At 49.2% G+C, this 60,948-nt stretch overlaps 1 protein-coding gene across 3 annotated transcripts; it reads right to left on the bottom strand.

Annotated features, from left to right (window-relative positions):
• Positions 1-10,282: 10,282 nt before the first annotated feature.
• AKAP1 (A-kinase anchoring protein 1) lies at positions 10,283-44,660 on the bottom strand. 3 transcript variants are annotated; one of them, XM_054585449.1, is made up of 11 exons: positions 44,639-44,660; positions 26,090-27,761; positions 23,005-23,138; positions 21,286-21,412; positions 20,971-21,098; positions 18,776-18,953; positions 17,152-17,302; positions 16,672-16,739; positions 15,120-15,193; positions 14,831-14,893; positions 10,283-14,296 (listed from the first exon to the last, which is right to left on the bottom strand). In XM_054585449.1, the coding sequence occupies exons 2-11, from the start codon at positions 27,735-27,737 to the stop codon at positions 14,222-14,224; spliced, it is 2,646 nt and encodes an 881-aa protein (XP_054441424.1). In that variant the 5' UTR covers positions 27,738-27,761; positions 44,639-44,660; the 3' UTR covers positions 10,283-14,221. The 3 variants fall into 3 exon arrangements, with proteins under 3 accessions (XP_054441424.1, XP_054441422.1, XP_054441423.1); XM_054585447.1 differs by lacking the exon at positions 44,639-44,660 and adding an exon at positions 38,155-38,279; XM_054585448.1 differs by lacking the exon at positions 44,639-44,660 and adding an exon at positions 44,398-44,459 and having other exon boundaries at positions 10,285-14,296.
• Between the last annotated feature and the right edge of the window lie 16,288 nt (positions 44,661-60,948).

Below are 60,948 nucleotides of genomic sequence, written 5' to 3'. Positions count from 1 at the left end.
TAAATGTAAACCTATAGTTCTATACTAATAAGATATCTATGTTATCTATTTTGAAATAGATAATGAAATTCCAGGAAGATTTCTTGGATGGCGGTGTGGGGGTGGGAGGGGGAAGGGAAAGGAATCTGCTGCTTTTTAAAAAGTTCTTGAACACCTGGAAGAGCTGATCTTTAAGGCCCTCATAACTCAGCCAGCACAGGGTTAGGTCCTGTCAGGACTTGCTAAAGAGCTAAATGCCCTCAGTTCTCAGTATGGGCATTTCACACCCATTCTAGGGGGAAATTGCCTCTGCCTATCCATCCTGGAGAGATTGGGATGCTCCTGTCCAACGTAAGGAGAGTTCATTTACTCATTCATTCTTTTTTTTAAATAAATATTTTATTAGAGAGGGGAAGGGAGGGAGAAAGAGAGGGAAACACCAGTGTGTGGTTGCCTCTCATGCACCCCCTACTAGGGACCTGGCCTGCAACCCAGGCATGTGCCCTGACTGGGAATTGAACCAGGCACCTTTTGATTCGCAGGCTGGCACTCAATCCACTGAGCCTCACCAGCCAGGGCTACTCACTCTTTTTTTTTTTTTTTGACAAATATTTAAGCACCTGCTATGGACTTGGCACTGCAGCTGAGACTACTGATGAAAAAAGCAGACAAAGTACTGCCCTCGTAGAGTTTATATTCTGGTGGGGAGACAACAATACATAAGAGAGAGAAGGAAACTCTATGGTGATGCATAAAAAAACAAAGTGAGAAAGGAGAGAATGAAAGGGCAGAGGTGTGAATGTTAGATAAGGAAGGAGCAGTCAGCTGGGGGAAGAGTATTTCAGGCAGAGGGAACAGCAAGGACGAAGCCCCTGAGGTGGGAACACCTGTATGCTTGAGGATCAGCCAGGGGGCCGGTGTGGCTGGGGGTGCTGACCAGGTAGGAGGCTGAATGGAAGGAACATGATGGGCTGCTCATAAAAAAAGCCCAGAGCCTCCCAGAGATAAAAGCTGGAGACTCTGGGTCAGCGGCAGGGCCTGAGCATTTGGAGTGGGAGCTTTCACGTGCGCGTGAGCCCGTGTGCACCCCTGGGGAGGCCTGGATAACGCCCTGGCGGAGCAGGGCTGGCCTGGACAGTGCTCGCTGGACCTCTCCTGACCCCGCTCCCTGAGGGACCACAGACGCAAGGAAGGTGTGCTGGCCTGCCCAGAATGCCCAGTCTGCCCGTGCGAAGGGCGCGATGAGGACAGAGTGTGGGGGGAGCCTGGGCAGGTCCCCGCGTTGGCAGCCGCGGCCGAGCTTACCCAGCCGCAGAGACATGAACCCTGCAGCCCTTGGGGCTCTTGAGAAATGAGGAGAAACCTGGGGGGGAAAGAAGAGCTTCTTGCCCTTCATGGCAGCAGGGGCTTGGAGATGTTTTCATTTGAATAGTAAACCCGAATGTCTTTCAACAGGTGGCTGGATAAACAAAGTGTGGTACACGCATTCAATGCAACTCGGCAATAAAATGGGAAGAACTACTGATGCATGCGCCATGGGTGCATCTCAAAAAATTATGCTGCGTGAAAGAAGCCAGACAGAAAAGAGCACATACTATATGATTCCATTCCTATGATTCCAGAAAGCGTAAACTAATCTCTGGTGACAGAAAGCAGACCTTTGCTTGCCTGGGGAGGGTTGTGAGGTGGGGGTGGAACAGGATGCATCACAAAGGGGCCGACTAAACTTTTGAGGGTGATGAATATGCTCATGATCCTCACTGTGGTCATGGGTTCACACATGTGTTCATATGTCAAAGCATATCCAGTAATATACTTTAAATGTGTCCAAGTTATTGTATGCCAATGATATATCAGTGAAGTCAAAAATGTAAATAAACACTCCATGTAAAAGATAGAATGAGAAAAATAAAAAAGATGTGACTTTATTTCTTTATTTTTGTTTTTTGTGTTTTCTCAATCCTCACCGGAGGATATGGTTGATTATTGGTTTGAGAGAGAAAGAGAGAAACAATGATGTGATAGAGAAACATCTATCGGTTGCCTCCTGCACACGCCTTAACCAGGGACCAAATGCGCCAATTTTTGGTGTGTGGGACGATGCTCCAACCAACTGAGCAACCTGGCTAGGACGTTTATTTTGTAGCCCAAGATTTTATTTATATTGTATTTTATAAATACAGTATATTAATATGTTTAAAATATGATTACATCTACATTTTATGTATATTATTATATACACAATTTATACTACAAGTATAATTATATAAATGTTTTCATATTGTTTATATTTTCTCTAATACGATTTTATACCTTCATAAATATATTTAACATACGGTATATAACATGCATATTTGTCATATATAATTTTGTATTTATATACTTTCTATACTATAAGTGTATTCATGTGCATGCACGTGTGTGGGTTTACATAGAGAACCCCAGATGTCAGCTGGGGCCTCTCGGCTCCCCATGATGGGGTAACATTGATTCGACCCCCCCATTCCACAGGTCAAAGCTCTAGACAAGATTCCTCCAAATCGCCAACCGGTTGAAGTTCTGGATTCCCAGCCCGCCCAGTCCGGCGCTCCGCCCTGCCTCCTGGACGCGGCTTCGTCTGCATCCTGGCATCAATTCACAAATGGAACACCTCACCAGCAATTTCGAATACAAGGCTGATGCCTAAAAACCAGATTTTCTGTGAACACCGGGGAGTCAAAGCAGCACCTCACAGCAAACAGCTTAAAGTGGCCTGGTATTCCTCGGGCCACCCGTGCCTCCGACCGCGCTGGCTCCCTCCCCCCACCTTTGTCCCCTCCCTGTGGGACCACCTTCTCTGCCCCAGATTCTCTTCAGAGAAGGGCGGTTCTGCCTGCCCAGCCCCCCCCTGCAACTCTCCAAACGCTCTGCCTAACAAAAGGCCCCAGAGACAGCGGGGCGCAGACAGCTCTTTTCTCCTGCCTCCCACGCGTGTACACGGGTTTGTAACTCCAGGGGCAAGCGGACCCGGGCAAGCGGACCCGTGCACACACACTTACACGGTGAAGAACCGAACCGGCATGCTAACCCAAAAGGCAGCGCCGGGAGCGGGCCGGCCCCCCCCGCCCCCCCCCCCCGCGCCCACCTGCGCTGGGCCCTCCGAATTCCTGCCTCTCCCCCTCACTCTCTGAAGTGTCTTTCCTTCCTGCTCTGTGTCCCCACTCTCTCCCTCTGGGGGCTGCATTTCCTGAGTAAGTAGCAAGCCAGACAGTTGAAAGGCTGTATAAACAGTCGGTAGAAATTAACTTGAACCTTCAGAGGGAAGAACAAAGACTTTGGACGTGAGCTGGGGAGGGAGTCGTAACTGCCAGAGGGGAGCCGCCCGGCGCCAGGCTGCAGGAGACACGAGCGGGGACGTCGACAGTGGTGGAGACAGGCAGGTGCGATGCTGACTTGATAAGCAGAAGGGCGAGAATTCTAATGGAATGAAGATGCTGAGGGAAAGGGCAATTGGGACTGAGAGAGGACAGGCGGTGAGGAGTCCCGAAGGCCGCCAGCTGAGGGCGTGCCTGGACGGGGCGGGGCGCGGGGGGGTGCCCAGCCTCGGCCCAGCGCCCAGCTCCGAGGGACAGGGCCTCTGGGAGCAGGGGCCTGGGCAGCAAGTGTTTGGGTGCAGGCGTCAACCTGGAGCCATAGCTAAGCCAAGGAGGCACCGCGGTGATTCCACGTCGAGAGCAGGAATCCAGCAGCCGGGTCTTCGATGGGGAGCAAATGACGTGCCCCGTGGATCCTGAAAGAGGAGGCGGACCCCACCCAGAAGAGCCCGCAGAAGCAGACAGAGATGGCCTTGTTTGAGAGACTTGCACAGAGAGACATCCAGCACATCTTCTTGTCCTCACACCTACCCCATGTAGCAGCTGCAAGGGCGTAAGTAAACAAAATATTTGCCAAGTGCATCCATCCTGGGTGCCAGAAATTTCACGCTTGATTCCCACAATTTGATGTGGCACTCTTGCTACCGACTCTAGTGTACAGATGAGCAAACTGAGGCCCGGAGGTCGCACAGCTCCGAGCTGGTCTGCCAAGCCAGGGGCGTCCCATGTGCAGACGGCCTTTGTGAGTGGGGAGCCTTTGTCCTCGTGGCACACACCTGTGGTCAGGTACGGTGTGTTCCAAGGTCTGACACCCAGCAGGATAGGGCCTTTTCTCCCTATGACCTCCCACCGGTCCCGCCAGACCCAGCCCGCGTCCACCAGAGTCCGAGACAGGCTCCCCGGGTCCCAGGCCTCCTCGGGCCGTGGGTGTGCGGCACCTGCCAACTGCTCTGCCCACACTTTCTCCTTTAACCTCCTCCAACTCTCCCTGAATGCAGCTCTGCCCAGCTTTGGGGAATCCAAGGAGGGTGTGAGAGGCCAGAACACAAAGGATGAGGAATGACCTTTGGGGCATTTCATCCTCTGTTAACTGAGTTCCCCGTTGACCTGATATTTTTGAGGGCCTACAATGTATCCTATGCTAGAGTTACAGAAATAAAAAAACATGTGTCCTGTTCCCGAGGAACACCTCACAATACCAGGAGGTGATGTCCCAGCAAAAGGACACTAGGTGTGCTCTGAGGACAAGAGAGCTACCACAGCGGGAGGCCGGAGGCTGATGTGTGTTCGGGATGCTTCCTGGAGGAGGGGGCCCCTGGGTCAGAGGAAGACAGAGACCGCAGGCAGCCCTCGCGCAGGCACCAAGGGGAGAGGCCTGAAATGCTCTGCGCTTTGGACCAACTGGAGTGGAAGGTAGAGGGTGGGGGTGACCTAGAGGCTCTGGAGGACCACGCGGCTGTAAAGCGACACAGCATCTTGGGTCTCCCCTGAGGGCGGTGAGAATGACTTGTGCCTCCATCCAACCTGGAAAGGACCTAAAAGAAACCCCCAGGGAGGGTTTCCTTCCCTAAAAGAATGGAAGAGCCCGCCCAGGACCTTGGACCCCGGCTCCTCAGGCTAGTCTTTGGGGATCAGACCACGGGGTACCAGTCACCTTCTGTAGGGAGACCAGGCCAGGCCACTTTTGGACGCTCCAGGAAGCCACAGGAGGCGCAGCGTCCCTAATGCTAAGTTGCTCTGTGCTCTCTCTGTTCTCAGGTCCATGGACGCGCCATAAATATTCATGGCTGGAAAAACAAGGTGAGGTCCCGCCATGCTCCTGGAAGAAACTGTCGAAGGCACCTGACTTTGGTCCTCCTGCCTTTAAATGCTAAGTCAAGCCAAGGAAGGACTACACCTTCTAAAACCCCAGCTTCCTTAATTTGTTTAACAAAAGACATGTCCATGCACTGTGGCCTCTTAATTTCTGTAGATGTTAAAGTGCAGAGAATTAAAGAATCAATGAGCAATTAAGGAGGCACCGGCAGGTTCTGGCCAAGAGCATATTATTTATTTATTCAGCCAGCCATGCTCATTTTTAAAGTGTTAACTTTCCATTTTGTTTCTGACATCAAAAATAAATCAAACTAAACTGTACACGTCATAGCAGAAAAAATTATTTGCATGATGCATTGCCCCTCTGAAGGCTCAGTAGCCACCTGCAAAAGGAATTTTTGTCTGTCAGGAAAAGAAAATGAAAAGACACGAGTTCATTCTGGCACTGGCCTCCCCTTAGGATACAGACAGGATTGGAAAGATAGAAATAAGGTTTTAATTCACTAGTGAGTTTTCTACCTAGTCTCAAGCTTCTGTTTGATGTCTGAGCATCCATTTTCCTGGACTGTCTTGGGAAGTTTGCAAAATTTTAGTCCATGAGCACAGTGGTGCTTTGGTGAAATTTCAGAATACGCAGAAACAAACAGCCACAGTGGGCACGTAGGCCGGCTGCGGGGTCCTGCAGAGCTCGGCCAGGCTCCGGTTTCTGCTTCTGGTCCAGAGCCTTTCCCCTAAAGCGGGGGTTCCCCAGGGACCCCCTTTCCCCTCTGTCCAACTGACACCATTTCACATTCCTTACCTAAATAGAAAAGGACAGCCCTGGCTGGCGTGGCTCGGTTAGTTGGCATGTCATCCCCACAAAGGTCTCTGGTTTGATTCCCGGTCAGGGCATACGCCTGGGTTGCAGGGGTTGGTTCCCCAGTCGGGGCACATTTGAAAGGCAACTGAATGATGTTTCGCTCCCTCTCTTTTCTCCCTCCCTTCCCCTCTCTCTCAAAATAAATGAAATCTTTAAATAAATAATAAAAAGTACAACATCACTACCCAGTCTCGTTCCTTAACTGATCCCTGATTTGTAACTGCTCCCTGACTGAGCGAACTCTGCCCAGATGTGGACAGTCTGGAACTGCTCCTTCACTCTCCCCTCCCTGACGCCCCCACCGCACCCCTCGCCCCCTCCAGCAAGCCCTCTATCCCACACTTCCTACTCACACTTAGCCAAGCGTCCCCAAGGCAGATTCAGGGACAGCGACCCTGACTTCAGTGTGTATCATTCCACCCGGGTGGCGTTTTAAAACAGTTTCTGATCCAGCAGGTCTGGGGTATGGCCTGAGACCTTGCATTCCTGGAAAGTTCTGAGAATGAGAGGACCACTTGGAGAACTACTGTTCTAAGGCAACTACTGTTAAGAGCAGACACTTCCAGGAACTTGTGCTGTGGCGCCATCTAGTGGTACAAGAACGTTATGGCTTGTGTGGAGTGTGGTTGCATTTTTCTGTATTTTTTTTAGGTAAGCTTTTTATTGAAATTAAACCTCTGAACCACCACAGGTCAGAACTGAGACTGGGGGTCAGGACTTTGGACGCCAAAAACTCTACACAGTACAAATAGACAGTGTTGTTTGTCCTTCAGATACATCTTACCTAAGCCATGACCACCCCAACCCACCAGTGGACAGCGGAACAGCCACCCCAGTTCACACAGTGAGTAAACACTAATTTAACCCAAAACTCAGTCCTGAACATTTCTGGCAGCTAAGTTAACATGGGAAATGGGAGTTCCATCCTCCTACAATCTAAAGCAAGGCAGCCTTGCAAGGCATCCGTGTAAGTGGAAAATCAAATCGCCCCAAGTTGTAGACACAATGAATCTCAAATTTCAGAGGGCGCGAGTTTGAGGGGGCGGCGGGGACGCTTGTTGAAATGGCAGACCCCCAATCTCATTCTTCAGGGTTCCTGGGGAGGGCTTAGCCCTTTGCATTGTTTTTAAAGTACATTTTATTATTACAGCTGTCCCAATTCTTCCCCCGTTGCCCCTCTCCACCCGGTACCCTCCGTCCCTCTAGCGACACCCCTCTAGTTCATGTCCATGGGTCGCGCATATAAGTTCTTTTGGCTTCTCCATTTCCTATACTATTCCGCACATCCCCCTATTTTGTACCTACCATTATCCTTCTTAATCCCTGTACCTTTTCCGCGTTCCCCCTCTTCCCCCTCCCAGCAGATAACCCTCCAAATGATCTCCACTGCATTTTTGACAAGCGCTGCTGGTGAACTCTGAAGCAAATGGCCTGAGCCTCCTAATTTGGTTAACACTCTGACGGGCTCCCCTTACCCAGCACTGTCCCACAGAGACAACATGAGCCACACAAGGGATCTGTCCACCAGCCACCCTTGACCAAAAGAAACAGGTGTGGCTGAGTTGCATTTAACCCGCTGTAACCAGCGCCTACCTTGCCGAACAGCGCAGCTCTCCGTGCAGTGCACAGCCCGTCACGCCCGAGTGACGTGGAAAGGTTCTATGAGCCTCACTTCGGCATCATTTGTGGAGCTCTTTCCACGAGGCCCCGGGCTCAGTGCTTTACGTGTTTTACGTCAGTTCCGCTTCGTGTCAACCCTGTGATGCTCTCAGGACAGAGAGGATGCCGTGAACAGACCACGTCCACAAGTTCATGTGGCCCGGAGGGCACAGAGGAAATGGGGCGCCAGTCTGAGCAGGGCTGCTGTGGGAGGAGAGGGCTCCAGCGGGGGGGACGGTGGCCCGAGGCTGGCATCCCATCAACAGACAAAGGGGACAAGAATGTAACACGGGCGCGGATTCAGGGGGACGGGAGGAGCTGCACTTGAGCTACAAGTCTGGCTGGGTAGGGCCCGCTGGTGGCAAGCGACAAACACAGCTTAGGGACTGAATGGAAGGCAACCGGCGAAGCTGGAGGACCTCCGCCGGTCTCGGAAGGGCAGCTGGGCGGCCGGCGGCAGAGCTGCCTCCGCACCAGGGTTCTCCCTCCCAGCAGCGCGTCCGAGTCGCCCGGGGAGCCTTCTCGCAGCTCGGTACGCACAGAGCTACCGAGGCTGAACATGCTCCTACCCCGTGGCCCCGGAGTCCCAGGTGCGGGCCTCAGAGAAACGAAAACAAATCCACTAAAAACACAAGAGTGAATCATGGCGGCTTTATTCATATGGCACGAACTAGAAACCTAAATGAACATCAAATGGGTAAATAAGTCGCGGCATGTTCATACGGCGGCATACCCATCCCAGACACCACGGGAAGCAGCATGCATCTTCAGTGGACAATTTCATTCATGTGACGTTCCTTTACAGGCAAAATGAATCTTAGGGGGATAAGAGAATGCTGTTACCTGCGGAGAGGGTACCGATGAGAAAAGGGCATGAGAGGAAGTCCTGGGTTCCAGGAGATACGCCTCTATCTTCACCTGCGGATGGTTACACAGGTCCGTCTGTGTAAAAAGGCACCCCATTCCACACTTAAGCTTTGTGCACTTTATGCACCTCAGTGTCTATGTTTTACTCCAAAGGTAATAATTTAAAAAAAATACAGTCAAACCTCAGCTCTCGAATGTCTCCCATCTTGAACAATTCGGTTCTCGACCAAGCTGTTTATGGAAAAAAGTGTCTTGATGGTCAAACTTTGGCTCTGGACCCGGCAGCCCTTTTGGGCCGACAGCCGTATGGTCGTGTGCGCGTCTCTCAGGTGGCAAAGGGTTTTGGGTTTTGGAACAAAGCACTTCTCACACAGTCTTCGGGAGTGAATTACGTCCGAGAGCTGGGGTCCACTGTGTGTCTCCGGGCCGGGGCTGCAGCCCAAGCCAATTGCATCTGCATGTCTGAGAACGGGTCCCAGGCTTTTGTAGCTTCAGAAGCAATTCCAATATGCAGCCAGGGTGGGTCACCCCTGCCCTGCACAGTGCTTCTTAAACTTTGAAGTGCAGGCACGTCACCTGGATGTCTTACTAAAATGAAGATGTGGGTTCAGGAGGGTGGGGCTCGAGAGAGAAAAGTCAGTGACTCCCACCTCCAGCCAAACAGGGGGGCGGAGAAATCCTCCCCAACTCTGAGAGGTGGTGTCCGCCCTCTGGTGCCATCCACGGCTTCTCAAATGCTGTCTGGCCCCACGAGATGTTGACTGGGCCTATTTCTAGTGACAAACCGCCAAGGCCTTGTCTAGATAACTTGCAAAATTTGTCAATATACAAGTCAGCCTCATTCAAGGAATCTTCACGGAAGGCCCTGATTTGCAGAACACATGGGTCTAAAGTCAAAACTGGCAAACCTCAGGGCTCATCTCACTGACACCGTTTCACAGACGGGCGTTACGGGAGCAGAGAGGGCAAGGAACCTGCCCCAGGCCCCGTGGCCAGAACTCTGAGTCCTCCGAGGAAAAGTTGGGGACCCAGAACTATACCATTGATCAGGGCAGGCTAGCGCAGGCCAGACCTATGACTACACTTGCTGCTTCATACACCACATGCCACTGGTTGGCTGCACCTCTGCTCTACAGCCTCCTGCCGGGACCCAGGTGCATGGGCTAGTCCTCACTGGAAAGCGGCTGATGCAGGGCCAGAGGGAGGACAAGAGAGCCATTCACGTTTAATGTCACCGTCAAAAGATCCTTGAGATAGAGGTATATGTGAGAAGTTCGGAATTCTGAATTGTATTCTAGAAGTTCCAACAAAACCCAGGAGACACAGATGCGTGCATGTGTGTGCACTTGTAGGAAAAAGGACAGAAATCTGACATTCTGCTGAGTTTCTTAATGTTTAGGGAGAAATGACGTCTTAAATGTGCGAAATCGAGAGAAATATAAGTCCAAGTTATCAGTGGATAACTGATATCCACCGGTAACGTAGAAATAAGATGCTGAAAGCTAAATTTACTAGAGGGGGAAAATTTTAATCAAGCAAATAATGAGAAAAGAAAAAAAAAAAAAAGGAAAGGAAAATGAACAAAATGACAAATAACAGTGTAATGGTGATCACAATTAACAAGTTAAATTCACCTACTGACTTTATAGATTTCACTTAAAAAATAATTTTAGCAATGTGTTTATAAGCCACTCACCTAAAGTGACAGTGAAAAAGGATATAAAATTCAAAACAAAAAGCACCAAACAGGATACCAAAACTATTTTAATGCTGATGAGGAAATACCTTTCATAAGCTTTTTCAAACTAGGCAACGTAACCAAAACTTATAAAAGTAGTTGAGAGAAACCATAAAACATGACAATAGCAGAATCATTTAATGTGGTTTTCTTAGAAATGAACAGATCGTACAGGCGGGGGGAAAAATGGGTGGAGAGTGCCAAAAACAATAAATTTGAATAATTTACAAGCCAGGTTTCACAGATTACATAAAATGTTACACCAAACCAACAGCATGCATTATTTTCAGATGTCGGGACGGTTGCCATGATTGCTTCCCCCAGATCATTCTGAAAGGCACCTGGACAGCATGCCAAAGAGCTAGCACTTCTGAATGAGGTGAGGAAGGACAGATAGAAGGCTGTTAGCATCTGTGCGGCGGCGATCAAAGGAATAGCCTGGTCCTGTGCTGTACTGTGGGGTCGCCTCAAGCCACCTGTGGCTACTGAGCATCAGAGGTGTGGTTAGTCTGGACAAACAGGCTGGAGGTAGAAAACAGACGCTCTGATTTCAAAGATTGAGTGAAATTACTCATTTACATATATATAAAATGAGTAATATATATGTAAATATATATATTTACACATATATATTTAATGTCCATTACATATAGAAATGAGATACTGGGCTAAACTATTTAGTTTCACCTGATTATTTTTCCTTTGTATTGTGGCTCCTAGAAAAACTTAAATTACACTTGTGGCTCATATATTTCTATTGGACAGTGCTGTGCTGGTCTGGAAACAGACCCAGATTCTCTCTTTTCCTGCATTGTCCAACAGAGACTATGTTTTCCTTTAGATCGGCATAGGTTAAAAAACATTCACCCTTTTGGCCTAGATGCCACAAGTGTCTCCTGATTTTGTGTACTTGAATTTTAATTTTTCATATAAGCAAAATGAGCGCGCACTCCTGTGTAGTGTTTTTTCACTTTAAGCCTCCCGCTTTCCTACGGGCTGATCATTCAGCGGCTGTGGCAGTTACCTGGGGAGGTGGCACAGGGCACGCTCATCCTCCTGTCACTTCAGGGCAGACGCAGTGAAGAGACCCCGCCATGGTCAAAGCCTGGCTTTGAGCCCCAGCTCTGCTGCCTCCAAAGCCCACGTCCTAACGTCAGCGCCATCTGCCGCTGGGGTCAGTCCCCGCCTCACTGGGTTGCCGTGAGGATCGAGTGCTTGCTGTGGAACAGCGGTGTCTGACCCAGTCGGCCCTCCAAAACCCTGGCTGCTGGTGGCTCTCGCCTACACCTGTGACGGTCAGAGACACTGCTAAGCAGCACAGCTGAGGCTGTCCGTCCGAGGTGCAGCAGAACCCCGGAACCCGCCTCATGCGGATCCCCCGCTAGAACCGGCCACCCCTTCCATTTCTAGCGGCCCCCAGGGACGGGAGGCAGCGGAGGGTTGTGGGGGGAAGGTGACACAAGCGCCCAGAGTGAGCAGGGGCTGGGGACTCCAGCCTCCTTCGTCTGGCGCCCGACCGCTCTCCCGCACGCCAGGCACGGGCCAGGCCTCTCTCTAGCACTGGCTGCTCTCGTAAGTCTTCAAACTCACATTGAAAGCTGTCTTCTGGGTGGTCCACAAGTAATTAATTCCAAGAACAAGTTTAAAACTTACTTGCTGGAATGGTGGAGCTAGGCCTCTCTAGATTTGCTCTTCCCTAAATGCAACAAGATTACTTGGCAAAATGGTTAAAATCCACTTTTTCAGAACCCTAGAAATTGAAGGCCCACAGCTGTTTGAGCCCACGCATCTATTTGGAGCACATGCCTTCACCAACCTCCAGCCTGCTCAAGGACCATCCCCACAGGCTCGGCCGAGAGAACCCGAGACACGTGGGCAGCCCGCCACCTCCTTTCCCCCACTGTGTCCCCGAGCCCGCCATCCAGGGGACTTTGTCCAAGCATCCTGACCCTCGCTTGTCCATCAGACCATCCTGGCTTTGGTCTCTGCTTGTCTACCTTCCCATCCTCCTCGATGCACCAAAATTGTGTGATTATTCCCTCCATTAGAACCACTCAACGGCTCCTGAAGATGAAGTCCAAATCTGCACACCAGGCTTTGCAAGCTCTCCCCAAGCCAGCTCCAAGGCTCCCATGTACACCTACCGCTCCAGTGGTGAAAGCTGCCCAGGAAACGCCGAGGCCGGGCTGTCACACGGCTTGGCCAAGGCACACCCAGTTACTGCTGGGACACGGGCTACCAGCAGCAAGGCCTGCATGGGAGCTCGCTGTGGGCGACTCTCTGCAAAGCAGGGTGCAGGTCCACAGTGTCACTCTGCCGCCATGTGAGGTCAGCACAATTCACCACCTGTTCCCACAGATGAGGGAACCCGAGACTCCTAACCACTGGGTACCTGCCGCTCTGTGGGAGGGCTCCTTCGGTGTGAAGGACCCTGGGGCTGTCTCAGCTGGCTCAAGACCCCCCGGAGGCCTGGACTAAAGGGCCTGAGCCTGCCTGTAAGAGGACGGACTGGTGAGTCAAGACTTACTCTCGGCTCTCACCATGCTCATGTGTGCGTAGTTTATATCATTCTTACCACTACAGCGGTAATCACTTAACAGATCTATTAAGAATGCATAACCAAAGAATTCTGGAAACCAGTGTTTTAAACATGAGCCTGGCTATTTGAGACATTCACTGAGGAAGCCAGAGAATGCTTGCTGCTGCCTTATGGGGCTGGGAGAGGAAAAGGCTGGATGGAAATTTCTGGCTACCCTGTCTTCAGAGAGCCATGGACCGCCAGCCCAGCACACGCACAACCACCTCCGTACACCCCAATCCTTTTTGCGTGGAACAGCTCCACTCAGAGCCACTGTGTATACACTCCAAGATTTATATAGGCTTCAGTTATTTATTTTAAATTGCACAACTGCTGGAGCCAGTCTGAAAAAGAATCAAACACACTACTGCAAGGTAATTCAATGAGTTGCTTTCTTTTTTTAAACAAATTTGTACAGGGAAAAAAAAACACCCAGATCACAATCTCTGATAATTCAATGAATTGTCTTTTTTTTTTTTTTTTTTTTTAAACAAAGTGGTACGGAAAGAAAAAAAATCAATCCCCGATCACAACCCCTACCCTGCAGTCACCCTGTTCAGCACGCAGGACCGCGGGGGCCCCCAGCAGGAGAGCTCACGGGTGGCCGCAACTTCTGCTCACCGACGCACGGTGTGTGGAAAGACCGTGAGTTCCCTTTGTTCTCCAGTGTATCTTGTATAAAATATTACATTTTCTAAACACATATTTACAGAGTTTGCACAAATAGAAAATGGTTACAAATTACAACAAGGCTTGGCCAGATAACAAACAGTTCGCTTCTCCCACGGACCAAGGCCAGAGAGAGGTATCATTGCTTTGTATTTACATATGCATTAAAAAGTCTGCCTTCTTAGTGACCTAGGTCAAGTTTATAAAAACTGGTTAAACATCATAAATCCATTTATGCAAGCTGTACAAGTAATTAATGCCAATTAGCCAGTTCACATCTTGCTCCCTGAAGAAAGATTTTGAAGCAAAAGAAACCCTCTCAAACACGCAACACACCCCTTGGCCTGTCTGCTACAGCTGGTTTGGGGGAGGAGGAAGTGGGAAGGAAGAAGAGAGGAATGGAGAGGAGGGGGAACAGGACAGCTTGGTCAACACAGTTTTTCTTCTTTAACAGCTTAGAACCAGGTTACGCTGACTGGCTTATTAAACACCATCCTATGGCTTTAAAAAGAATGCACAGCTCCTTCCTTGTCTTAGAGACAAAACGCCTTCTCAACAGGACTATAATATGGGGGGGCGGGAGTAAGGACTTTCTGAGGAAGACAACAGTGACAGTGTTTGTTATTCTGATGTAAAGTCTCTGCCTTGAGCGCCAAGCCCAATGTCAACAGTGCAATAGACCCAAGCGGCTGTGGGGTCAGGGGTCAGAGGCTTGTGTAGTAGCTGTCTACCCACTGAGCAAGTCCTCGCTCCACCAGCGACCGGTTTATCAACACCACCTGGAAAAGAAAGTGCTCTTGAGTGCTCTGCCCACGGCTCCCAGGGGTCACTCCTCAAGCGGGCATGGAGTCTCCCTTTTACAGTCCCAGGAGGCCACCACAGGCAGCAGGTACAACAGTAATGGTGGAGAGACTGTGACTCATTTTCTGGGTCAACAGGGGGGAGTACTCCTGTGTTCTGCTGGCATGAGGACACGCTTTCCAATGCACTGAAGAAATCGAAGCTTTAACACCATGAGGTGGAGGAGAGGAAAACCCAGCAGACAGCAGGCCCATGACACTTTTTGGCGCAGGTGATTCTTTGTTGTGGGAACTTGCCTGGGCACCATAAAATGTTTAGCAGCATCCCTGCCCCTCTACCCACTCCCAGCTGTGTCAACCCCAAACGTCTCCAGACACTGCTCAATGTCCCCTGGGGACGCCGGTCTAGAGTTACATCCTCTGATTAGCTCAAGAGGAAACAATGCCAGCCCCAGCCCCACATCGATCATAACTGCTGGCCAGTGACTCAGAAGGAAAAAGGACAGAACTTACTTCATCTCCAACCACACTCCACAGCTGAATCAGAGGAATGCCAGTTGGACTGTAATTTGTCACCTGAAAACAAACAAAAACACCAGCATGTTTGAAAGTTACCCACGCACCTCTGTGAAGACTGCTGTTAACCCAGGGCAGGAGCCACAGGAAAGCAGGCACTTAAAGGCCGGCTCCCAAGAAGCCCAGATGCGTGACAAGCGAGGCTGAGGGCACTGCGGAAGCCGGAGGAGGCCCCTCCGACAGAGCCTGTCCAGCCGGCCCCGCCTCCCTCCCACCAGCCACGCACCTGAGCCAGCAGTGCTGTATTTCCTGTCATCTCGCTCATAGCTGCATCTGCTTCAGGTGAGAAGTGGTCACCATCTTTAGAAGGAGAAGGAAAAGCAGCATTTAGACTCTCAGTGAGGCAAGGTACTCCTGTCGCGCACACAACTTCCAGGTGTATTCCGAGCAGAAGGCCCCAGAGGCTGCCATGGGACCTGAGAACTTCATCTGGGAGAGCCACCTATGTCGGGAACAGGGCCCAGGCCTCTACACACACTCAGGGTCCTTACTACGCGCTACCCACCGGGGACAGAGGACCAGAGGGACAGAAACTCTGCCTTCAGTTGGAATACCACCACCACCACCACCACCACCACCTATTTGAGGGCTGACTGGGCTGCGCACCTTGGATGCGTTCTTCCACTGAATGAGTAACACCCTGCAAGATGGCGGGTGTTACCCCTTATTTAAAAGTGAGAATACGGAAGACAAGACGTTGACGGCGAAGGTCAATCAGCTCCCAGAGCGGAGCAGGTGGAATTCAAAGCCAGGCAGTGGCCACACAACCCAATGCGAGCAGTCACCACAGGACAGCAGGCAGGGCACTGAGGCACATTCCTCGCCAGGTTATGAAAGTTACATACAAGAACACGCCCAAGGCAAGAGAAGGTAAGGATGTGAAAGGCAGGTTTACGAAGGTCTGGGAACATCTTATGGAGGAGGGAGCGTTTCAGCTGGGCCTGGAGAGACTGTTGACATGGATAGAAATGGAGAGGAAGACTGAGCAAGAGCGATGAAGAAAAACAAAATAAAGACCCTGCCCTGCATTGTAGCCAGCAAGACTGCAGCCAGACAGCAGTTTCTAAAGCATTTCACTGCTTTAGACAAGAACAAGATCAGACAGAGCAAATCCAGGGAGGTTAAAGCATGGAATCAACTAACTAGTACCTGCAAATATAAAACTCCTGGTCATAAGTAGCTGCTACTTGACCAGCATCCACATCCCAGTTTCTAGGTTCATGGAATCCCCTTGGCCACCCTGAAAACCTGGTGCTACCCCATTTTCCAGAGGGGGAAAAAAGAAATCGAGGCTAAGTAACTTCCCCAGAATCAGACTTCCAGCCCCTTCCCTCAGGCAATGCGATCAGCCTACGACACTGCAGCAGACAGGGGAGTGTTAGTGCGGTCCTCACGGTGCCCCAGAAGCTGAGGCCCAGCGGGGCAGTGCCGGTGGCCTCGATACCTGCCCTTGACCTCAGGTACTAGGACTTCGGATCTCGACTATGTTCTGGAAGGCGCCAGTGGTGGAAGCCTCTCTAAGTTGGAGGCCTGGATAAAGTCTAGAGCAGTGGACCTGGAAGGGTGGGCCATGGATCAGCAGCATTCGTCTCACCTAAGAACCAGGAAATACAAGCTTCCAGGTCTCAGCCCAAAGCTCTCAACCAGTCAGAAACTGACGGTGGCAGCGATCAGTGTTAGCATAAGCTCTCCATGTGAAAATGAGGCTCGCAAAGAGAAACGGCCTCTCTCTAAAACCTCCCCCAGTCCCTCCCCAGCCAGAGGCCTCCACCTGTTACCTGACAGAGGCATCACGCTGTCCAGAAGGACTTCTGCTCCCTGGAACGGCAGGGTCACAAAGTCAGACCTAGAAAAACAAGAAAGGAACACATTGAACACAGACTTGAAAGCCAACTCCACTCCAGGCTGACACTCACCTTGGTAGTGCCGTGACCCCAGCAGCCCAGGAAGAAGCCGAGCAGAGGCACCCAAGATGGGCAGCAGGCCTCAGCGCCCCACACTCCTGAATGCAGGCTGCCAGCTCTGCTACAAGCCTGACCCAGAGGGTCTTCCTGCCATATGAAAACCTGGGGGAATTTGTCTACAAGACTGGCCTTTCTAGCTCAGTTTGGAGCTTGTTTCTATCAGACTCTGTGAAAGCAGAGCAGGGAGCAGGGAAAAGCAACCCATGTGCCGGGCTTGGCAGAGCTGAGCCGACTGCACAGAAATCAGTCCCCTCAGAAGCAGGGCGTGTGCCCATGCGAGGAGCCTCGACTCACCGGATTTGCCGGAGCTCGTCTACTTTCACTCTCTTATAGCCACCATAGTCCACATAGCGAATCTCGACTTCGTTGGTCTCCTCATAGGAGGCCACCACTTGGGCTCGCCACCAGGCACCATCCACACCGGGGGCCGCGCAGATGACAGTTACTGCGGGGCGGGAAGAAAGCCTGTGGATGAGCCTGGGCCAGGGCAGGGCACGAAGGGCTGCCCAGTCAAAACTACCCACCTCCCACACTGCTTCTCAGAGGTCTACACCTCCAAACTACGGGGGACCTGAATGGCAAGGGGTCCCCAAAGCCCCCCCAGAGCTCAAGACTGGCCAACAGAAGGACCCGGACACAGAAAATTCAGCCTAGCATGTGGGCCATCCCCAAAGCTGTCCATCTAGACCCATTTACTCTGACACTTACTGAAGCCTACGATGGACACAGATAAACCAGAATAAACAGGGAAATACATAACTCAGGGAATGGGGACCTGTATTCTTAAGGGAAAGTCCTAGAAAGACTCAAAAACCTCCAAGTGTAGCCAACCTCGGTGGCCTGGTGTGGAGGGTCTGCTCCAGCCCAGGACAGCCCAGACGGAGGGCTGACCAGCAGGGACCGGCAGGCCTAAGCCCCGCCGCCTCTCGCCTTTGCTTCAGGGAGGCGCTGAGGGCAGGGACAGCCTGCACGGCCAACAGGGCCAGAGAGCAGGGGTCCTAGGAGTCACCAACCCCACCCCGGGGGAGCAGGGGCGGGGCGCACTGAATCAAAGGGGAGGCTGGCCGCCATGGCACCCGTGGCAGCTGTCCCCGTGACACAGCTGACCACGCTGCGTCCAGATCCCTAAAGGCAGCCCCTCGTGCAGCCACCTCTTGGCCTCCACTTCCGTCTTCACTACTGGGTTCAGGCAAAATTACAGAATCTGACAAAAACTAAAATTTTTATTCCTCCAAAAGAAAAACCATACCAAATGCTACAGATAGTCCAAAGGTTTTCCTAATGCTTAAAGCCCATCAGGGGGCTGTAGATTCGGAGTCTCTGATGGGGATGGGAGGAGAGATGTTTGGACATTCGATTCCTGCTAACAGGGCAACCAAGATAACAGTGACAGAGAAGGAGCTCTCCAGCATCCAGCTGGGTTCAGGTCCCAGCTCCTGCTCAGTATCACTTAGGCAGGTCACATGACTTCAGAGGCTGTTTTCTTATCTGTCAAATGGAGGTGACCCAAACCCACTGCAGGAGTCTGATGCCCTCAAGGAGCTTCCAAGGGAACCTGATCTGCATCAGATATTTCACAGGTAACACACACAGCACCCAACCCCAATCCCTGGTACAGGCAGGTATCACACCCATTCAACAGGTAAGAGGTAGAGCTGAGGTCTGAATCCACGTGTCAAAACTCCACTCCAACGCCATGGCTCTGTGAGCCTGTGGAGACAGCAGCTTGGGCTAAGCAGGCAACTCAGCCCAGAGTAACTCCCTGCCGGCAGCAAGCACTCGGGGACGCTGATCCCAGGCAGCATCCCAGAAGAGCCTCCTCCCGGTCAAGACAAGGGGCAGAACAGGCCACCCCAACACCTCTTCCCTGGCCTGGCCCAAGCCCAGGGCTCCCACTGGCCTCCAGGATAGCACTTACTTTCCACGGGGGTGGGCAAGGTAGGGATTCCAGGCTGAGAGTAGCAGAGGTACATCTGGTGGTCCAGGCTGCGCAGTGCATGGAAGGTGGGGTGCGTGTGCTGCTGCACAAACAGGTGCCCGGCGTTGACCTGGTTGACCACGATCACCTCCACAGTGATGCCATCCGGGAGCATGAGCTGTGGGGGGAGGGGGCAGCAGGCGCTGCAGCGCTCCTTTGCACATTGGGCTGGGCCCCGGGGCCCCAGGGCAAGTCTCTGAACTGGCAGCCCTTTGAAAAGAGCAGGGCAACCCAGATGGTAGGGGTTCAAGGAAAACTACTTTAACATGGAAGGTGGTTGGATACCACAGTGGCCCTTGTCCTGCGATGCCATGAGTCGTGACTAGAGGTGGCCTCATGCAGGGCTGGGTAGGGAGGCTCCCAGAAGCAGTCTGTGGAGGGTCTGCTTGGGCCTCCCACTGGCCTGGGCAAGGCCCATCAGCCAGAGCTTCTCCGTCCCTTGCCCCCTGGAGTCTGTAAAGCCTGGGGAAGGCGAACGGGAGTGAGGCAGCCACTGAGACAAGGTGCCAGGGTGGGCAGGCCCTCAGACCTTCGGGCCTACTGCTGACCCCAAGAGCTTAGGGTTTAACAGCATCTCTCCGCCTTCCTGCCTGCAAAGGTCCACTGTCGAAGTCTGCAACAGTGCAGGACATTTTTCCTCTTCTCTAGGCTCCACTGACATCCTCCCAACCCACCCCCAAGCTGGGACTGGGAATGTAGGTTTGCGTAGTGGTCAGGCCCCGCATTAAAGGCCCTGGGAGAGGCCAAGACTAGCCTCCAGAAGACCTGTCCTTAGATACGAGCTTTCCCAATGCTAGGCTACAGGAAACATCTGGGTGCTTTGGACACAGCAGAGAGTCTCATCCACCTTCCAGCCAGGTGGCATAAGAGGCTCTCGCTGAGAGTCCTGGCCTCCACCCCTCCCCCGGGGCTGTGGGTTGAAAGGCATCTGGGACCTTCTCTCCAGCCCCACAGAGCCACAAAGAGAACAAGGGAAGGAAGCCACACCAACCACTCAATTATTTAAAAATAGAGTGGGTGGGGGCCAAGCCTCCTGAGGAAAACACTGATTTAGAAATGAAGCATGGAGTGAGGTTCAACCCACTCACAAATATCCACGGGAAAGGAAGGGGCATCCATCCCTTCCCCCAAGGCACAAGGGTTTCTGGAGGGGGCAAGATACAGAACCCAAAAGTCCACTGTCCTGAACAAAAGTCAGGCAGGCAATTTTCTTCAGGCAGCACATTCAGCCCATGTGTGAAATGCAGCCTAGTCACATGCACTGTAATGGGCGCTTTGGTCAATGAGAGACTGCGTATGCGATGGTGGTACATCATACAGCCTAGGGGCAGTAGGTTACACCATCTAGGTTTATGTGATTATACTCTATGTCCGCACAACACCACAACTGCCTAACGACACCTTTCTCGGATGTGTCCCTGTCATTAAGCGGTGCGCGACTGTAGCCTCAGTGAGATGAAACCCAAACAGGGCAGGAGATACACTAAAGGACATGAGTGACAGGCCCCAGAGACCCTGCAATCAACCCCCCAGGACACAGGCCTCCCCGAGATGTCAGCTCCACCCCTTGCCAAACTCCCAGGGTAACCTCCAAAGAGTCACATGGCTTCCGGGGTCTGCTGGGGGTTACTGCTTCTCCTTTATACTCTAGGTACCTCCAGAGAAGCGGGATGGAAAAGGGCCTTCCCGCTTCACCAAGGCCACCGCTACTAGACCTGCCACAACTAGGGGTAAGGAATGGCCCATCACAAGCCCACCTGAGTCCACAGCAGTAGGCCCCACCCAGACAGAGCTCCAGCTTCAAGGGGTCCCACACCAGTCTGGACCCTCCCAGTCTCCTGGACTACGTCCTTTCTTGGAAAATGCGTCGAACATAAACGGTGCCCAGGTGGCAGAGCCAGGGAGAGTGGTCCTTCCAATCAGGGACCAAGAGGCCTCTGGCTTCTCACCAGCACTCCAGCCCCTGACCCCTTCCCAGAGGACACGGGCTAGAGGCAGAACTGACCGGTGGAGGGCAGAGGTGAGAGGGCACAGGCATCAGTGAGCTATTGGCCCACAGTCTTGGAGTTTCTTGTTTGGGGCAGGTTAGGGGGAAAGGGGCCCAGAAAGTCCTGGTCCCCCAGGAGCATGCTCACCCAAGAAGTCATTGGAAGAGAAGGCAGTGCCAGTGAAGGCAGTGGGGGCGCGTAGATGTTGGTGAGGTTCAGCTCCTTGAACTTCTTCCCAATCAGGTTCAGCGCCTTGTCTACATGATGCTGAGAGCCTACATGAGGGAGGAGGGAGGAGTCATAGTGGGTAAGACAAACACAGTGAAACCATCATTCCACAGGACTGCTCCTAGAGTTCAAGTGCATCTTTAAGGTGCTAAATTTTGCCTTAGGAAGAAAGGCATCTAAAGGGGTTTGAAACCCACTAACCTTACAAAACACAGGGCAGCCCTGGCCACTGACCTTCTATGTGGCAGATCTGGATGTTCTGGGTGTAAGGCAGGGTTGAGATATAGATCTTGGCACCAGATGTTTGCTTCAGGAAACTCACATACCGCCCTTGCTTGCCAATTAGCCGACCGACTAAGTGCTGAGAAAGAGAAAGAGAGTTGGTTAATGGGAAACCAAGTCCCTGCACTCCCAAAGCCCTACCTTTGTTTTACACAAGGTGAGATTCAAACATATTATTAACTGTTACTATGTAAGCACCCCTTTCCCTGGCATTATTCTAAGCACTTGCATGTGCTCATAGTACCTATGAAATGAATACCTTTTTAGCACCGTTTTACACATGAGGAAAACAAGCTCAGAGAGGTTAAGAAATTTGCCCCGCATCACACAGCTCCTAAGCAGCTGCACTACCAAGTCTGGCTTCGGGACTCAGCATTCCCATTTCATCCCTCGACAATGTGGCCCACAGCCAGAAAGCAGCAAAGGCAGCATGTTCTCCCAAATCCAGACTATGAGATGTTTCAACAGTACAAGGGTTGATTTACGACTCTTCCACCTCCTCGGGCCTACTCAGGACCAAAGACACAGGCGCTCAATTTGATAATCAAAGAAAGAAACCCTGGGCCCCTGCTGCCAACTGACAGCAGGCTGGAGCCGTCAGAGCCACAGCGCGCAGAAGTGCCCACACACCAGAGTTCAAGGCACACAGAAGCAGCCAAACTTAGCCATGATGTGAGAAAAGCTCTGCATCCGTCCCAAACCAGCCCATCCCCAGGGCCTACTGGAGAGTTGGTCCCTCAGTGCCCAGAGCTGCTCGGGTGTGCCCTTTGCAGCCCCTGACGGAGAGGGGGCAGGGCGGCCCTCAGGGTCGCTGGCGGAGGAAACGGCCGAGGGAGCCAGCACCGTGTTAGAGCGCCCCACCTGACCCAGCATGCAAACCAAGCCAAGTCTCCGCGTGGCCGGGAGCTAAGTGCCCGGGGAGAATGCGGTCCGCCGATTATTTCTGAGCCCCAGAGACAAACATCAAGACCAAAGTAATAAGTTATAAGTGAGAACAGCAAGAAGCTAGAAACCACTTACGCACCCTGGAATTGGGGGCTGGTGAAGTAAATTGACATTCGCACAATGAATAATGCAGTTAAAATTACATTTTCAAAGAATAGCACAGGAAAATTAAATTGTTAAATATTTAAAAGCATTAATTAAAGCAACAATCTCAGTTTTGTTTAAAAACCACAGGGTACAAGAAGGAAATAAAGTCTTCCCAGTCACTCTCAGGGGTAGGATTAGAGCTGATTTTCATTTTCTTCATACATTTCTATACTTCTCACATTTTCTAAAATATGGATTTATGCTGCGCTCAATTATAGAATAATTTGCATCGGGGAGCTTGAGCAGCACACAGCAAAGGGACTCCTGGCTGGTCCATGTCCTCAATCTGGTTTTGCTAGCCTCTCCGAACAGGTCAGAATGCTGAGACACACAAGAAAAGCCCAGTGGAGGTGAGCAGGCCTGGGAGTTCGAAGAAGGTAAGAACAGGACGCTCCCAAAGGCACTTGGAGAAACTCCACCATGCAGGAAGCTCTCTGAAGCTTGGCAAAGTGGAGGGTTCCCTTTCCCTTCAGCCTTTTGTCACCCAGGAAGCTTCTCCTGGTTGACTCCCTTCGCTGGGCCCCGCCCCTTAAACCCAATGACCCTGGCCCAGGGGAACTTTGAGCCTACAGCCCTTACCTTTGGCACCTCAATCTCCCAGATGATGAGGTCGACCTTCTTAGGGTTGGAGCCCGCCTGGGCATTCTGGAAACTGTCCGTCTTCCTGAGGCCACAGCAGCCATCCACCGAGTCCATGCTGTTCCCGTCCGAACCTGCAGGGGAGGAAGCGGCATGCACAGACACCCAAAAGTCAGCTCAGTGCAATTACTGATGCACAACTCCCAAACGCACATTCCAGGGAGGCCCCGCCACCCCGCCCCCTCCTCAAGCTTGGCAGGTGCCTGTCAACTCGAAGCCTAGAAGGCTCAGAACAACCCCACAGAAAGAGGGCTGGGGATGTAGATACACCTAATTTTAGCCTGTCCAACTTGCTCAGTTGGCAGCCATGCCCAGTCACGCCCAGCCACAGCTGCTGGAGCAGACAAGTGGTAAACTGGGAAGGCACCGGCCCAGGAAGGGGGAGTCCATGGGGCGGGGGAGACGAGGGGCCAACAGGTCCACATGATCCCAAGAGCCCAGGATTAGGTAGAGGCCCCCAAAGGAGACTGGTCACAACCAGTCCCCACCCTTCTGGTAATGCCAGCCCCTCAGACCAAGAGTCCCTTGGTCCCAAGATCTCCCACCTGAGCTCACAGCCAGTGGCCTTTAGCCAAGCAGAGCTAGGAAGAGTCCACCCTCGCTGGTTTGTCCTAAGGACTCCATTCTTATCCCCATTCAGGGCCCTGCCAAAAGTGGATGCAGGAAGGAGATCCTCCTTTCCCTCTGCTCAGTCTCCACTTATGCAACTCTGAATGCTCTTCTGGGCTCTCGGGCGGGTCTTTAACCCCCTGGTCCAACAGCTGAGCTAAAGCTCACTCCCAGGAGAGCAATGTGGACAGCAGGAGTCTGGCATGACCTGGGCTGCTCCACTCTTGGATCAAGTGTGCCAAGGAGACCATCACAGAAAAACAGGGGGCCAAACTAGCTTAAGTGGCTCTGGTTTAAAAATGGACAACTCAACTGCCAGAAATACATCAATCCTGAGATACTACTCATCAGGTTAACTTGTACATGGTTTCACCAAACCCTGGGCATTATCCTTTGCCAAGCAACCTACGTACTGCCTGGACTCGGAGGAGTAAGGCTTAACAGATTCCCTCTCAGCTAAGTCACCTTCAAAGTGACCTCACCCCTTAACACCAGAGACCCCCAGCCTCTGCCCGACAGAGCAAGACTGAACGGTACCCTCCACCCCGATGACACCCAGAGGTGGCTCAGAGCACACCAGGACTCTAACAGGCTGCAGGCAAAGGCCAGCCCCCAGCTTCCTCAGCTGGGCGATCGCTGGCCCCCTCTAAGCTTCACCTTCCTCACACACCAGGCAGGGCTACCAGGAGAGTGCGAGTGCGGGCAAGGCACGGCCTGGCGCTTGGCACGACCGGGTGCTCGCTCAGCGATCGGTACTACCAAGCTTCTATCTGCCGTCCCCACACGTCCCCATCCAGCACCACGCTGTCACGCTGTCACAGCCTCCTCTTCTGCGAGGCCTACATTCAGAAGCCTGCAACACATCTGAGAAGCTGCTATCAATCGAGAGTTGGCATGACAAGGCCGGAGGGCTTGCTAATTAACCTGAGGGGCAAGAGGCAAAGGGAAACTCCTTTGTTCTTAAGAGATTTTTCACTCATTTTAAGAAGCCTTTTAAAAAGCCCCACGTTAAGTTCTGGCTGGTATAGCTCGGTTGTTTGGAGTGTCATGCCATGCACTGCAGGGTCACGGGTTCGATTTCCAGTTAGGGTACACGTCTGGGTTGCAGGTTTGGTCCCCAGTCAGGGCGTGTGCAAGAGGTAACTGATGAATGTTTCTCTCTCGCATCGACATTTCTCTCCTGTCTCTTTCCTTCTCTTCCCTTCCTCCCTGAAATCAATATTCATGTCCTTGCTGGATGAGGATAAATACATAAATAAGCCCCACATTTTAACATCTCTAAAGTTAGGGTGCATCTTGCAGTCTCTGGCCTTCTACACTCCTGATCGTTAGCATTTTTCTTTTCTTTTTAAGGTACATAAAAAACAGTAGTGTCATAATCAATAGCATCATGGAGATGAAAAAATGCAATGTGTGGTACAGACCAGGTGCTGCTGAAAGTGTTGAATTCCCAGGAAACATTCCCAACCCTCCTGGAGGTGAAATGATAGGGAAAGGTTCCAGGACAGGCAAGTTAGAAACCCACGCAGGGAATTTGTGGCCTCTTCACACGCAATCAATGAAAACGCCCCATGGCAACTGTACAGGAGCCAGGAGCTGCTGACCTGAAGTTAGCGGTCTGAATTGTCTACGCTGGGGCCAGCAGGCGAAAAACCCAGCGGACACTTCGTTACCAAAGTGTCCCTCTTTCCTGGGGGTGGACCTGCAGCTGCACAGAAAGAAAATGGCTGAGGCGCTCTGCAAAGGAGTATGTGCCAGTGATCCACGGGAGCGCACGAGCCTCCCACGGGAGCGCAAAGCAGGGGCCCTTCCCTGGGCACTTACCAGGAAAGCGCTTCTGGAGAAGAGAAGCAGGTGAAGACAGGGGAGCAAGCACATGATTAAAAGGAAATAAACCATTAAACAAGCCCACACCATTCTTGGTACTCAAGGGAATTAAAGCTAAGGAGGCCTCTCTCCATTTAAAAAAGAAAATTAATAGGTTAGTTTAGAAGAGGCAAACTCAGGTTAGTCAATGAACCCAACTTTGATCTGGTTCCTTCAGATGGGCTGGGGAGGGTCACCTGCTGACGGATCAAGTTACAGCTCCCGTGGCTTTGGGCTTCAGGGCAGCCTAACTTTTCAGTTACCCACCAGCTCTACCCTGTGCCCTGACTTTCTGCCAGCGGCTGGGACAGAGTGAAAGAGCACCATCACTGCAGAAGCAGCAGAGGGAGAGGCGGACCAGCAGCCTTTCCTCCTGCATAAAGGAGGCCTTTTCCCCAGGGCCAGGCTTCTCTGTGGGGGCTGCAGACTGGCCTTGCGGGCCACGCCCTGCCTGGTGCCTGCACACCTCAGCTGCTCCGTCGGGGAACGGGACAGAAACTGGGGGTGCAAGGGAACACTCCAGAGAAACAGACTTAGAGGACCCTCCTACCTCCTGAATGATCTGCTTCCGCATCCATGGTCCATCCATCCTCAGTCCCCAAGTCTGACAACTCCCCCTTCAGCACCCCATTGCTGAAGGGCACAGTACTTTGTGGCAGCGGCGAGGTGGTGGCCTTGTCCCTGGGGCTTGAGTTGGTGGTCTCTGTACACGAGTCTTCGAGCCCTGAAGTGCTGACGGAATCTGCGCACTGCCCGGAGGAGGCCACTGAAGGGACACCCTGGCTGTTGTCGGACGAGCAGGCGACAGAGCCGACATCTTCCGCCACAACACATGCACTGTCCAGCGACTCTCCAAGGGCATTGGCTGATGGTGGGCAGGGGATCAGGGAGATGTGGTGCACAGAGTTCTTTGGCTTCATGTCCTTGGTGGGGCTGGACAGAGGGCTGCTCAAGCAGCTCACATAGGTCTTTGGTGGTGGCAGGTCCTCTGCTGGCAGGCCTGGTGAGGGGAGGGTAGCATCTGATGGGCCCAAGGCCGCCTCCGCTGCGGCCGCCTCCACTGCGGCCGCCTCCACTGCGGCCGCCTCCACTGCGGCCACCTCTCCTGGGGCTGGAGTGGGCTCTGAGGCATGTTGCCTAAGGACAGTTTTCTGGCAGACAGGGGCACAGCTCTCCTCCTGCCCTTGGAGCTGACCGGCTGAGGCCTGATTCAGGCAACCTGCAATCTTGCCCGTCGTGGTGGCCAGCACTTCTTCAGTGGCCTCCAAGATCACTTTGGAGATAATCTGGAAGGCAGCTTGCTCAATCGCATCATTTTTATCCACAGTTTCCTCTTTGCTCAGTTCTCCTCCCCAGGCTCGGCCACCTCTGCCCTGGGGTGCTGGTGTTTCGACATCTTTGGCCGGCTCCACCTGAGCCGATTTAATGAAGCTACTCAGCAACTTCCCTGCAGTGTCCCCATCCGCCTGAGGCAGGCTGTTCTTCCCTTCCTCTCCCCTTCCTCCCAAGGGAGCCAGGATGGGTGCCTTGCTGCTCTGTGGTGTAGAGCCATGCTCCGGGGACAACACATCTTCCTCCAGGACACTTTCTCCCAACACTGCATCGCCAGTGCCTTCCGCTCCCGCCTCTCTCACCTTCTCCCCAGGGCCAGGCTTCTCTGGGGGGGGCGCAGGCTGGCCTTGCGAGCGACGCCCTGCCCCCTGCCTGCACACCTCAGCTGCTCCCTGGGGGAACAGGACAGACTTTGGTGGGGGGTGGGAGCACTCTAGAGGAACAGACTTGGTTTTGTCACCAGTGAGGGCTGGTTCCACCCTTGCGCTGTCATCTTTGTGTGTTCCTAGTCGAAATCCCACGTCTGTGGCGTTAGGAAGGCTGCCCGAGGACTCGGCTCTACGACAGGCTGGATGTGCCCGCAGCGAGGCTGGGGGCTCTGTGGAAGGCTTGCACGTGGTGGCCAGCTCCTTTGCTGCTGGCTGTGTGACACTGGGGGGTGTGGGCTCTACTGCAGGGCAGGGATCTTCCACAGGGACCAGTTCCTTGATGGCAGGGTCGGTCCTCAGCTCCATAGCGCTGGCCCCCACCGGTTTGTCGTGGCTGCTGTCGTGCTCTTTTTTACGAGAGAAAAACCACCACCAGCCAAGGAGTGCTAGCATTCCAGGCAATGCCAAGGGGAAAAGTGAACGGAATTGGATGGCCATCCTGGAGGCTGGAAGTAGTTATACCTGGGAGCAGGAAGAGAGCAAGAGAGAGATGCTGTGAGAGCTTGGTAGGAGGATCCTGACGCGACTGCACAGGAAAAAACGTGGACAGCACAGCAGAGCTGTCTGCTCTCCCCTCCCTGCCCCCGAGAGGAGCACCAGCCCTCACCCCCACGGCTCCGGGTGAGCCTCTGAAGGCGGGTGGGCAGGAAGGGACGCCCCCGTCTGCTCCCTCATCCACACGCACTCCCTTGAAACAAGCTGAACCTTCTCCTGAACAAACCCCTTCTTCACCACTTGTCAATGCCAAATTCTCCCTATGTCCCCCCCAAGGAGCTTGTTATGTTTAGTGTTTTAGTTCTCTCAGCTCCCAGAAATCTTATCTATTCAGGTAGCATAGGAACATTTTTAAACACCCATTGAATCCACAAGTACATATGTTCCCTACATGCACCCACAAAACCATGAGTCAATGAAACATTAGCTACACTGCGAGAGGGAATTAGAACAATGAATGAATAAGAGTCCAAAAAGGATAGGGAGGTGCTCCAGGGGAAGGGACCAGCAAAATACACACAGTGGCATGGAGATACAGGCCATGCTTGGAGAATCAAGTCCTAGAACTAGAGTCTCGACTTTATCCTGCAAACAACAGAGAACCAGCACAGGTCTAGAAGGCATACACACCAAACTGTGTTTGAAGGTGATTCTGGGAGCAGGAGAAACAGTATATGGAATGAAAGGCACCGGAGACCTAGGTCAGTTAGAGCCAGGAAAGGAGAAATGATAAAGGCCTAGAAGGCAGCAGTAGAGATGTAATGGAGAGAGAAACTCAATTTTTTTCATCTGTAAGATGAACATATAGGATGACTGGTATAAGGATTAGCTGAGCTATGTAGTATGTATTTGTAGAGCAGGGTTAGCTCTCATTAGAAGTTATGTGACGGACTATTCTAGAATGCTTGTATTCGGTGCCTCCCATGCCAGCATATTTTATTCCATAGGCAGAAATCGTTAAGTCTTAAAACCCAAAATCCTCCACTGACATGGTAAATTATACCTTAATTTGGGTTTGTGCTTAGTTGTAAATGCTTCACCAACTTTTACATGGTTTTGTCTACTTATCTAAAAGTTTTCTTGCAAAAGCAGAGCATACAACTCCTCCAGTGAGTCTGATGACCAGCTGAGGCTGGGGAACACTGCTCCAGGACTTTGCTTCTCCAAGCACAATCTATGGACCAGCGGCCTTGACCATAACCTAGGAACCTACTAGAAATACAGCATCTCAGTCCCACTCCAGACCTCCTGCACCACAAGCTGCACTCTAACAAGACTCCCAAAGGATTCACAAGCATGTTTGTAAAGGTCCTAGGAAAAGTGCTTCTCTAGGTGATGGGGGTGGGAGATGGGGTGGGGAGGAAGTCATCTCCAGAAAGTCCCTCATCTCTACAGATAACCCTTCCTGCTAATATCTGAAGGTGAAGCAAAAGGACTGGACAATACAAAGCAGAGCTAAGCAGTAGCCAGGGCTCAGAAGACGTTGTATGAACCCCTGCAAGTGGAAAGCTTCAATGATGCTGCCTTACAGCTTTAGATTCAAATGAGGAACCTCACACCCTCTCTTCAGCCACCTAGTCTGGAATGTATTACCATTTTTAAGGTTTAAAGAACTCAAAGTTAGCGCTGACCACTGTGGCGCAGTTGGTTCCCACAGAGCGAAAGGTCGCTAGTTTGATTCCCAGTATGGGTTACAGGTTCAGTCCCTGGATGGGGCACAGATGAGAGGCAACCCACTGATGTTTCTCTCTCCCTTTCTTACTTCCTCCCTCCCCCCTCTCTAAAAATAAATAAAATTTCAAAAAATAAAAATAAAAAAGAACTCAAGGTTAGACAGCCAAAGGAATGGACCTCAAGTTTTATCCACATTAAATCTGGAATCTACTAATTAATGAATCTGCGGGGATAAGCCATTGTATGGGCCTAGGAAAGGGGAAGCTCCTACTGCTCTTAAAACTTTATGACCATACCCTATGACCCTAAAACCCCACACCTAGAATCTTTTCCTTAAAGTGGAGGGAGGAAAAGAGGGAGGGAAAAAGAGGAAGAAACTCTGCATAGGCAGAAGTCTACATAAGAATGCTCCCTGGGATAGAACGGGAAACAAAATGCAGAGGAATCACCGCTAAATATATTGTAGACCCCATAGACACACCAGTATTAGAGAAGCTAATTTCACATTACTGACATGGAAAGCATGTTGGGATGCAGACAATAAAGGCTGTAGAACACCATGTGCATGTCATGTCTGGGTCCACACAATCCCCCGGTAAAACTGGGATCTTATCAAAAATGGATAGCCTTCCTTCCTTCTTTTGGGAAGCGAGACTTTTTTATAGTTTCTCTCACAGTGGTTCTCCAACTTAGCTGTACATTTTGCATCACTTGGAATGCTTTTAAAAGCCTGAGAGCACCCAAATCAATTAAATCAGAATCTCTGAGGGTGAGATCCAGGTACCAAGTTTGTTAACCGAGGTGACGCCAGTGTGCAGTGACGTTGGAGAATCGCTATTCTAACAACTTGCACACACCCCCAAAACGGGTAGATTATGGAATATGTGCTTTGTGTTCAATGTCTTTCACGTGAAAGTAAATAAAATTTGAGAAGGAAAAGAGGCTATGGGGGAAGACTGCTTTCAGGATAAGATAGTATACAGGAAACATAGCCTTCAAGGAATTAGGTCCCACCCAACAGGTCATAAGCAACAGGAAGTGGGGCTGGTGTCCGAACCTAGGTTTTCTTCTTGTCAGTAAATTTAGATTTTGGTTCCTTATTAACTAGACAATCCTATTTCAGCAGGGTGTATAGTTGTGATTCCCACAGTATTCTAGCAATTCTCTGACGTCAAGAAAAAGATTAAATGGAATGGAGTAGAGGTCAAAAAGAATCCTATGTCTTAACAAGCCAAAGGGGGCAGTCTCCCATTTTACACACCAAGGGCCCAAGGCCACACACACAAATTGTGTGTGTGTGTGTGTGTGTATTAAGGGGGGAGTGGCTATCCCCTTAAACTACCTCTCAAAACATTGGAAACCATCCCCCTCCACTTGGGAAGTAAGTCGATCCAAGGGTCTGGCACCAGAGATAGCAAGAATGGGCTCATCACTCAAATGTCGCAGCCTGGCTTTGGTCCTGCACCCCCAGAGATCCATACCACACCCTAGACCCTGGCCTGTGTGTCACCGGCCTCCACCCACTTCATCTGCTCTGCCCCCAGTCCTAGTTTACACTGAACACAGAACAGCTGCCTGGGGCCACTGTGCGTGCTCCTAGCCTGCTACTCTGTAGCTCACAGGGACACCGCTACCGCTCACCCACCTCAGCTTGCCAGCCCAGCTTGCTCCCAGAGGCTGAGGCTCGAAGCCCCCAGACCCACCATCTGCAGCCCCCTGCAGACAGGCTGCTGGAGCTACTCTGCTAATTATGGCTTAAGAAACTTTCTGTACCGCTTCCTAGCCAAGTGCCCCTGTTGTGCCAGGAGGGCCTTGCCGAAGGCGTTTAACACTGCTATCCTGACACCTGTCACCCAACCCCCAGAATCCTATGTCCCACCTGGGTCCCGAGTGCCTATCACTCACACGCTGGACTAGAGCTGAGAGACCCTGGGCTGAGGAGCCAGAGCCAATGTCCACAGGCCTCCAGGCAGAGCCCCGCCCCCGACACTGCCGCTGGGGACAGAGCTGAGGGGCGCTGAAGGGCTCTAGGCCCTTGAGGTAAGAGGCAGGAGAGCCTCAGACAGGAAGGGCTGAAATGGTTTATTTTTTCCTTGCCACCAGGGGATTGTGATTAGATACAAGCCCTCTCCACCGTGAACAGAGCCGTGAACAGAGCCGAGAGCCCCTGGAATCAGCAGCCGCCCCACCCATGGGCGGTGTGAGAGCCTGGTCGGGTTCCTGAAGGCAGCTCACAGAGAGCTCCAGCGGCTGAAGCCCCACCACTTCCTTAGCCCTTCAGTTCCCAGAATGCTACCCGAGACAATCCCACCTCAGGTAAACAGACTTTCTGTGAATCGACAGATAAGCAATTTCCTCTGCTTTATGTAGACAGGTAGGCCTGGTCTGGTGGTGAGGAACGTTCCCGCTTTTCTTGAATTCTCAGACAGGGCCACCTTACCAGGCTCTCTCCTACCTTTCTTCCCCAAACAGACTCTTGAGTGGCTCTCCCAGCCCTCTTTTTCTTCTTTAACCCAAACTTCTCGAAATATAAGTGGCATTTAACAGTGTGGGTCCAAAAGCCTTCTCACAACGAGCTAACGGAAGGTGGCTTCCCTGCATCCCCACTCCTGGGGCCCAGGCCATGCAGGCAGCCCCGGCCTCCCCTCAAAGAAAAGGGTGCCGAGCCCTGGCTTAGGGTTGGTGGGGAGGCTATTCTGAATCTGCTGGAATGAAATAGCTGCCTGCTTATTTTTAGCAGGTCCATTTACCCACAAATAGACGCACGCTGGCTGGTTGCCCAGTGGTCACACAGAGCCGAGGGCAGGCACATGTCACAGCCCCACAAGACCTTGGTGCCCACCTGCTCACTCCAGGTTCTCAGAGGAAAGGGTTCCTTCTCTCTCCCAGAGGAGCCCGCAGCTTCTCGGAACAGCTGACCTCTGGAGAAGTAATCGCTTCACTCCCACCCTGATGACCAGCCTGCTCACTGCAATCTAGGGCCTTCTGCTAAACAAGAAAACAAATCTCTGGGAAATGAGACAAAGACTGTTGGTCCCAGTGACTCAGCCTATTTGGCTGTAGTTATTGTGGAAAAAAGCTGCGTGTAATTCACTGATGGGAAAATCCATCATAAAAACAAGAACGTAGGTGCCAAGAGCCTTACAAGTCCAGTCTGGGCTTGAGCCTGGTCAGTGAAGCCACAGCCCCTGTGTGTTCTGGACGTTTATACCGTCGTGGGCAAAAGGAGGTTTATAGTTCTTCATATGGAAAATATATATGCCTCTTGGTTTGTACTGGACACACTAACTCAATTCCTCATCAGGTTGAGGATATGCACATACATTCAAATGTGTTTAAGTTTCAGCAAGAAAAAGCTTCTGTCCACCCAAAGCGCACAGTCCAGAAGGAAGGGTCAGTGTGTGTCTCACTGTCACGCACATACCAGTGCCACGCTGAGCCCAGCTTCAGAAACCGGCAGAGAGAACCCAAGGAAGGAGGTCTCAGAAGAGGCCAGAATTCCCTTAGGCTGCAGTGGTGGGTTACTGACATCAAGGAAGGCTCTAAATCCAGTGTAGCTTTGGGGGTGGCAGGGGCAGTCAGCCCCAGCACAGAGAAGAACAAGTCCTGGGAGCAGAGGCTGAAGAGCTGGCAGGAGCCAGACAAAAAGAGTCTGACCTTTACTGTCAGGCAACGGGAAGTTGTGACATGGCCAAATCAGAGCAGGTCACAAGAGGCAAAGGCCTGGCTGGTCCCCAAGTGGCGAATGAATTTCAATACTGGAAGCCACTTAGCCACAGCAGCTACTGAGCACTTGAAATGCGACCAGAGACACTGAGGAACTGAATTTTAAATTATATTTAATGTTAATTTAATTTAAATAGCCACATACATACAGCTGGTGGCCACCTGGTGGACAGCACAGTTCCAGAGGGCGTTTGAGAAGATCTGAAGGAAACTGGATAAATGCTGAGGTGGCCAGTGCCCACCTTGCCGGTCAGTGTTTGGTCCTGCCACCGAGGCTGGGGAGGGAGGGCAAGCGGGTCACTCACCCTCAGCAGCATGGCTGGGGCCCAGGAATCAGAGTGCTGGAGCCATGCCTCCGGGGTGTTGGTTTCAGCCCAGTCCTGGTGTTCACAAGGTTGTTACCTCCATCCTTAGGGTGTCTGGGTGAGCTGTGATTCCTGTCAGCACCCTAAAGGTTCCAACTTAGCTCATAGTGGGACTGTGAGGTCCTCCTGCCCAGGGCTGTCCCCCACACCCTCCATTGTGATGGTCCCAGAGAACAGCCAGGTCCGCCAAGCCCCCGGTTCTGGATCACAGTACGCTTCACAGCCTGCTCTCCTGGAGGCCGGAGACTTCACCCAACAAGGCGTGGGTGGGCGCACCGCTCAACAAAGCCTTTTCCAGACAAAATGGAAACCCGGAGCCTGGTACCATGAGCTCCAGGGAAGTAGAGTCAGAAGGGAAAAATCCTCTCTCTGGTCATAGTCTCAAATTAAGAGCTCTTCTCCTGTCAGCTCAATTAAAAATTAAACTCCCAGTTTGGAAAAGACGGTAAAAGAAGAAACTACAAGTGTGAACTGCCCAGCCTCCCTCCTCCGCTGACCACTCATGGTAGGTCCAGTCTCATTAGGCTTCAAATGATAAAGGAAAAAAAAATCAGCACCTCCTACAAAGGTCTTCCCATTGCTTCATTTGGGGGGTAGGAACATGGTTTACAATTTTTAAATAACTGTAGTGATAAAGCAGGTGCCAGCAAAGTGTTGCTGGGCACACACAGTTCCTGACCACACAGCACTACACAAGACTAACTGAAAGGTATGAAGTTGTGATCAGACAACAGGCTTATTTAAAGGATAATAAATGTGAAACATGCCTTCAGATGACATCAGAAAAGATGTTGGTATAAGGCGGAGACCCTTTACAGCACCAACTTCGGACAAAGCAAAGAGGTAGACACTGATTTTCCAAATGGCAGTGCATTATAACCAACTCAGAAATCACATAAAGGCATAAAGTAATTTCTATTCACCAAATATGTATTGATAACTACAGGATACAAAGTACAGTGGGACACAGAAATGAATCACACAAACGCACTACGCCTGAGGCACTTTTAAGTCCTTTAGGGGGGAAAAACAAATGACTTCTCTTGTGGGCCTATTACTGCAGCCCTCTGCCACTGATTAGCTGACCAGTTTGGTCCAAGAGTCAGGCAAGGGTCCTGGCTTGGATGGGGGACAAACATGAACCAGGCTGCCAGTGTCTCCAGATCAGAATGTTGCCATGTCCTGGGGTGGGAGAGGAGAGGGCAGAAGCCCAAATGCCAGCACTGTGGGAGCCGAGGGAGGCTGGGTTGCCCCATTCAATGCGCAGACTTTCATTTCACCACTACCTAGTGCCCAAACCCAGATCTTTCTCACTTAAACCACTCCATAAAGTAAAGCCGGATCTCCTGGCATGCTAGATGGGGTCTGGGGGCCTAGTTGTCTTTGCCAAGATTCCACCAACCCTCCTGTCTCTGGCTACATGCCAACCCATATCTTCCAAGGAGCCTGTCCTTGTGCATGAATCTGCGTGTTCCTTATTGGCTGCCCACCCATGCACGTTTTCTCAGCAAGCTACTAGAAGAAGGGCTCCACAAAAACAAGGGAATAAATTGTGGGAGGGGAGAACCCGAACGATCCAGGAAGCAATAAAAGAGAAGGGGAGAAGGAATTTCCATGAAGAAGGGGAAGAAAAGCCAGGGGACAGGGTGCATCCCAGGAGAGAGGTGGAACTGCTTGGTAGGTGGTATATTTAAGCACAATGGGAGGAGCTCAGCAGCAATGGCTGCTGAGAACTGATCAGTCTGAGAACGGATGGGAGACACACAGAAAACTAAAGAAAGTTGACTAGGAGAGGAGGGGGGAGGGGGAGACAAGCAAGGAAATACAGAGGCAGTAGTTACATGGTAACAACGCATACTCCCTCTATACTGAGGGTGAGGGAAGAAAGTGTAGAAATGAGCCAAGTCCTTATCTTCCACAGTAGAAAAGTGAATTAGATAATATAAAAAGGAGGAAAGATGGATGGATGGATGGATGGATAGAAGGAAGGAAGGAAGGAAGGTTATTTAGGAATACAGAGGTGGGGAGGACAACTAGAATGATGAAAGCAGCTGCTCTGGAAGAGAACGGGACAGACAGAAGAGCACTCTGGGCAAATGGCTGTTCTTCCATATCTTACACATAGTCAAAATCAAAACTTCCTACACACAATGCTTTCATAGAAAATTAATATCTTCTAAAGTATTAAGTAGCAATGGATACTCTACTACCATACAGCTTTATGTTTAACCATCATAATAAATATGTATGTCATCTCATCTATGTACAAATTTATAATGCTTTATTTTCCCATAACAATTGATGCTAATTTTGCTTCAGGGACCGCTGCCCCCCTCCCACCAACCTGCTGACAACAATAATCACAAAGGGAACATGGTTATTGGTAGACCTTTCGGAGCTGGGGCATCTGGCTCCCACCCTGCTGAGGTCCATCCCTTGGGCCTAGTCATTTCATAAAGAGAATACCCTGCTGTGAGCCAGTTCTTCTGGATGCGCAGAAAGAAACTCTCAGGAAGCAAAGGGAGGGGTAGGTAGGGAGTCACATTTCAGATCTCAAGATACTACAAAGATGCAGCAATCAAATGTAATAAACCTGCAGTCTCTCCACCGCTTCAGAGAACTGAGCTCCAGGCCTTCCTTATACCTGATGAATTAACTATACTCTTGGGCATCTAGAATGGTGCTAGTTGGGAGAGCTGAGAAAGTCACTCAATCATCTTCTGTGTTGAGCGGTTTAGATGAGGAACCCAGGAAAAGGCTGCATAATGATCGCGTGGGAGAGGGGGTGCTTGAGACAGACGGGCTGGAGAATACCTCTTTTAAGAGGTGGCGGCAGAGCTGGGACAGTGAGGGGCAGCCACACCAAGATCTGGGAGGACAAGGAAAGGAGAGGGGGAGAAAGTTCCAGGCAGGAAGAACACATGCCAAAGTCCTAAGGTAGAATCAAGCGTGGCTGACTCAAGATGCTGTAAGAAAGGGATGTGAAGATGATGAGGTCAGAGGGCTGCTGCCAGGGAACGGCTTCCCAGCTTCTCTGGGCAGACGCACTGCTGAAGGTCCAGGACGCAGGGGAATAGTTTCACCAAACCTCCTCCAGAGAAGAAAACCAACTTGCCCCAATAGCCACAGGGCTATACTTTCTAAACTAATAATCAGAGGCTGATTCCAGAATCTATTCAGAAACAGGATGCTTCTGTGGCTGGTAGCATGGCAGGTGCATAATATGTGAGTAAACAGGACCCCTTTTTATTGATACTTCAAGTTCTCAGCAAATGCTTTTGTATAAAGTCCTGGGGTCACACCACTTACTAGCCTTGGTGGGGGCGTTGGGTAGTGAATGAGGACGGGGACATACACACACTTAGCCCCACATAAGCCCTTGCCACTTCCTTGAAATACACTTTGCAAAAACAACCTCGCTCTCCAGCCAACATAAACCATAGGCAACAGAGGGCCTTATATGGCTTGAAGCTTTCTTAATCAGAAACAGATAGATGGGCTGGAGTTGGCAGCTCCAAGTTAGAGAAGAGGAGCAAAAGAAAAAAAAAGATGGGGGGGCAGGAGAAGAATGGAAGGCAGTGTAGGACAGAACTTATTCGTCAAAATCCTTTTTCCATCCTTCAGCCTCCTCCTCACTGGCTCCCCTGTAAGAACTCCTCCTGAGGCTCACAGCTTTGCCTCCTCTCATGTTTTTATTTTGGTCTAAGCCAGGGTCCATCAGTACTCATGCTGCCAGCAGATCCAGTTTTACGGCATTTTTAGTGTCCATTTAGTGGCCTGTCCTTATGTTGGGTGACTTCCCGTGAAAATGGGCTTATGTGATTTCCTGAGAAATTGACTGCTGGGGAAACAAGGGGTTCTCATTCCCCAGGACAGCAGTCCTGAGTTCCCGGGCTCGCGGGGCTGCCTCGGTCACATGCCTGTGTGGCCCAGGAGGCGGGGTTGGGCCCCTGCCACAGATCCAGAATAGAAAAGGCAGCCCCAGGGACCTCTTAAGCAGCTACCTCTCCCCTCCACCAGCTCCCCGTAATAGTTTCTAGTGTGGCTTTATTCTCCTTCCTCCCCTGATTAGAAAGCAGCGGCAGCTTTGGCCTCAGGACCTGCCCTTCGCACTGGAGCCGCATGCACTTGGCGCTCCTAAAGGATACCACCTGCCAAAAATAGCAGGACAGCACACGCTTGGCCGGGTGGGCCTCACTGAAGTCAAAGGACAAAGCAAGGAGGTTTTCTCAGCACAGCTTTTTCCCACCAGAGACAGAGCTCAAGGCCCATCAGAGTGCAGGCCTCCTTCCAAGGCAGTTCAGGGCAAGTCACTCCGGCTCCTTTCTCTTTGGAGGGATGGGAAGGAGGAGTAAGAAGTTTTACGGAAGACTGAGATGGCCCTCAGATCTGCCGTCCAGGCCAAGGCTGGAGGAGGAGGGGTGGGAGTGGCACTGCGGTGTGTGGCTGAGGGCTGGGCCTGAACAAACCCTGCTGCCTCCGGGGCAGGGCCCAAGCTCCTGCCAGGCAACAGCCTGCAGAGGGCCAGGGGATGGTCCCATGACCTCCGTGTGAGGTCTGACAGGCCATATTATTATTAGCCCGGGAATGAATACCTTCAAGGTCTCCTCGACTAGGCCACTGAGCTAAACCAGCGTCTTCCAGGGCTTCAGTTTTCCAGCCTCAGGCACAGCTACAGTCTACAAGGCTTTCTTAGTCACAGTCATTATTCCTGTAGCCCAAATGCACCGGATGGTTGCATAATTCTGATGATAAAACATGGCTTTGGAAAGACAAGAGCCTTAAGGAGTAGGATCTTGAACTTCAGTTTCCTGTCAAATGAAAATGTCCTGTAAAATGGAACACAAATACCTCTATCACAGAGCTGAAATGACTCAAAACCTAATAGTCTGACTCGGCTTGTGAGATAAATGATTTTTAATCTTTTAAAAACCCAGCTTTGTTTTCTGCATGAGGCTAGAGCATTAATGGGGCAGTAAATAAGGAACAGCCTCATAAACCGCGGAGCTGGAGCTACAGAGCCCTGATAGAGGCCCAAAGCCAGCCCAGCCCTGCATCCTGGAATCAGCCTACCTTCCTCAGGGCTTCAGTTTCCACACACACAACATCGAAATACCTAACCTCACAGGGTTGAGAAAGAATAAAAAGGGAACAGTTTAGGAAAAAACCTCCTAAGATACCAGGTATACAGTAAGTGCTCAGTAAGTGTCTGTTATGCAACTTATGCTGTCTGGCTCCAAGAAAAGAGAGATCTCACATTATATGCCAAAGGTCAGTCTAGCTGGGTTCAAACCGCTCATGCCCAGGACTAGAGGAGGGGCCTCTGGAGATGAAGCCCACTCCCTGGAGCCGGCCCCACACCCGCGCTTCAGGATTCCTACTGCAGTGCACCTCTCCCAGCACCTCCTGTCAAAACAGGCCGCCTAACACTGAGACAGACTGGAGGGGCGGAATACAAATGGCACTTGTTTCGAAGGAATCTACAAACTGTTTAGCAGAGGGCCCACACTGGAATCCTGCAGGAAGTATTCAGGTGGGTGAAGGACAAATAGGTCAGCTGACAACTGAAGACCAAGGACAGTGAGCACCGGCCTTAGAGAGCCAGCAAGGACCTTTACGATAACAAACAGGCTCTAAAACCAAAACAGTTCTCCAAGGGCTTACATCTGGCTCTTTGCTTCATGCTCCCACTCCCAGGCCCCCCACTGTGCTCCTCAAACTGTTGCATAATTGATCACTGCCCTCCAAACCGGCAGACCACAACCTGCTTCTTAATTTGCTGTGGAGAGAACTGATAAATAATTTGTCACCGAGTCCGTTTGATTTTTTAAATTTTTTTATTTTAATTTTATATTTTGTATCCTCACCGGAGGACATGCCTGTTTATTTTTAGAGAGGTGGGAGAATGAGAGGGAAAGAAACATCAATCAGCCGCCTCCTGTAAACGGCCCGTAACCAAGGCATGTGCACTGACCGGGAATCAAACCTGCAGCCCTTGGGTTTGTGGGACAACGCTCCAACCCACCCCAGCCAGGGCTGTCACCAAAGTTGTTTGGTTTGTGGACTAGGAAAGACGAAGCCAAAACATGTGATGCTTTAGCTTTTAGAGTTGGGCAAAGAACTAAGTTCCCACAGAACTTTCTGGGATGATGAAAATGTGCTAGACCTGCGCTGCCCAGTACTGCAGCCACCAGCTGCATGAGGCTACTGAACACTTGAAATGTGACTGATACCACCAAGAAACTAATTTTTAAATTTTATTTTATGCTCAAAGCTTAAATTTAACTTGTCACACATGACTAGTTGCTACCCTATAAGCCAAGGGAGCTCTATACCCTCTTCCCTAAAAATCAATTTAGATGAGCATAGAGAGATTGTAAAACATAAAAACATTTAGCACAGTAGCACGTTAGAGCTAAGAGAGCTTGAGATGCCTGTAAAAACATCTGATTGGGTATTTTTAAGTCTGACTTGTACGATCCACTGAACCAGGCACCCTAGCCCAAAGCCCCTCTGCCCGGTGCACAGCCCCGCAGGCAATTCAACCCTTCCAGCAGCCCCAGGCACTTTAGAAGAACAGTGCTCCCTGAGCATAATCTGAATGCCTTTCATGCTCACCAACCCTTTCACCAGATGAAGAAACTGAGTAGAGGGCCAACAGAACTGCCTAGAACTCCATCCCAGTTTTATCCCTGAAAGCCGCACCAAGCTCTCACCCCCAATCCAGGGCTCTTGCCAGCTAAACTCAGTGGTGAAACAAGACTTATCAGCCTGCACCACTGTGTACCTTTACTTCTTGCGCTCACCTGGGGCACTGCTTTGTTCGTGAGTGCGTGGGCCTCAGTGAGATGGGTTCAGTGAAGGCAGCTAGCCAGTATTACCAGATGGGGACAGAATGTTTACTATTGACTGTGGCAAACTTTCAAACCGGATTGTAGAAACATCCAAATGGCAAGGACCTGGACAGAACAGACCTTTTATTTTATTTTTTAAAAATTTATTTACTTTTTAGAGAGAGGGGAAGGGAGGGAGGAAGAAAGGGAGAGAAACATCAGTGTGCAAGAGATACATCTACTGGTTGCCTCTCGCACACCCCCAACTGGAGAACATGGGCTGCAACCAGGGCAAGAGCCCAGACTGGGTATCGGATTTGTGACCTTGCAGGCCGGCGCTCAGTCCATTGAGACACAACAACCAGGGCCAAAATGAGCCTTTTAGTAGGAGAAATGGAAAGTTATGGAATAGGACATCTTGAAAGCTACTTATTACTAAAAGTCAGTCCTCTGAATGCTAAATGATAACACACACTCCTTCACTCCAACAACCTGTTTAGAAAGCAACAGAAAGATTAGGAGAAAAGCCCATGGATTTGACTATGCCTTGGTTCTTCTCACAAAAGCCCTCCAGAGGACCTAGTTTAATTCCAAACCACACTTGTCAGCTTCTTTACCTCTCAATTTGTATTTCTATTTACCATTGAAACAATCCCGAATGACCTCCCAGGTTTGCCCTCAATTGTACTCAGAGGTGTGAGGATTAAAGAATTAGGGAGGTGTTTGCTCACAACTTGCCTAGCACAGTTACCTCTCAAGGAAAAGGCATCCTTTAAATTTTAGTTCCCACATCCCCACCAATTATTTCTCTAGCCAGGCTCTGTCCTACTCAGAACACTGTCTCTGATGTTTTCCACTGTCCAGTTTTAAAATTATGTACCAGGGCTAGCAGGTTTGCCCAGTGCAGTGCCACATACAATGGATGGGCTCTTAATGCTAAGTGATCATACACGTGAAATCTGAGTGAGGCATGACACCAGAAAGGGGATGTGGAAGAAACAGAATTTGCCTTAGGAAGCAAAGATTAGGATTAAATTACACCCCATGTAGATTGGTAACTCAAACAGTATGACACGATTTAAATGGGACAAGAGGCCCACAGGATTCGTCATTTCCCCAGAGCAGAGGAATACTCCACATGGCAAACTGAAAGCGTTAACCTGTACGCAAAACTGTTGACTTCCTCACAACAGGACAACAGACCAAGCTGCAGAGAAACCCCCTCACTCCAGACTCACAGGGAAAATTAGGAAGGAGTGGCCTGGGGCAAAGGGCTGGAAGGCACCAACTCACCAGGCACATGGGGTGCCCACTCCTCAAAGCCCTGAAATGAGCACTCGATTAAATCGTGTTTGTTGCAGGCTACAGCCAGGAGGCTGGCTGGCAGTGTGGGGAAACCAATTTGTTTTCCTTTTCCTTCCAACCAAGTCTCCAAGCCAGAAGCTGGGGGAGGGTACTTTTAATAAAATTCAAATCACTCAAGTGATTCAAGAGAAAATGTCAGTCTCAGATATTCTTTCAGAGGGAATAAAAATAATGCTTGAACATCCATGATACACAATGCTGAGCCTCACAAATATTATTTCACCTTGTTTTTTAGGATGAGGAGAGGGAACACTGTAAAGGCTAAAGCTAGCCTTAACCCACAAACAATGGCTAGGGCACAGGTCCAAAGCCCACTGTTAAGTTGGGTAACCAGGTTCAGCAAAACAAATTGCTTTAAAATATTGATGCTCAGCAACCTTCCACTGGAGACACATCCACTTGGTACCCGAGGAGGCCACTTAACAACAAACACCTTCACTGTCCCCCTGCAGTGGCCACATGTGAATGTATTTCCTAAATACAGCATGGAGGAACAGACAGTCACACACAGGGCTCCAGCAAGACACAAATCTTTTAGACCTGCCTCACTCACAGGCTTGGACAGGATCAGTTACCTGCAAATTCTAGGCCATCACCTAACAACACTCCAGACAATAGAGCCTACTTAATCCAGGTCGGCACTAAAGCTTCGGTGATTTGCATACCTGCAGGGTCCAGAGGACCTCCCTGACCTAATGACAACTTCCCCTGACAATATACACAGGAATCACTACCCAGAACCCATAAAGCTGGTTAAGAGGTGAAAGAAGAAAGGTTCAACACAAGTCAAAAAGTTCCAAAAACATAATCTCACACGTTTCCAGTGCTCAGAAAGCCTTGAATAAGCAGGTGAACCACTTGAATGCCAAGAACAGAGGAATCTGATATATGACCACACCATGCATGCTGCCCCTCTCTTCATTTCAAAGATGCTCTGTACCTTTAAGAATAGAGGATGGGTGGGTGGTGCTTACTAAGAGTCCAAGTTTTGCTTTCTAAATAGTTTTTTTAAAAAATGTTGTAAAGGACTTAGTTACGAGAGAACGGTAAGGTTACTGTTTGCCAGAATTAATAGCTTATTGTTAAGTGTTCCTCCATCAGCAATTGCGACGGGGTGGGGGAGGGGCGGCAGAGGGGGGCCGTAATGGCAAACTAATCAACAGATATGATTGTACCAGGTGTCCAGCAGCCCGGATTTCCCTGCAGAAGATACAACTTAAACACTAAGTAGCATGAACTCCGTAGATGAAAGACAGCTAGGTTAATTGCTCTACCCATGCACTCTACCGGGCTCGAGAGGCCTCGACTCACACCTGGAACAAAGTGCACCGGGTTTGTGTTAGCGGCGGCAGTGGGACAGGAAAGCGACGGCTAGCCTGGGCATCACCGCTAGAGAGGAAGATCTCAAAAGGCCCCGAGCGTACACACAGTCCGGATAGGTTCTACACCGCCCAACACCAACAGCTCCTTTCTTTCTTACGCCTCCCTGGGAAGGGAAATGGGTGGAACCGTATCCAAGGGCAAAAAAGACTTGAACTGGTGAAAGGCCGTGCCAAAGCGTCCAAGACGATGGCCTCTCCAAGCACAGAGGCCCGAACCCGCGAAACTAGGCTAGTCCCTCCAAACTGCCAGTGGGAATGTTTCGAGGTGCTGGCGGAGCGTGACACGTGACCTACGCGCCCTGGGGCAAGTCAGCGGGGACACTCGGCAAGACTGGACGGCCTCCGCCTCTCCTGACACCCTTTAAGGGATTGCAAATACTAATTCTCTCGAGAGACACCAAGCCTTTGACATCGGGACCCTAACGAGGTTCTAACGGTCCCTCCTTCAAAACGGATCCAATCACAACCGGTCGCCTAGCCATGCTCCCCGTTCCGCAAACCGAGCCCCTTTCCCGGGTTCGCCACAAACTCTCGGGGGCTGCGCTACCTGCTCGGGTTTGCCACCGCTGGGCCTAGAAAGAGAGCAACCCAGGACGAGCCAAACGGGCCCAAAAGTTGGGTGAGGTCCCTGAAGTGACCAATTCAACTCCAACCCCTCGGGAGGGAGAAAGGGGTGCCCGCGGGCCTTAGAGCACCTCCTTGCCTTTCCGAGCACCTGGCCCTGCCCACAACACGCCCCGCCAACGCCTCTCCCGGCTCAGACTGGGTACACACGACCTTTGAAAAGTAAATGCGTGTGGGTTAGGCGACCTTGGGTGGGACACGCTCAGGTCTGTCTCACGCGAGGATGTGCGCGCTCTGGAAAAGTTAAGCCACAGAGGGTTGGCCCGGGAGTCGCGTCCTCGACCCCCGCCCCCGAGAATAGTGACGCGCGTGGGGGTCACCGCGCGGCTGCAGAGCGCCACCCCAACCACGCACACGCGATCTGTCAGCAGGAGCCGACGGGCAGACAATCCAGACCGGGAAGATGAGGGGGCGCGCAGGCGGCGGAAAGGAAAGAAGGGCCTGCTTGACAGCAGGCGGCGGACCGGAGCCCCTCCGTCCGCACTCGGCGTCCGGAACCTCTGACATGCAGGACACCTGGAACGCGCGTCGCGCTCCGCACCTGCACCCTAGGTTCTCCATCACCCTGACGGCGTCGTCCTCAGGCCCCGGCAGGTGGTCCCGGGGCCAGCCTCCCCCAGCGGACCCAACTTACCAGCTCCTCCGCTACTGTTGGGATACAGGATCCTCGCCCGCCACCGCCCCCGGACCCCCGCCTCCCGCCTCGGCCCCAGAGGCCCGGCCCCACAGCGGTGCGCTCCGGCCGCTGCCCCACGTGCTCGCCCAGGCCGTTGGAACACAGAGACATTAAATACTGAGTACGCGCAGCGACGTGCCCGCGGCGCAACGCAAGGCCCCGCCCCCCGCCCTCCAGTCCTCGCTCTCGCCCCGCTCACCTGCGCCTGCGCGCTCCGGGCCGCTCTGGCCTGCGCCTCTCCCAGCTGCGCCAGAAGGGGTGCGGTCTGGGGCGCTCCGTTGACATCCCGCCACCGCCCTCCACAGCCGGGTTTTGCTCGAGCTCTCGCGAGATCATCTGTAATCTCGGCGGGCTCGAGAATAAAGGCCTGGCTGGAGGATCATTCCGAATTCCCTGGAACCTCGAAGCTCTGTTCCGCAAGCCCACCCCGGAATTCTCCTGCTTCGGCTCTAGGCATTCTAGAGGGGCCATTTAGACTATTTGTCTGCCTCTGTACCAAGAGGCCCCTGGAAAAGGCGGAGGAACTGGTGAGGGGCTGGGTTCCCCTTGTTTCTCCGTAACCATTATTATCTTGTAATGCATAATCAGGTATTGCTCAATTATATAATGGAAGTACCTGGCACCACTCAAATGTAACTTTCTTGCCCACTTTCACAACGTCATAAGGCCAAGTGAAACAAACACTTTCCTCTAAATAGGTTTGATTTGGGGAATATTTCCTGCCAAGAGATCATCACCATGAGTCACTGACTCCTCCAGGAAACTTGGGAAAATAAATTTCCCCTGGCAAGTCGACAGGGGTTCGGCTGGGCAGGCCTGCTCTAAGTCTAAAGATATAGGGACTTTAAGTGAACATTTACTGAGCAAAATATAGAAAAGAGATCATGCTAAGAACTAACCATTACTTGGGGAAAATGCTTAATCTTCACTAGTGATTAAATGCAAATTTAAATGACAATGAGATACCATTTATTGAGTTTTAAGCATAAATTCGTGTGTGTGTATGTGTGTATAATCTCTCAATTGCAGGGTGTGATTAGTACCATGAAGGAAACATAGAAAACTGATAAAGAAAAATAACAAGAGACCTATTTTAGGTCCTGTGGTTTGAAATGGTCATAGGCGAAATTTAAACTCAAACCTAATGAATAAGAAGGTGCTGGCCTTGCAAATTGTATATGGGAATAAGGGTTGGGGAGTGTTTCTATCAGAGGCAACAATACAGGCAAAAACAGCAAACAACTTCTGGTAAACTGACAGATCAATGTGGGTGAAATATAGTCAGGTGAGGAGAGTGCTGGGAAAAGGGGCTGGAGAGGCAGAGGGAGGGGATTTTTGGCGGGTGGCAAGGGAACCGGGCGATCTTATAAACCATTGATTCCAAAACCCATCTTAGTAAAGCTTGGATTTTATTCTACTCTGCTCAGCCCCAAAGCCAGGCATGCTTCTACCTTGGGGCCTTTGCAATTGCTATTCCCTCCAACTGGAATATTCTGCAGAGCTCATTCCCCTACCTCTTTCAAGTTCTTTGTTCAAAGGTCACCCACTCAGTCTCAGTGGAACCTTCCCTGGACTCCCTATTTAAAATTGGACACACACACACACACAATTTCCTGTCCTCACCTTCTTTATTTTTTCTTCATAGCACTTAGCACTATTTACATACCATATACGTCATTTATCATGACAGGAGGCATTATTGAAGACCTGGCACATACAGAGCACTCAAGGGGAACGCATTCAGAAAGGTTTAATAAAGAGTGGCACAATATAATTTTTGGGTTTTTAAAAGATTTTATTTATTTTTATTTTTTAAATTATATTTTATTGATTATGCTAGTACAGTTGTCCCAATTTTTCCCCCTTTACTCCCCTCCACTCAGCACCCTCCACTCCCTTAGGCAATCCCCACACCTTTGTACCTGTCCATTGTCACATGTATGTGTTTTGGCTACTCCATTTCCTTCACTGTACTTTTTATCTCCAGGGATGTTCTGTGACTACCAATTTGTACTTTTAATGCCCTCACTTCTTCACCCTTCACCCAAACGCCCCTCCCATCTGGCAACCATCAAAACACTCTCTGTATCCATGATTCTATCTCTGTTCTTCTTCTTTGCTCAGTTTGTTTTTTAGATTCAATTGTTGATAGATAGGTATTTTTTGCCATTTTATTGTTCATAGTTTTGATCTTCTTCCTTTTCTTAAATAAGTCCCTTTAACATTTCATGTAATGATGGTTTGGTGATGATAGACTCCTTTAGTTTTTTCTTGTCTGGGAAGCTCTTTATCTGCCCTTCAACTCTAAATGATAGCTTTGCTGGCTAGAGCAGTCTTGGCTGTGGGTCTCTGCTTTTCATGACTTTGAATATTTCTTAACAGTCCCTCCTACCCTGCAAAGTTTTTTTTGAGAAATCAGCTGACAGTCTTATGGGAACTCTCCTGTAGGTAACTAATTTCTCTAATCTTGCTGCTTTTAAGATTTTCTCTCTATCTTTAACCTTTGACATTTTAATTATGATATGTCTTGGAGTGGGCCTCTTTGTGTTATCTTGTTTGGGACTCTCTGTGCTTCCTGGACTTGCATGTCTATTTCCTTCACCAAATTAGGGAAGTTTTCTCTCATTATTTTTCAAATAAATTTCCAATTTCTTGCTCTTTCTCTTCTCCTTCTGTCATCCCTATAACACAAATGTTGGAATGCTTAAAGTTGTCTCAGAGGCTACTTATGCTATCCTCATTTTTTTGGATTGTTTTTTCTTCCTTTTCTTCTGATTGGCTGTTTCGTGCTTCTTCATGTTCCAAAAAATTGATTTAATTCTCAGCTTCACCTGCTGTACTGTTGTTTCCCTGTAAATTGTTCATTTCAATTAGTGTATCTTTTGTTTCTGACTGGATCTTTTTTATGCTGTTGAGGTCCCCACTAAGTTCCTTGAGCATCCTTATAACAAATGTTTTGAACTCTGCATCTGATAGATTACTTACTTCCATTTTGTTTCGTTATTTTTTTTGGAGTTTTGACCTGTTCTTTCATTTGGGCCATATTTCTGTGTCTCCTCATTTTGGCAGCCTTTCTATGTTTGTTTCTATGTATTAGGTAGGGTTGCTATGACTCCCTGTCTTGGTTGCATGGCCTAATGTAGTAGGTGTCCTGTAGGGTCCAGTGACACAGCCTCCCACATCACCCAAGCTGGGTACTCAAGGTGCACCCTCCATGTGGGCTGAGTACACCCTCCTGCTGTACTTAAGCATTGATTGCTGTTGGCAGGTCAATGGGAGGGATTTACCCAGGCCAGTCAGCTGTAAGGACTGGCTGTGACCACTGACCATAAGCCTCCACCTCCATGGAGGATCAGCTGTACAGAGGCAGGAGGGTGATGCTCTGATGTGGTCTGTAGCTGTCCGATGGGTGTGCAGGGTCTGGGGTTTCCCTAGGTGGTGCAGGCCAAGGTCAGCTCTAACCTGTATTCTGCCCAGGGCCACCCTGCATGAGCTATAAAGCAATCTGAGATGGCTGCTACTTATGCTGGGCTTGGAAGTTCCCAGGCAAAACCAAGCTGTGAACCTAGGCTGGCTACTGCTAGTGCCAGGTCTGGGGCCAATTAGCAAGAGGTATGGGGGCTGTGGGCTCACTGAGGCCAGCTGTTGCTTGTTTGAGAGAATTTTGGGAGTTGTAAAACATGAAACAAGACCAGCCATTCATATGGAAAAGCCATTGTTAAAAACTTGGGTAGGTCAGTAAGTTGGGTGGGGCAGAGCCTCAAGGGATCTGCAGGGTGGGGCAAACAGTGTTAGTAAGGTTGATGGAGTTTCATATATGGTACCCGCCAGCAGGCCCTATAGCTCATTGGAGGGATGGTTCAGAAAAGGCGCAATGGCCTGTGCCCTTCGTTCTGTCTGGAAGAGAGCTGTTCCCCAGCTCTCGCCTTGATGCCAGACACTTCAATTCCTCCCTGTATGCCATTGGTGCCTTTCAAGCTGCTACCCCAGTGCTAGAGCTCAGAGGAAGTGAGTCTGAATAACTCCATATGCAGATTCTTTAAAAGAAACTGCTTGGGACTCCAGAAGTTTCTTCCACCGACTCAATCCCCACTTCTTTTTGTAGCCAGAATGTATTGGGACTTACCTTCCTGGCACTGGAACCCTGGGGTGGGGGGCCTGGTATGAGGCTGGGAGGCTTGGGATGGGTCTGGGACTCCTCATTACCAAGATAATCCCTCTCAAATTTTTTGTCCACCACACATGGGTGTGGGACTATCCCGTTCCATGTTTCCACCCCTCCTACCCTCCTACCAGTCTGGATGGATGTGCTTTGTTTAATTTAATAGTTGTTAGACTTCCATTCTCGATTTCTGATGGTTCTGAGTGATGGTTGTTCTATAGTTTAGTCGTAATTTTGATGTGGTTGTGCAAGGAGGGGATCTGTGTTTACTTATGCCTCCATTTTGACTGGAATTATTTATTTATTTTTAGAGAGAGGGGCAGGGAGGGAGAAAAAGAGAGAGAGAAACATTGATGTAAGGGAGAAACATGGGTCAGTTTCCCCTTGTATGTGCCCTGACCGGGGATCAAACCCACAACCCAAGCATGTGCCCTGATCTAGAATGGAACCAGCAACCTTTCAATTTACAGGATGACACCTAACCAATGAGCCACACCAGTCAGAGCTATAATTTCTGTTTTTAAAAGGGATCTGGCCTTGGCTGGTGTGGCTCAGTGGATTGAGTGCTAGCCTGCGAACCAAAGGGTTGCTGGTTCGATTCCCAGTCAGGACACATGCCTGGTTGCAGGTCAGGTCCCCAGTTGGGGGCATGCAAGAGGCAACCACACACTGATATTTCTCTCCCTCTCTTTCTTTCCCTCCCTTCCCCGCTCTCTACAAATAAATAAATAAAATCTTTAAAAAAAAAAAAGGTGGGGGGGATCTGTATCTTCTGTGGAAAGAAGGAACTATAGAAAGCTAGCATAGAAACAGTCGGAAGGCTGAGGCAGTAGTCCAGGTGAGAACTGATGCTGGCCTGAGCTAAGGGTCATGGCAATGGGTGTAAAGAGGCTGCCTTGGACTCAAGATATATTTTGGAAATGGTAACAACAAGACTCACTCATGTTGGGGCTATGAATACGTGTGAGAAGGAGGGACAGGAAACAAGGGACAAATGAGAGCAATATGTCATTCATATCCTATGTGTGGGGACATGGGCAAAGCCTGTCAGGATAAAAGGAATGAGGGAACAACAGAGGGGTGGAATAGCTGGAATACCAGGTAAAGTACAAGACACAAATCAAAGGAAGAAAGGTAAGAATACAGAATTAACTGTATTCACAACTAGAGTTCAACCCAGCAGCCGTAGTTGAGGAGGTAGCCACAAGGTTAAGGTAGTTCAGAGGTCAAAGGGTGGCCCTAACGTAAGATTAGAAGGTGCGGGAATGAGAAGGCAGGTGAAGATGGAAGGTAATCCTAAGAACTTGGCCCCCTGGAAAATAAGATTACATCATTATGCTTAAACTTTAACAGCAGCTAAAAATGGGTAAAGGTCTGTTTAAGGCATTGATTTTAACCGAGGATGCTTAAAACAGCTTCAAAGAAATCCACCAACCCCCTAAAATTGCTTGCATGGCTTTATAAATATGGCGTTTCTCTGTGGAAATAGTTATGGAGGGATTCTATCGGATTCTCTGATCCTGATGTTAAAAAAAAGAAAGGGAGAGAGAGATCAGAGAAATGTGACAGAAGAAGAGGTCAGACACATTCGAAGCATGAAAAGGACTCAAAATTGCTGGCCTGAAAATGGAGGGGACCAGGAACCTGAAAAAAGAAAAAGAAAATTTGGTAAATGGAGCAAGGTAGGCTGTAACACTATATTTAAAAAAGGAATATTTTAGAAGAGAGTGGTAAAAAATAAAACACCCACGCTGGCTGGTGTGTTTCAGTGGATCACGGGCTGGCCTGCAAACCAAAGAGTCACAGGTTCGATTCCCAGTCAGGGCATATGCTTGGGTTGCAGACCAGGTCCCCAGTAGGGGGCATGTGAGAGGCAACCACACACTGATGTTTCTCTCCCTCTATTTCTCCCTCTCTTCCCCTCTCTCTAAAAATAAATAAATAAAATCTTTAAAAATAAATAAATACGCAAAAGAGACAAACAAAAAAAGTAGGCAGTGCCCATCTAAGGTACAAGATAGCGAATTCAATATAATGAAGAAGCTGCCCTCTCTGATGAATAGAAATAGATCAGAACTTGACACTATTATTGTGCTCAGTCCTGTAATTCATGCTCCTCATTCTGACTCGTTATCCACCAAGCAACCTTCTGATAATTTTTTCCAAGGACAGAAGCTGTGATTGAACCTATAGAAGGCATCGGCCCACCTGACAGGTCAATTTTTATCATTGTAAATTATGTAAGTGGCTCTCCTGTTTTCTACATCTTGCACATCTCGTGAACATTTTTTGTTTGAGTCAGCTTTCAGTTCTGGGACTCGAACATGATGAAGTTTCTGAACCTGTCATAAAGCTGAGGGAGGGCTTGGCACAGGACCATGGGGGATTTCACTAAAACATCATCTTGGGAGGCTCTTTTTCAAAAAGTCAGCCAGCTGTCTTGTCTTGATGGCCCCTCTGATTTTGGGGTCACATATTTGAGAAATGTCCTACTTTTCCTCCTGGAATCATCTACAGAAGGAACTTTTCTTTAGTGCTAACAAATATGAACTGTCTTTACTCCTTCTGCTTTACTGAATAAACAAGTGACACTAATCCCTTCTTTCTCCACCCCACTCTCTATTCCCTTACACTGAAGAGGTCTTTGGTTGTGCCCCAGGACCATGCATGTCTGCAGGGGAGAATAAATGATCTACTCGTAGAGAAGTCAATGGAAAGAGTTGGGGAATAACAACATTAATGGCTACTACTTAATAAGCACTTAATGCCCGGCACTGTGCCAAGTACATTATCCTAATCCTCCACCAATTTAAAAAACTAGATATTCTTGTTATACTGTATTCCTGTTTTACAGTGGTTGGTCACACAGCAGGGGAGGCGAGGTTTTAACCCAAGAAGTGTGATGGGGAGCCTGTGCATTCAGCAACTCACTATACTGCTGCTGGAGACACACTAAGAAGCGTTTTAATATAGCAACATGTATGCTATCGATAAATTGTGTCTCCCCCAAGAAGATGTTGAAGTTCTAACCACCAGTACCTCAGAATGTGACCTCATTTAAACACAGGGTCATTGCAGATGTGATTAATGAAGCTGAGGTCATACTGGAGTCAATTGGACCCCTAATACAATGACTGGAGTCCTTGTAAGAATATGGCAGGTTAATACAGGGAGGACACCACGTGATGACTGTGGGTTAGATTTACGCATCAATAAGCCAGGGGATAACAAAGATGGCCAGCAAACCACCAGAAGCAAGGAAGAGGCAAGGGAGGCTCCCTAGGGCCTCAGAGGGAACAGGACCCTGCTGACACCCTAAGTTTGGACATCTCTCCCCCAGAACTGTGAGACAATGCTTTTCTGTTGTTTAAGCCACCCAGTTGGTGGTAGTTTGTCACAGCAGCCCTAAGAAACCAATACAGTGTCCTTCTCTCTGGAATCCACAGATGTCAAGTAGTTAAAGGAAATGTAAAGTCATTCAGCAGGTGATCAAAGGGGACTGTCCCCTTCATCCCCTGTGGACCCATGGTTTCATGGCTTCCATCCAAGTAGCTATGATGAAGGGCCTCAGATTGGCACCACCCAGCTCTGGTACCAACTTTCCAGGTACATGCTATATTTAAGATCTTAACTCTGGTTCTGCTCAGTGGGTGCTGGTAGGAGTCTGGCTGGCCATTTCCTGGAGCCCCCTCCACTCTTCCCAGCATCTTCCAATGGCAGTTCAGTTTGGAAGTGGAGCCTAAGAAACCCTACAAACTACTTTGGGCACAGTGAATAAAGTTCTATCGAAAACCAATTTAGAGCCTTCAACGATAGCCAAGCTCACGCATATAGAGAAACAACTAATTAGAGATTGTTACCTACCTCATCTTATTCCATGGGAGGGGTCTCCTGGACAGCTGGTGGGATCATCCCAGGAGGCCACTGAACCAGGCTGGGTGCCTGTCTATGGCAGTTTGAATTGCTTGGACTTTATAAGAAGACAGCAGTGAGTCCTCACTGGCGTGATTTATAATCTGTTGTGCAGTGTTTATTTTGTTTGCATACCTTTCTGTGCACAATTGCAGGTGGGATGGTTTGAAACAGCAAGACCCAGAAGTCTCAGATAACTGCAGGGAGACAGAAGCTTCCCTAGGGGTGAGACATTTTGCAAGGCGACCCACCTCTAGGAGTGACAGGACAGAGCACACAGCAATATGGGGGCTTGGACACTGCACCCAAATTTTCCACTTTCCCCAACCTGCACATCCTCCTTGCCATCTCTCTGGAACAATTTTCTTGCTCTATCCATTCTAAAACGTGGCAAGTTTCTTAGCAATCTCTTTCTTCTGTATGATGAGGCATGCCAGTTCCCCATGGATTGTGCGCACGATGGCATTGTGCGAACCAGGCAACAGGTGTCCCTTCTGCCAGACAGGCAGAGCTCCGTGCCAGGATTCATGGTGAGCAGAGTGCAACAGCACAGACTGGATTTCAGGCACTCCTTGTCCTTGGGCCAGATGCCCTGTGCAGGGCATGACCTGCACAATCCCCCGTGACATTCCTGCAGTTGGGAGTTTGTCCTAACAGAGCTGGTGCCACCATGACACAGCCAGCCAACAAGACCTCTGGGGGTTTTGGGCACCTCACTGCATTGGCTTCATCCATTTCATTGCTGCCAAAGCTGAAAGTATTGCCTTGCCCAGCACAGGTACTTAAAAACCACTTGTGACCTTTAGTAACTTTACCTAGACTCTCAGTTTCCCTGTCAAATGAAGACAGTAATATGACCTATTCAGGGGGTTGTGAAGATTAAATGAGATAATCCATATAAAACACTTTGCAGTGCTGAGCTCAAGAAATAAAAGCTATATTCTATTTCAAGTGCTTTTGCCAGTCCATCAAGAGCAAGTCAAGATTCATTCAACGAATGTGTATTAATGGCTCTTTTGTGCCAGGCTTTGTTTAAGGTGCTGTGGTTATGCAGGTGAACAGGCCCAACCCCACAGGGAAGGCGGCCGTGAACACAGGTGAAGGCCAAGCGCCCCAGGGTCAGCGCTGTGACAGAGGTAAGTGCACAGGTGGAATGAGGAACAGTAAATGTCAATGAGTTTCGTTCTGCTTGCGTAAAAGTTAGGGAAGCTTCCGCAAATCACTGGTCCTCTTTTGCATTTGACATTCACCAAAATAAAATGCATTGCTTCAGTGATATATTGTTGCATACCAAAACACCCCAAAAACTGAAAATGGCTTAAAACAATCACTGATTATTAGCTCATCAGGATGTTTTGTTTCAGCTCCTTCTATGGTTGGCTGGGCGACTTGACTGAGGTTGGAGGATCCAAGGTGGTGTCGCTCACACATCTAGTGCCTCAGCTTCAGCGGTGGGGACAGCTGGGCTGGCCAGGCATGTGTTTCTCTCTCCTTGTGGCCTCTCCATCAAGGGAGCTGGACCTCTCCGCATAGGTCCTGACCTAGGCAGCGTCCCTGAGGTTGCATTCTATTGGTCTGAAGAAATCCCCAAGTCAGCCCAGATTCAAGGGAAGCAGCCTCATTCTGCTTCCAGATGGGAGAAGAGGAGGAGGGTTATGGACATGTTTAACGTACCACATCTGTTATATCAGAGTCCATTTTACAGCCAATTTGTGACTTAGAAGGTAATTGGTGGGATTCTGTGCCTGCTTCAGAAATCAATGATGTGAAATGCAGTGTGGTATTGTAGTGATTACTAACTTTCCGTGTCGCCCTCGGGGAAGTTATTAACCCTCTCTCCCCATCCCTTCCTCATCTGTAAAACGAGGGGCAGTAAGATCTCCCTTGCCAGGGTTATTCTGAGAAGCAGAGAGAATGCAAGGACAGTGCTGGCGAACGGCAGATGGGATAGCTGAGCAGCGCCACAACACAGATGTTGATACCAGCTTTTTCACTTTTATTTTTAAGACTTGTAGTTGAGGACACACTTCTTCCATCTGTCAGGGGAACACCCAGCAGACCTCTATTATTGCCTACCTTTCCTGAAAACCTCGGCAATAATACCATGCAGTTGGGGGATAGTTTTGTGAATTTGTTCAACCTTTTAGAAAGCAATTTAGTAATCATTAACAAGAGTCATAAAAAACGTTCATATCCTTTGACCCAGATTTCCAGAAATAAAAAACAGATTTCCAGAAAATTATCCCAATGGAATTGATTAAAAAAAAGCAAAATCCATACACATCAAGTTCTTCATTGCCATTTTCTCTATAACAACTAAAAATAGAAAAAGTTTAAATGTTCAATAGTATGGGAAATTATGAGGCAAATAAATACTTGCTGGAATATTACATGATTCCTAAAATGACAATTGTTATCACTATAAGATAGCATGAGAAATTTTAAAGTAAAATACTAAGTGACAAATGTAGAATTCAAAGATCTCTTTACATGGATGAGGGCTAGAGCCAGACATGGGAAAAAAAATGTTTGTTAGTGTTTGGGATATGGGTTTGGAATTAGTTTATTTTCTTTAAAAGTATTCTTTATTATTTTAAACCAAAATCAGGAGAAATATTTAGGCAAGCCCATATGAAAAAATGGTTTATTAAAAAAATAAAGGCCACATAATAAAATAAATGAAAGCCACATAATAAATGGCAGAATAAATGGCAGAGCCTTTAAAAATATAAGCGCTTAAATTTCTCCCCGGAGATTCCAATTCAGAGGTTCCCAGATAGGGCCCAGTTATTTAAACTTTTTTCAGAGCTCCACAAATGACTTTGATGTACACCAGGGTGACCCACTGAGACAGACACTCATCATTATCCTTTCAAATGATCTAATAAATACTCTGATCAGAAATAGCAATAAAAGGAGAACTTACATAATTGGAGCATCATTTTCCCCCAATAAAATATGTTCCTACTGGTGGGCCTCTTCCATTTCCATGTATTCACTCTGACAAATTTGTAGCCTGTGTACGTAATCCAGAACACTTTCAATAAACGTGAGGTTCTGTGCAATGTAAGGAAAAAACATGGCATAAGAGCTGATGGCCTGGGGTTTAACAGGAAGAATAATGGAAGAAGAAAAAAAATCTCATCTCCATGTCAGTCAAAAGATACCGAATTTCAAGGACCTTCTCCTGCCGTGACCAGCTGTGGCCCTTTCGTAAGGACAGAAGTAGCGGGTAGTCTCATGAGATTTAATATGCACATTTTTCTTCCTTTTATAATGCTGGCATTAATCTTAGAGTGTTATTGTGAAAGACTGAAGACTAGAAACAGAAAAAACCAAATAGAGCCTTGTTCCACCCTGCTTAGTTTCCATAGAATATAGTGAAAGAGACAGTAGATTCTTTGAGAAAATCCTGGAGTTAATCACTTTCATGAGGACTCTGTTTCCTGAGACCATCATTTCCCAAAGGGCGCTCTTCGTAAGGGGCAGTTCATCAGAGGGCTGGAAGGTATTGCTTGAAAACGGGTTCCATGATGTCAAATCACTGTATTATACACCTGAAATCAACATAACAAATGTAATATTGTACACCAACTATATTTAAATAAAGATAAGGAAACTTTTTAAAAAGGTTTTCATGACGAAATTAGTTTGTAATGCAGGATTTAACCAAGTTGGAGAGGTTTCTTTGCGGGACTTCTCATGGCCTTTGTGAATCTCCAAGAAAAGAATATAATATGAAATGTGAAAACCTTCTCTTGGTCCCTGGTTCACTCTTTAAGAAACACTTTTATACACCATACGATTTCTAGTAACAGCTAAATAATGCTAGTTGTTAAAGTTATTAAAGCACATAAAATTAATGCAGGATACTATGGTCTATTACTTAATTTGGGGTTTTCACCCTAAGGAAAATTAACTTTGTGTGAAAATTAGGAGATAATGTATAGAAAATTAAAGCACCTCTTTGGACAAACTAAGAAAATTCACTGAAGTTTCTGGACCTAAGATCCTTGAAAAACATTGCTTTCCTGTATACCAATAGCAAACAATGACAAAATTTAATGTTAAAAATACCATTCATAACAGGACCAAAATCTCTATTCTACCTAAGAAGCCTAATAAAATATAGTCATAACTTCTATGGAGAAAACTTAAAGTCTTTACTGAAATACAAAAAAAAAAAAAAAAAAAGGATTTCTAAACAAATGGAGAGTTTATACCATGCTTGTGGCTGGGGAGGCTTAGTGCGGTAAAGGTGTAATAGTCACCGTCTTTCACAATCTTTGCCTCCTATTTAAGACTTAGATTTCTCTTCTTACTCTTTTATTCTCTTTTTTCTTGTAATGTCCAAAAACAAAGAAGGTATGAGGCTCTTTCATTGTCAGAATGTCTTCTGCGTGTGTTAGCCCGCCTCCAGCGAGACATGTTTTGGAGCTCCATCTAAAGACGGCCAGCAACATCGCGGCGGTGGTGCGTCAGGTTTCCATGATAGTGCAAAAAGGTCTTCAAGCATATTACTGTAACATCAGATTCTATGAGCAGCCTATGTAATTTATTTCTGTCTTCCAACCACTACATGTATTTTGGATACCTTAACTAGAAAGGGCTTTTCTTATGCTCAAACTGCCCAATTTAATTTACTAAGTGGGGTGCATGTGTAAATGAAGGCAGCTTCCTGGCTCACAATAATACTGCCAGTGGCCACATTTGTGTTACATTTCCTCTGGAAATAGACTCAACCCCAAGTCACAGAGGCGGGCAAGTCACCCAGGGTCCATTACAATGCCTCATTCCTCTGGCCTGTAATTGGACCAGGTGGTGGGCACATGGCCCAGACTGGGCTGATCAATCTTTCCTGATAGAGGGCAGAATAAAGCTAACAGGAAAATAACAGAAAAGATAAGAGGCTGATAGTTTTTGAACTCCTGGCTCCAATCACCGCTGCACTTTCATGGGTTGAAGATATGAGCCAATAAAGGTCCCCTTTCTTGTTTCATTTAGTTCAGCATGGCTTTCTCCCTCTTGCAACCAAAGAATCTTCACAATAAGTAAGCATGCGGAAGCTTCCATGCTTCTATTTCCCAGGAGTCTACACAGGCTGTTAGTAATACAGGGGAGCAGAAACACCACAAGCTATGGGATACGGAATTTAAGTTACACAATGGTGGGAGGAGCTGGGGAAATGAAGCACCAGGAGTAGAGTTGGGGATCAGAGAAGAGGTCACCATTTGGTCAACCCGAGAAGCTAGTGCTGAGAAGGGATGGCAAAGGCAAGGCTTGCGGGAGGTCAGTGCGAAGCTGTCTCTCAGTAGATACGGCCTTTGTGAATTACTATCCAGCATCTGGTAGTGAGGCAGGGGGTCACTGTCCATCAACAAAGTCAGCAGTTGGTAAGAAAGGGTGGATCAGGAGCAGAGAAGAACGTGGACAAGCTGGAACCCACAGGCACCTCTGCACCTATCTGTTATGGCTTCTGACTGTTCGCCTTCAGAGGGTACTTCACCTCCACCTTACAAACCTCATGGAAATTCCTCTTTCCACCAGCTCCTACCTGGAGACATATAAGAAAAGGGATTCTGAGAAATGTAGATCCCAACTTATTCAAATTGACACGGTGCAAACTGCCCTAACCTTTATCCAAGCAGCTACTTCATGAAGAGGTTCTCCAGCAAAGAAGGGGAACCAAATGCTACAGCAAGTGACTTATCCAGGGGTTCTGCAACAGTCTGACCCCGAGCCACCAGTTACCCTTCTCATCGGGCAATTTTTCTCACACACGGCCAAGTCCTAGCTCTGCAGCCCTCTTCTCTATACCTGAGAGCCCGCAATCCTCCTCCCGAATCTGCAGGCTCCACCTTTTAGGGCCAATTCTAACTTCAATTTTCTTTTTATTGATTTGAGAGAGAGAGAGAAACATTGATTTGTTGTTCCACTTATTTATGCATTCATTGGTTGCTTCTTTTATGAGACCTGACAAGAGATCAAACCCACAACCTTGGCGTTTTGGGAAGAGCTCTAACCAACTGAGCTACCCAGCCAGAACAGACCAATTTTAACTTTAGAAAAGGAAGATTAAGGATATTTATTATGCTGCTCAGGGACAAGGCACAAAGTTAAGTTTGCTCTGAAGTCGGCTTTGACTTCTTGCCCCTGTCCTAGCTTCTGTTGGCTGACTTCTGATTTGCTCCTGGAACCACAAATACCCTTTTGATTATCTACTGAGCATTCCCTCCATGCCTCGTGGGAGTAAGTTCCTCCCTTGCTTGGGCACCTCTCCAAGCCCCACCCAAGTCCTGCCGCTGAACTATAGCTGGAACAACGGCTGCTACCTACAAACGTGCTTTCCTGATATCAGCTCCTACCAGTTTGATTTCCAACTGCAGCAAACCTATGACAGGCTTGAGCAATACTCTTTTGAGCCATTTAAAAATTTTTTAAATATATTTATTGATTTTTAGAGAGAGAGAGGAAGAAGGGAGAGAGAGAGAGAGGAAGACAGAGAAACATTGACTTGTTCTACCTATTCATGCCTTCATTGGTTGACTCCTGTAGGTTCCCCACCTGGGGATCAAACCTGCAACCCTGAGGCATTAGGATGACACTCCAACCAACTGGCTTACCAGGCCAGGGCCTTCCAAGCCATTTTGAACCTTTCTGTTGTTTGTCCAGGTCACTGTTATCTAGAATCAAAGAGTCATCTCTTTGTTGTGCATAGCCTCATATTATGTATTCTCTTCCTTTTCAAATTTCATGAAAATTGAATTCACCTTTGATGACCAATTTTTGTGCCATACTCAGCTTCTTCATTTTCCCCCTCCTCCTCCCCCTCCTCCTTCTTCTTTTCTGTTAGAGCCCAGCACAACTGAGTTTGATATTCAGTTATATTCCATTTTCCAACTGAATTTCTCTTCAACTTAATATCAGCATCAGCAGCTGACTTTCCTTTTCAAAAGAAAAACAAAAAACAAAAAAACCCCACTGCAGTTATTGTGATTTTTCAATTACCTAAGAAAGGTTCTGCACACCCAGCTATTATCAAAGAACCATAGTTGTGCCACATGAGACGGAATACCGGTCATTTAGTCTACTTCCCACGTGCTCAGGTGTTTAAGATGTTTGTCCTGACATAATGACAAGTGACTGCACATCATAGATCTTTGGGGTCACTCAAAAGTATTTTAAGTAGTGATTGTGGCACCAACAATGCCAAGGGTGATAATTTATTACCTGCTCTGTTGCTACCCTCTAGCCACCTCTTGGCACGTTAGATGATCTTCATGCCTCCTATATAAGAAACAACTACTTATCATCATTGCCTTGCTCCACAGATTCCCCATGCTTCCTGCCAAACTGGACAGCCTCCCAGCACCCACATGTGTGGGCTGCCTTCCCAGGGCATACCCTGGGTGGGTGTGTCAGGTTCCAGATCCCCACCCCTTTCAGTGCACCTTGTGTCTCCAATGCTCTGGGCCAGGCTAGCTAGGGTGACTGCCATTACCAATGATGCATGAAGCACTGGATGTATTGATCCATGGATGCAGTTTTAAATACCTCTGCTTGCTCCAGGGAAATAGACCAGGAGAAAATAAGGCATCTGTGAGATATCTTGGGTCATTAAATCATCTCATATGAGTCATTCTACACTCTAACAAGTTGAGCAAGATTATCATTGACTGCATTATAGCCCTCAAATTAGACTGTGATTCAAAAGTTTGATTCAATGGCACTTTCAGGCACACTACAGCTCGTTGGGCCCCTTGTGTAATCATTGTGTAGAGTATATTTAAATCTGTTTGATAGAAGTTGGAGTGGCACACTTTTATTGTTCTAAGTGATTGCAGATTTTATCATCTTTTCTCTTAGGATGCATTTTGACCATATCTCTGACTTATTGAGTGCTGATTCCTTGGTTGGGAGCCCACTGTCCTATTTTAATAGTATTCCTTCAGGAACATAAAAAAATAGATATATTTATTTTTCATTCAATAAATATTTTAATTTTTATGTGATCTACTCTACCACGTCATGAGAGTTCTGCCTCTGCTGTGCGCACTGGGGCTGTGTGTGCACTGCAGATAATGAGGGAAGGGATGTTATGGGACAGATATGACCCTTGGAAGAGAAGCTCCGTCCTAGGACCTGTAACTGTGACAAGTTTCCTAAATGGCAAAAAAAAAAAAAGGGGGGAATCCTGCTGGTTGGAATGACCTTCAGCCAGGATTCCCCACAAAGACTCAACACTTTCAGCTTCCCCCAGATTTCCTCCTATGTAATCTCAGCTCTTTTTAAAAAATCCTCACCCAAGAATATGTCCATTGATTTTAGAGAAAGGGAAAAGGAGGGAGAAAAAGAGGGAGAAAAAGATTGATCGGCTGCCTTTTTGTATGCGCCCTGACTGAGGACTGTACCCACAACTCAGGCATGTGCTCTGA

This window comes from Pteronotus mesoamericanus, unplaced genomic scaffold (assembly GCF_021234165.1).
Source record: "Pteronotus mesoamericanus isolate MK-2021 breed Mesoamerican mustached bat unplaced genomic scaffold, CSHL_Meso_final contig_84, whole genome shotgun sequence".
In the NCBI taxonomy this organism is placed as follows: Eukaryota; Metazoa; Chordata; class Mammalia; order Chiroptera; family Mormoopidae; genus Pteronotus; species Pteronotus mesoamericanus.
Note: the sequence above shows the minus strand (reverse complement) of the source record. Positions and strands in the feature narration are given on the sequence as shown.

What these genes read in the sequence shown, in the direction of transcription:
- AKAP1 (XM_054585449.1), bottom strand. Translation starts at nt 27,737, where the DNA reads ATGGCCATCCAATTCCGTTCACTTTTCCCCTTGGCATTGCCTGGAATG. An exon ending in GGAAGCAGATCATTCAGGAG is followed by an intron (nt 23,139 to 26,089) that starts GTAGGAGGGTCC and finishes CCTCCCCTGCAG; the next exon opens with GTTCGGACGGGAACAGCATG. An exon ending in GGAGTGTGGTTGGAGATGAA is followed by an intron (nt 14,297 to 14,830) that starts GTAAGTTCTGTC and finishes TTTCTTTTCCAG; the next exon opens with GTGGTGTTGATAAACCGGTC.